The 72,089-nt window shown below is 36.4% G+C and overlaps 1 pseudogene; it reads left to right on the top strand.

The window, feature by feature from the left end:
* The first annotated feature begins 26,593 nt into the window (after positions 1 to 26,593).
* Positions 26,594 to 27,182, top strand: LOC144238979 (rRNA-processing protein FCF1 homolog pseudogene; annotated as a pseudogene).
* The last annotated feature ends 44,907 nt before the right edge of the window (positions 27,183 to 72,089 follow it).

The following is a 72,089-nucleotide window of genomic DNA, read 5'->3' as shown; positions in this document are numbered from 1 at the left end:
CTACATAGTGCTAATCCCCTAATTACTCTCTAAATTGCTCAGGCATCAGTAGTGAGAACCTGACTGAACCTTTTGATAGCTGGGGGCCATACTTTTGGCAGGTGTACTATTCTCCTTCATAATTATTATTGTTTTCTTTTTTTCACACTGTTTAAATAGTGTATGCCACTCACCGTGGAGAGCACACCTTGTTGTTTTATCAGTTCCATCTTACGTAGGTATTGTTGGCATATTCATTCATGTTTTCTGTGTTTTAATTCCTTAGTTAGAATAATTTTGCCATTTTTAACCAACCTGAAGAATTGTTATTTACCCAGGGATTGTGCATTTTGAAAAACTAACATTAATTCCTCATATGGAGGGATTTTGGTGATCTTCTCAGTGGAGCAGATATAAAATGCATGCTTATTTGCTTTGAAATATGTTCAGAAAATGTATGCATGTGATATGTTAATTTATTTAGTTATGGTGAAGCTAAAAGGAAAGGAAGCATTGGCTTTGTTGAGATTATAGGATCCTTTTCATTCTTCTTTACAAATAAAGCTTATGTGTATTTGGAACTTCTAGTTATGGTTACGTCTATAATAAAGGGCAGAATCATGCACTTAATATTTACTGTACATTGGAATGAAACTTATTGCATATTTAAACATATATTTCTTTGTAAATGTTTCTCTTCTCTCTTTCTCTAGCCAAGAGATAGAAAACAATTTTTATTTTGTATGTACCTTTAATCTGTTGATTAATAGTGACTCCCTGAATGCAGATCTGAGAATCTGAATGCAAATTAAGTCTCAGATCAAGGCCCTGTTCCGAGGTAAAGAATATCATAGTTCATTATCAGTAGTTACACAGAAACAGAACAAAGTATTGGTATACATGGTGTGTAACCTTGACCTCATCTTTTTCATCTCACTTTCTGGAGGAGAAAGTTGGGTGTGGATATTGTGGAAAGTCCCAGCTCATCTCATGTTCCAAGAGTCCTAGGCGGAGCTGGAGGGGTCCCTGCCACATTAAAATCTTAGCAAAAGCAGCCAATATACTGAGTGCTTTACATGTACTGATGATACTGAGTCGTATGCCCTCAGGCACTCCACTAAACTGAAATCATTCAATTTCTCAGTAAAATCTTTAAAATCTTATCATTTGAAGATGTAAAAAAATAGGTCACTTTGGCTTAACATGTACTTTTGGTGTGGGCAACACGTTTACTGTTACCTTATTTCAAAACAATACCAAATGTTTCACAAAACATTCGGTGCAGTATGGCTACAGGGATCAAATCCACACATAGCTTTCTTCTGCTTATTAAGATCACCGTTACACTATTGTTGAGCTTGAAGGATTAACTTCACCCTACATCCACAACTGTGGTATCTTTCTCATGATAAGAGATATCAATTTGCTTTGGTTTATACTATATGGTTTTATGATCATCATCAAATACTGCTTACTAAGGGCCTCTTGTTCTTGACAACTTTGTAAAGTCATCGAGGGAAATAGACAGGGTTCTTATCTTTTTGAACCCATGGATGTTTTGGTTTATTTAATTTTCACTTGAAATTCTATAAAATTACATTTAAAAACTTCAAAAATGTATTAAAATATAATGAAATTTTTCTTTCTTAATTTAAGAACTCTATACAAAAAAAGTAGCAGCTGTGTATTCCACTGGACGGGGGTTTACAGTTCACAATACCTGTTATTACTTAGCATTTTAACTATTCCTCAGACTTCTACCCAAAGATGCTATTAAAGTTTTACCACAGTCCAGGGAAGAGTGATAAGAATAGATTCTCCACCTGTTTCAGTAATCCTGATGCTGTATTTAACCTGTGCTATAATTCTTGTTAGCTAAAAAAGGCCAAGAGCAAGGTCTGCCTTTAACTTCTTTCAACTCCACCTTCTATTGACTTATGCAGACAGTTATACCTCCCAAGAATAAGACTATCCAGTTTCCAAATGGTAAAGAGAGAATTCATGCTTATTTTCTTCTTTCTCTATCCTATTAGTGAAGGCATGGCGAAGGCGCTAGGCTTTGGAACATTCTTAAAGCTATGCATGTCAGACTTTATTGGATTATGGGTTTAGATACCCATTCCTGAAAAGTTAAGTGTGAGCAGCCCCTTCCACCACTCCTACCACCACTAGTGATAATAATATCAATACTGATTTATTGAGTAGCTAGTGTGCCAAGGATTTTACAATAATCACCTCATCCTGTCACCCAAGAAATAGGAGATAGATAATAATATTTTCTCTGTGTAATTTTTAGTTGAAGAAATTGAATGATAGAGGCATAAAATAACTGACTCAGAATCANAAGCGAAAGTCGGACGTTCAACCAACTAAGCCACCCAGGCGCCCCTCAGACATAGTTTTATTCAAAAATTCAAACTCTAAACTACTATCCTGTATTCTGTCTTCACCTCCATACTTTATTCCTCTGCTTCCAACAGAATGTTTAGGCAGAAGTGCTTAAATATCTGGCACAAGGACTAGTAACAAAATTGGACAGAGCGGGGCGCCTGGGTGGCTTAGTCGGTTAAGCGTCCGACTTTCGCTTGGGTCATGATCTCGCGGTTCGTGGGTTCGAGCCCCGCGTCGGGCTCTGTGCTGACTGCCAGCTCAGAGCCTGGAGCCTGTTTCAGTCTGTGACTCCCTCTCTCTCTGACCCTCCCCTGCTCACGCTGTCTCTCTCTCTCCTAGAAATAAATAAAACATTAAAAAAAAAAAAATTGGACAGAGCAAAGGAAGTCTAGAAGTAGAGAAGAGAGGTTGGATATCCAGAAAATGTCAAGGCTGCTGGCAAGGAAATCAGTCTGGGATAGAATGGGAAGTGACTACAGGTTTTTGATGCAGCCATTTACATATGGGACTTTATTTAATGTTTTATTTATTACTAAGAGAGAGAGAGAGAGCATGAGCAGGGGAGGGTCAGAGAGAGAGGGAGACACAGAATCTGAAGCAGGCTCCAGGCTTTGAGCTGTCAGCAGAGCCTGACGTGGGGCTTGAACCCACGAACCGTGAGATCATGACGTGAGCCAAAGTCGGCCGCTTAACTGACTGAGCCACCCAGGCACCCATGTGGGACTTTAGATACAAGAGAGCATGGACAAGAGCATATAGCATAAGCATCAAATGGACAGGAGATGATTGTGTTACTAAAGTATAAGTTGATCTTGGCCACCAGGTTTTTTTTTTTTTTTTTTTTTTTTTTTTTAAGGGATTATTTAGAGAAGTAAAGCTGGAGGGGATAAAGTCTGTGTAGGCAGGAGCCTACATGGAAAACACAAAGACTTATGAAAAATTCACTTGAGATCAGAATTTGTTTATAGACCATTGAAAGGAATGTGGAGTCAGCCATAAAATGAGGGAGCTGTAAGGGGAAAGTCAAGAGCTTTGCTTGATCTGTAGTAGATCTTTTCCTCCATGGCTAGCTGATGAGAACATATTTAGAAAAAATTACCCACAACTGATGGCCATATTTTCAGGATGCAAAATAGACCTGATTCTGCTCATGAAGCTCTTTGCCCAGACTCTTCTTTGTCTAATCAACATACTACCCTCTCAAGAGGAGTTTCTTAATCAGGCTTCTTCATTATCTGTTGTTCTGCACGATTCTTAGATTGCTTTTGATTTTCACAATGCTTTCTAGACGAGCAAACTTAAAACTAGCCAAGTATATACATGCAATAATATAAAACACCTTTAAATGTATGTTAAAATGTTTCCTTCGGTGTCATATTTGGTAAAATTTGAATACTATATTTGAGATATAGTAGTTTGTATTAACAATGGTAACATTTTACCTATAGTACATATTTTACATGTAATATTTTATGTATACCATCCACCATTATAGTGGTGGATATATTTTTATATATACCATATATTTAGCATTATATAAAATATATCTGACTCATTATCTGTGTTAGAAAAAGGGCAAAGACCTAATTTCCAATAGGTTTCTTAACATACTTTTAACTATTTTTAAGGAAAATGAAACGATTTTGAAATCCATTCTCTTCCCTTTCTAATACATTTATCTATGTAGTGTTTAATTGCTTTTTATGTAGATTTATAAAATGTTGAGAAATATATAAACACTTAGTATCTGACTAGTTTATGATCATACAGTCAAGATAAATACATCTTTGAAGTCTCTGAGGGAAGGTTCCTGTTAATATAATTGTCAATATCGTAGCATAAAGTTGAAAAGAAAATGCAGTGCTGTGGTGAGAGAGAGGGAGAAACGGTATTATGTACTTTTTCTGAAATGCAATCGATTAATATAAGCAGTTTACTCAAGTATTATTCTTATTTAAAAAAACAAGTTTGTAACAGACATTCTTGTTCATTTAAAAATTAAATTCAAAAGAAGAAGGAAATGAGCAATAAAAATGTCGCAAGGGAAAGAAAATGGAAAAGTCATTTATTAGGAAGATAATAATGCTTAAAACTTTTATGGTGAATTACACCTGGGAATTTCAAAGCTCTTCATTAAATGTTAGCTCAAAGGACTTGACACATGTTTCATTTAGTCCTTTTCTTCTGGGACAATTATAGAGAGGCATAAAATGCAATAGAAATCACCACTACAGGGGGCAAAAGCACTATGGGTATATTATGTGCCAGGCCATGTTCCCAAATGCAGGATTTGATTGTGGGATGTGTACACCAGGTTGGCTCTCCCCTGAGTTTAGCCAGGCAGTGATGATCCCCCCACTAGATACGGGGTTGAAGATGGGAAAAAATTCCATGATGAAGAAAAAACAATCATAGCTACGCATTTAAAGATGATAGATGGATGAATCTGTAGAGCATCACTTCGTACTGTACATCAATTAAATATGAATAAGCAAGGTGATTTAGAGTGGGTCTCTGAATTATTTCTCTGAACACAGGTACAAAAGAGGAGCTGAGGGAGGAGTACTTCTTCTAGAGATCATTAACTCCTGGTTCAGAGGCTGGAAGAAAAGATGTAGATTTGGACTCCAAAGGGAATTAAAAAGTACATCCAATTTCCAGCTCCTCTTGGGGTCATTTTCAGTGATGAAAAACTGTGGAGTTTTATAATGTTAATAAGTGTTAAATTTAAATGTTCACTAAACTTAAGAAAAATCAGGGTTCTACAGAGTAGAGCTTAGACCAGTGTAATTGGAGTACCTACTACAGTTCATTTAGGAAGGAAACTTACTAATGAAGAAGCCACAAGGCTAACAAACAAATACCACACGCTAACCAAAATAATTTAGGAAAAGGTACAGGATGCCCAACTGATAATATTTCTGGGACACTTCTTATAAGAAACTTAAACCTTCAGTGCTTCAACTCAATTCTTAGACAAGACAATCAACCATAAAATAGAAGGATATTCTGCCGTTTGTAACAATGTGGATAGACTGTGAGTGAGGGCATTTTGCTAAGTGGCCTAAGACAGAGAATGGCAAATACTGTATGATCTCACATATCTGTGGAATCTGAAAACAAAACAAAACTAATCACAGAAATAGCAGACAGGTTGGTTAGCAGAGGTTGGGGTTGGAAAAATGACAGAAGCTGGTCAAAAGGTATAAACTTCAGGGCTTCTGGCTGGCTCAGTCATTAAGCATCTGAGTTCGGCTCAAGTCATGATGCACGGTTTCTACGCAGAGCCGGCTTCGAATTGTCTGTCCCCTCTGTTTCTCTCTCCCTCCCCTGCTGGCATGCTCTGTCTTTCATTATCAAAGACAAATAAATATTTAAAAAGAAAAGAATGTTTTATATCAATTATACCTCAATAGAATTGGGGGTGGGGGGGAGAACATTTTGAAACCTTGAAATTGACTGACTTTAAATCATCTCCACTTAACCCCTCCCTTAAGTCACTGCATCATCCATTCCCTTTATGCATTTGTATGTGTGGCATCTCCTCTGAACTTAGGAGAGGAGCAGGGATACCTGGGTGGCTCAGTTGGTTGAGCGTCCAACTTCAGCTCAGGTCATGATCTCACACCTTGTGAGTTCCAGCCCCATGTGGGGCTCTGTGCTGACAGCTCAGAGCCTGGAGCCTGGTTTGGATTCTGTGTCTCCTTCTCTCTCTCTGCCACTCCCCTGCTTGCTGTCTCTCTGTCTCTCTCTCACTCAAAAACAAATAAATGTTTAAAAAATTTTTTTAGAAGAGGGACAGTTCTTCATCATTTATAATTATATGCAATCATTTTTTTCTTTTAATCATTTGGCAGAATATAATCATTTTATGCTTTAATAGCTGTAACATTGTTTAAAGGCAGGAAAGTTTATTGCAATCACTCAGTTTTCTATTTCTACCCTTGTTCCTCTACAGTCCATTCTCAGTCCATCAGCCAGAGGTACTTTCCTAAAGGCTGTATCATATCCCTCTGCTCAGAACCCATCAGCAGAGTATCATTTCACTCAGTATCAAAGCCTAGGTCTGCAAGGGGTCTTTCAGAGTTCTATAAATCACTATTTGATTGGGATCCCAGGTACCTTTATAAGCTCCTCCTTTTCTGTTCTTTTCTCCCATTTGCTGCAGCCACGCTGACTTTCTTATTGTTGCTTGAATGTTTAGGTATGTAGTGCCTTGGGTCCTTTGCTCCAGCTCCTGTTTTCTGGGAAGTTCTTTCCCCAGATATTTGTTTGACTAACTCCTTCTCTCCTTTTCGTCTTGGCTTAAGCATTTTGTTCCCAAAGAAGCTTACAGTGACCACCCTGTTTAGTATTTGCAATCTGTATTCCAGCACTCCTAATCCTCTTCCTCTGCTCTACTCTTTCTTTTTTCCCATGGTACTTATCATCTTCTAACAGATAATTTACTTAGTATTATGTTTTCTTTGTATTTTCTGCCTCTCCAGTAGAATGTAAGGTCCTCAAAGGCAAATCCTTGTCTCTTTTGTTCACGGATACATCCTAAGCTCCCGGAGCAGTTCCAGGAACATAGATATGTACTAATCCACGCTTGATAAATACTCACTGAGTGAGTAAGCGATGAGAGAGGAAATGCTGGAATTACTTTGTCACAGTTTAGCTTCTACTTTATCCTTTAATTGCAAAAGTTACCCCCCCTCCCCACCACCACCAGGAATGACCTCTCTAAGTGGCTTTAGGAATGATCATCAGATGGTCTCAGTCTTCTAGGTTTCCATTTTGCATGCCAGCAAGCATTGATAGGACACATTCCATGTAAGTGGCTGAAGGAGTTTGGATTTGTGAGCGATACCGATGTTACAGAATTCATTGTTTCTGATACCTTTGAGATTATGTGATAATCCTGCCATCTTGTCTACTTGTTGGCATTCATATTTATTTTATTTGTGTTTTCATACACTTATGTTTTTGTTTAAAACAAAAATAATAAGATAAGGAAAGCTATCAGGTAGCAAAGGCATAATTAATTAATTTCAAAGGTCCACAAAACATGGTTCAGATGGTGATATACCTAAAGACTATGCTGCTTATGTAATTGTAATTAGGCTATAATTGTGCTTAATTTTTCTGTCAATCTATAAAGCTAAAAGAAGCATGTACCTGAGACTCCCCACTCACGATTGCTACTGGACACCAACTTGAAACCATTGATATTATGTGATCAAGCATAGATTTTATGGTATCACATCATAGTTAGGTCACACACACATATTCATCTATATACCTTTATCTCTAATCTACATATAGTCAATCTTCATTATTAACAAATTTCATATTTGTGAATTCATCTATGTGCTAGGGTTTATTTTAATCCCCAAATCAATACTTACTGGGCTTTCATGATTATTTACAGATATGCACAAATGGGTGAAAAACTTGTGTCACCCAACATGTACATCCCCAGCTGAGGGAGAATAACGCATTACTATGCTCTCTTGTTTCAGTTCTCATCCTATGAACAAATGTGCCTCTCAGAATATATTTAGTGCCCATTTTTCACATTTCTGTGATTTTTCTTGATTATTTTACTATTTAAAATGTCCCTCAAGTTTAGGGCTGAAGTGATATCTAATATCACTAAGCACAGGAATGCTGTGCTGCGCTTTACAGAGAAAATGTAGGTTTTAGATAAGCTGTGTTTGGGTGTGAGTTACAATGCCATTGCTATGATTCAAAGTTGTTTTAAATGGTTTTATTTATTGTTGAGAAAGAGAGAGCAAGTGAGCGAGCACAAGCAGGGAAGGGTAGAGAGAGAGGGAGACAGGCTCTGAGCTGTCAGCACAGAACCCAATGCAGGGCTTCAACCCACAAACCATGAAATCATGAGATGAGCCAAAGTCAGACATATAACCAGCTGAGCCACCCAGCTGCCCCTCAACTTTTAATGAATACATAACATTTATTAAATGACGTTTAATAATAAGGTGTGTTTGTGGTAACTTGAGAAAACAGAATTATGACAAAAATCAACTGTATGTATATGTATATATCTTTTAACAGCAATTGAGCCTCACTGTTTATTTCTAGGACCAAGCACAGTGCCTGATGCATAGCAGTTACTAGATAAATATTTCAGAATTAAATGAACAAAGACAAATAGGACTAGAAGACATTTTAGTTGCAAGTGAGCAGCATTGCCCTGGTTGATTTAAGCAGAAGTCATGCTTATTGGAAGATTAATTGACAGCTCAGAGGAGACCTAGGAAGGACTTGAAATGAAGCATGGATGTGGTGCCTGGGTGGCTCAGTCAGTTAAGTGTCTGGCTTTGGGTCTGGTCATGATCTCACGATTCATGAGTTCAAGCCCTGAGTCAGGCTCTATGCTGACAACTCAGAAGCTTTTGTGTCTTCCTCTCTCTCTGTCCCTCCCCACTTGCGCACTTTCTCTCTCTCAAAATAAATAAACATTTTTTAAAAAGTTTCTTTTTAAAAAAGAAATAAGGCATGGAAAACTAGCAGGAGAAAATGGAGGAGAGACAGACCAAAGTCGACCAAAATAGTGCCCCAGAAGCAGTCCACCTGTGTTACAACCACCTTTGAATATGGAACTCCACAAGTGTACCCCTTCTGTCACCAGAATTTAATGCTATCACTTACATCTTCCCTGTCCCCCAGAAGCAAGATTTGCCACAATTTCTGCTGCTTTCTTTATTTAGAGATTTAAATTACCAGTTGAGGGGTGCCTGGGTGGCTCAGTCAGTTAAGTGTCCAACTTTTGGCAACGTCATGATAATCTCGCCAGTCTGGAATTCAATCCCTGCGTCAGGCTCTATGCTAACAGCTCAGAGCCTGGAGTCTATTTCAAATTCTGTCTCCCTCTTTTTCTGCCTCTCCCCCACTCATGCTCTGTCTCTCTCTCTTTCAAAATTAAACATTAAAAAAATTATCCGTTGAATATGATTGAGTGCTGAGCCTGCATACATGCCCTTACCCTAGCTGGCCATTTTCATTTCAATAGTAGGAACTAGGGTGCCTTCCCCTAGAATTCATTCAGGCATTCCAGAAACATTAGGAAGGTATGGAGTGTTTCACATGCTGTTCAGTGAAAAGAATAATCAATATGTAACACAGAATATTTTTATATAAATGCAGCTGTATTAGTTGTTTGTTGTTGATTTTTGTTGATTGTTGGTTTTTGTTTACCTAATAATACTAAATTACAAACGTCAGCACGTAGAGGCTTACTTAATAAGCACACACTTCTCACAGCTCTGTGAATCAACTGAGACTCTGCAGGACTTGAACAGGATGGGCTGGGGATTGAGTTCAGATCTGTTCTGTGAATCCCATTCTGGTGCCAGTCACTACCTGGGGCAACATCTTCTCAGAATTGATGGCCAAAGCACAAAAGGCCTGTGTGAACACCACACCTGCACATAAGGCCTCAGCAACATGCAGCACCAACACTAGTAGCAGGCAGGATGTACTCGTTGTCTACTCTCATGGAGGTGCTAGAAATCCACAGGGCAAAGGTCTTGAATGTTTAATTCTATTTTAGGGAGAAAATTAATTGCAAAGGCTAAGCCAGTCTCCCACTGTAGTAGGAGAAGTGTTAGGATTTAGTCTAAAACAGTTGGAACATTGTTATTGTTAATATTATTGATATTATTTTTGGTTTCTAACATTGTTATATTAACATCTATTTTCCCAAGTGGCTTCCTTTTCCGTCCTAATTATAGCATGTTTTTAATGACTCTCCTCTTTTCCAGTTTCCCTCCTTGCTAAAAGTCAAATCCAATATTAAGGACAAGGAGACTGTGTACTTTGTAATTCGTAATGGCCTAATTCTGAATGCTTTTTCTAAAGGGTAAGGGAAGTAGAAAAAGAACTTAGCCATACAGCCTCCAAGTAAGAGTTTTAAACAGGGCTGCACGTTAGAATCATCTGGGAGAGATTTTTTTTTTTTAATGCTAATAGTAGAAGGCTACCCCATACCAATTCTATCAGACTCTCTGAGGTGAGGTTCATGTATTTTAACAGGAATCTTCAAGGATTTGTATGTACATTAAAGTTTGAGAAGTACTGCTTTAAAGTCAAATGGCATGAGGCTGGTTGGACCACTTCTGTGGGCCACACATCGTGTTTCCTACAATTTCTAAGCTATTTTGTCATTCACAAAACTAGAATAATCATAACACATAACTCACATACTTGTTCAGTGATTATCAAATGCAATGATGATCGTAAATCACGTGGGATCTCCCACATAAGAGCTCAGTTAATGATATGTCTTCCTAGTACTATTATCTCAATTTTGACGTTGTCTATGACCTTGGCAATTTGAGTTTCCCCCCAGGGGAATTTTCTCATGTAAAATGATGAGTGAGTAACTCTCTGATTTTCCTTTCAACTGTAACATTCAGAGATTTTTTTTTGTTGTCACCTCAAAATTATTATTTCATCATTACAGAAATAGGTTATCTCTTTGCACACTCTCTGTTAAGAATTTAAAATAATAAGGAAGTATATGGCATCTCTTTCATTTGAGGTATCTTTTGTGATTGTTTTGGTTTGTTTTGGAATATGTGTATATAGATTTGCATTGTTTAAATGTGGTTTAACAGAACGTCAAAGAGAAAGGAGCCGTTTCTATATTCTGGGTGTATCAGTATGGGCTCTCTAGAGAAACAGACTCAATAGCATGTCAGCAAGCAAGGAGAGCCAGTTGTATAAGTTCCAGTTCTTGTATAAGTCTGAAGGCTGGAAATGATCAGTGTCCCAGCTTCATGGTCATAAGGCAGAGAGAAAGAATTCTCCCTTACCCTACCTTTTTGTTTATTCAGGCCTTGAACAGATTGGATAGTGACCACCCACAATGTGGAGGACAATCTGCTTACTCAGCCTACTGATCAAAGGTTAATCTCATCCATAAACATCCTCCACAGACACACCCAGAATAATAGTAAACCATATATCTGGGCCCCCTACAAACAGTCAAGATGATACATGAAACTAGCCATCACGCTATGTGATGTCAATAAATCAACTTCTTTAAGTTTCTCACTCTTCAAAAACCTGTAAAGTAACATTTGCTAAATTCAAGACCTATATGTTTCATAATGTTGCAGGTTTTTTTTCACAAATTATTCATTTCTGAACCAGTTACTTTTTGAAAATTTTTGTTTAAGAAGGTACGTGTTAGGTAACCTATTTTTATGCTGTACTATGATTTCCATTTTAGGTTTGACATTCTCCATTACATCAACATGGAACAGAATTACATTAATTAGTATTACATTTTTTACATAGTAATTACTTCAGTATTTATTACTATGCTTCCCATGTTAGGAATACGTTAAGAACGCCATGTTCGGAATATTTAAATATGCACATTACTTATAAAATACAATTTTCCTAATGGCAGGGACTTTATCTTTCTTATCCCCTAAGCTTGTACCAAAGGCTCTCATGACTAGTAGGCATTTATTTATTATTCCTTAAATGAATGAGTGCTCTTTTTATTTTTTCCAAAAACTCTGACTAAAAGGCCATCTTAATTCTCCCTTCCAAGTACTAACCAGACCTGACCCTGCTTAGCTTCCAAGATCAGACGACATCGGACATGTTCAGGGTGGCATGGCTGTAGATAAGGCCATCTTAATTCTCATTTCATCAGTAAGAGAATTGTATCAATTTCCTATTACTACAGTAATGCTGTATAACACAATATTTCCGTGGTATAAAGTATGTATTTATTATTCATGTGCTTGCACATCATCTGGGATAGTTGATCTAGGCTAGACGGGGTAGGGACAGCTCTACTCGTCACATGGTGGTCATGAAACTCAGGATCAAAGGGAAGCAGCTGCCAGGATAAAATTTTCTCTTGGTGATGACAGAATGCAAGACAGTAAGCAGAAACACAAGGCCTCTTCCCACCTAAGTTTAGAAGAGGCACATTGACCACCCCACCCACATTTCTTTGGCAAGAGAACAACTTCAAGCTCAAAGTCAAGGGCAGGAGTGATACTTTCCATCCACAATTAGGCCCTGACAATGGTGTGGCTACAGGGAATACACGGGGCGGGGGACTTGGAGCCAGTAATTCAGCCTCCCTAAGAAACCAAGACTAAGTGAAATCATTTGATTTGTCCATGGTCACAGAGTTAGTAGACCCTGGAGTCAAGATTTGACTCTAAATTGCTGACTACAGTGTTTTAAAACACTTCATTCACTATGTTGTGATCCAGAAGTCATAGTGAGTCCATTCTTGGAACTTGCTATATATAATATACACACACTCACTCCCTTTCTCTGTCTCTGTCTCTGTCTCTCTTTTTTGCATTGAGTTTAGTACAAAAAAAATAACTAAATTAGAATACAATACATTTATCACCTTGTTGAGGATGGGGATCCTACAGCTGCAAAGGATTTAATTAAAAGTTGATGATTTAATAGGCAGCTTCCATCTATTGTTTACTCTGGAGGGTGAGATTCAATTTAAAATTGGGCTCCAAATTTCATTTTGGAACAGCATCCTTGTCTTCGGCAGGCAGAAGGTCCCGAAGGAAGCAGACACGTCCCTGAATAGGGAACACTGAATCAGACAGCCAAGAGCAGCTCAGAAGTTAAAACACAAAGATTTTTGCTCAGTTTGTTTCTATGAAGAGCTAGGTATTCAGTTGTAGATTTATAGTTGCACATTTTTCAAACGTTTGTCCCATGCCAGTTGTCCTCTCTTCCTTTTCTCGATAGATAGATAGATAGATAGATAGATAGATACATAGATACATAGATACGTAGATACATAGATACATAGATGATAGATAGATACACCGTATATATATATTTCTTGTGTGTACACACACACACTGTGTGTATGTATACATATATATATTCAATAGGACAAAGTTTATATTCATAATATAAAATGACTTCATGTCTGCTTAATACAATAAAGCACTGGTTAATATTGCAAAGCCAAAATCCTTTGTAATTTTTTTTGTCAGCTACAGGTTGAGAATAAGAAGGAAAGGCTGGACCATTATTTAGGGTGAAAATCTCAAAATAGCATGTGGTTAGGACCTTGAGTTGATGTGGGAAATGTTCTTGCTTTGGAAGATGCTATGATTATTTCATTTAGTGTTACCTATACTTTATGGCCAATGCCCTCTGATTGTCTACGTGACATTGGTGCACATTCATGGAATTGTTATTTCAGCTGACTGAAACTAGAGACCGTTAACACCTCCTGTTAGATGCTTCTGGGCCTCCTTTCTCATCATGAATGTCCTTAAATTATAGAGGGTTTGAGTTTGGGGATAGAAATTTATCAACACAAACTTCTCAAAAAGCAAAAACCACATTAAATATACAAAATTTATATGTTTTATTTGTAGATATGTGTTTATATACACAGCTGCATTTGGAGGTATATGCCTAGAGTACTGACTGTCACTATTTAAAATGAGGACTCTATTGTCCCTGCAATTTAGTTTCAACATGTATTAAAATCAATAGGAAAAATGTTGATTTTCTACAAACATGAAACATCTTTGTTTTATTGCCAGAGAAATGTAATATTGTATTAGATGCAAAAGATAAAGACCATCAGTGTCTTTTGAAAACAAGCCAACCGAGGGCGCCTAGGTGTTTCAGTCGATTAGGCGTCCAACCTCTGCTGAGGTCATGCTCTCACAGTTTGTGAGTTTGAGCCCTGTGTTGGGCTCTGTGCTGATAGCTCAGAGCTTGGAACCTGCTTCAGATTCTATGTCTCCCTCCCCCTCTCTCTCTGCCCCTCTCTTGCTTGCACTCTGCCTCTGTCTCTTTCTTAAGTAAGTAATAAGTAAATAACTTAATTAATTAAATAAGCCAACTAGTTTTTCATGCCAGGTTATGTTCATTTCTGAAAGCTATGCAACCACTCATGATGACCATGATTTGCCCCTGCTGACCAACATCTACCATAATGAAAACTGCTCTTGGGGCCTGATCATTGTTGGCAAAGCTCAAAATCATGTTTTAGTCTTTCTATTAAGGTTTCAAGTCTCCAAATTTCCGTGATTAGAATGAGCACTTTGAAATCTCTCTAAATAAAATATCTCCAAGTGCATAAAATCATAGAATCAGAAAGAACTCTGTGATGTTGTCATTACTGAACTGGGTTTAAATGGACCGGACACTGCTCTTAAGCTTCTATGATTGCTTCAAGTGTTGGGGTCTAGAATTTGAGTTTGACACGCAAGCATCAAGGCCTCCTATTGTGACCATATTTCAAAATAACTGAAGGAAACTTTCACAGCAGCCAATTTTGCTTTCTCTTAAAAAAATGAAAAAGGCTTTTACTTTCTCGAATAGAATATTAATCAAACCAATTGCTATAAAAATGTCCAGCAAGAGCATATAATTAGCAGTGTAGAGGGGTAACTGGGTGGCTCAGTTGGTTAAGCATTTGACTTCAGCTCAGGTCATGATCTCACCGTTCGTGAGTCTGAGCCCTGCGTAAGGCTGTGCTGAGAGCTGGGGACCTGGAGCCTGCCTCAAATTCTATGTCTCCCTCTCTTTTTGCCTTTCCCCTGCTCACACACAGTCTCTCTCTTGAAAATAAACAACAAAATTTAAAAAAAATAGGAATGCAGAATGATCAGTTAGGTTAAATAATCCTGGATTCAAAACTTGATCCTGACATTTATAAGCTGTGAACCCTTGGGCATTGTCAGTGCTTAGTTATTCTATTGAATACATTGTGAATTTGGGAAATTCACATTTATTGCACACTTTCTGTGCAGAGTAAATCGTAGGCATTTTTAAAATAATTCCATGCAATAATCTTGTAAGGCAGGCATCACTACTTTTCTCACTGTTTCTAAGAAGGACCTAGCTTACAGAAGTTATGTAAGCTAGGCTATAGCAGAGCAGTAAAACATGACAGTGCCTACTATAATAATGGCTTCCTGGTAGCCCAATATATAGTATTTTTGGAGATTAACTCTATTGTTCCACTCCTTAAAATTCTTCCTAATCACCTCATATTAATGTCATTTAGTTTGGTCTTGTAAAACTATTAATTCTTCCATAGTTAACTCATTTGGGCTTGCAGTCCTTACTATTCCAGCTACTTTCAGTTCTAAAGTATCAGATAGTTTAGAAAAATTGCAACACTAGCCATCCTGCACATTCTATTATCTCAAAATATTTATTGATCCTCTAGGTATGCTATGTAAGGAAAAGTGGAGCAAAAATTTAATGAGCTCTTTGCTTTCATAGAAATTAATTCTAGCAGGGAATATAAAAAATCAGGAAAAATAAGTGATGAGTAAAGTAAGACCAAGTGATAGTAAAGGGGAGAGGGCTACTATAGATACTTGGTCAAGGAATACCTCTCTCAGGTGGTGTATTAATTTGCTAGAGTTGCATAACAAAGCACAAATTAATGGTAAAATTCACAAATGGCAATTTGTTGTCTCACAGTTCTGCAGGCTAGCAGTCCGACATCAAGGTGTCAGAGGGTTGGTTTCTTTTCAGGAATGTAAGGGAGAATCTTTGCCATTGCTCTCACCTAGCTTCCAGTCGCCTCAGGCTTGTAGATAGCATTATTCCTTTATCTTAATATTGTCTTCCCTCTCTGCTTATCCCTGGTTCATATTTCCCCTTTTTAGTAAAGATGCAATCATATTATATTAGGACTCACCCTAATGACCTCATCTTAATTTGGTCATCCATCCACAAAGACTTAATTTTCAAATAAGGTCACATTCACAGTACTGGAGGTTAGTACTTTGGGGGAACACAATCTGACCCCATAATAGGGGGTGAGATTTAAAGTATATGCTAAAGGATAAATACCTGAACAGTAAGTGGGGGACACGGAAAGTAGAGGAGGCATAAAAAGGGAGTTAGAAATATTCACCAAAAATATGTACTGAAATGTTCCCAGAACATTAATAATAACCAAAACTAGCAACTTTCCACATGTCCATCAACAGTAGAATGAATAGACTGGTTTAGTCATACAGTGGAATATTAAACAGCAGGAATTGGCAAACTACAGAGCATGGACCAGGTATAGCCCACTGCCTGCTTTTATAAATAAAGTTTTATTGGAACAGAGCTACTACATCTATTCATTTACACATTCAGTATGGTTATTTTGATTCCACAATGGCAGAGTTAAGTAGTTGTGAAAGAGACCACATGGCCCCCAAAGCTGAAAATACTTGTGATCTGTCTCTTAAAAATATGTGTCTATGTATGTATGTGTATACATACGTGTATGTCTATGTCTATATGTATGCACATACACATATACTTATATACATGTATATACACGCTGGCTCCTGCTTTACAGCAATGAAAATTGGCCATTTACAAATATACAGCATAATATGAATGAACCCCGCAGGCATAATCTAGTGCAAAAAAAGCCAAACACAGAAGACTACATAGTATATGATCCCTCTTATATAAAATAAAATAAGTAAAGTAATTGCTATTGGTAAGTCACAATAGTGATTATCTTGTGGAGGCAGTGAAAAGGAGGCAGGGGGACTTCTAGAATGCCGATAGTAAATTCTATTTCTTTATTCAGGTGCTGGTTACAAGGGTGGACTCAGTTTCAGTTTGTGAAAATTCATGGAAATTGACAGCTTTACTCAGCTTTTTGTCTATATATTTAGCAAAACATATTGAAAAATGAATCCATGTTAAAATAAAGATTGCAAACTTTGCATATTCCTGGAACTAAAAAGAGTCAGGCTGCTAAGGTTATTTGAAACATTAGGCATATTAAATTGAAACACTAATTTGTGATTGCTTTATTCTACCCAGGGCTGAATTAAAGGATTTTCTGCATTGATCAATGTGCTGTATCCTGTGCTGTCCAATTCAGTAGGTAGCCATGTGTGTCTATTAAACAACTGAAATGTCATTAAAGTGACTGAGCAAATGAAGTTTTTACCTTATTTTAATTAGTCAATTCTTTTAATTAGTTTAATTTTACTTAGTTTATATTTAATTGGTTTAATTTCACTGTGGGTGGACAGTGGCTACAGTGCTGAAGGACATAGCTGTGTCTACTATATGACACAACTCTGTCACCAATATTTTTCCTCTCCACGCTGATCTACCCCTACATCCTTACTCAGGTTCATGCTGTATAGCATCTAGAAAAGTAAAAACCTCAGTTTCCATCTTAGTCCAAATACGTGTTCATCTAATATTTGAAGCCTAAAATTGCTTTTCTTATTTTGACAAGTTTTATTTTGGGAGGGTGTTAACTGAATGGCTGGTAAAGAGTGTAGATTTAATAGTTCTGCAGGTTTATTAGCTAACGCACTTGACTTTGAGATTGTCTTGCCTTATTATGGCTTTATGAAGCTTTTTAATAGGATATTGTTTTAATGTTGTGTGCCTGAAAAGATATAGGAAATAGAAAAAAAATTACTTTCCCAATCATTTGTGCCCCCAATCGCTGTAGTGTTAATTTGAGGCATCTTCTCTCTGGCACTAAGAAAATAATCGACAGTGTATATTGAAAATAAAGTCATGGTGTTCAGAAAGGCAAAATCAATTGAAAATTCTAAGCTTTAAGTGGGTAATATACCTCAAATCCACCTTTCAGGGACATATTTTAAGTAATTTAATGACATTTTTAGATGTTTCATATTTTTAAAACACAGTGATCATAAAAATAGTTCATTCAAACATCATTTCTTATGTAGACACAAACACATTTATAAAACCAAAGAAACATAACTGTTCAAATTTGGAAGAGCTATATTAATCAGGTTATTGTGAGAGTTTACTGTTTTTGCCAGACTCCAGCTCTGGCCAGGTCCAGGGGTCCCTGAAGGATGGACGGTGTCGGCAAGAGAGAGAGAGTGAGAGAGCCCCGAGATCCTTTCTGATCACCAGGCAGGCATCTCCGTCCTGTCAGTTTTGGTGTCTTTATTTATAGGTCAGATGTTAACATGGCATCAGAAAATGGAATTTTTACAATGGATAGTTCTCTGTGATAAGATGTTTTTGGAAAATGTACAGTAACAGGTTTTACAGAAGTATTCTTGCAGAACTGCCCCAATTATAGTGAGGTTGAGTAATTAAGAAAATAACAGGGTGTTCACATTTTAATAACACTAATATTAAATCATAGGTTTGTGGATACTCTTATCCATCCTCATCACAGCTGCCAGTGTAAGGGAAGGTGTTTGTGGAATGTAGGCCTTAGGGAAGGGGCTGCTATACACCACCAGTTAGCAAAGGTATGTGTAGTAACTTATGTTCTGCTCTTATCTGTTCCTTCTCTCCAAGTTAGGCTGTCTCTGGACAAGACATGATTTTCCAGTTATATGCTTTATGGCATCAGAGGGCCAGCCATACCTTTAAAGAGATTAGCTCATTTCCAATATGTAGAATAGCCTCCTCTAGTGTATTTACCTTTGTGTCTGGTTTTATGATTTCTTGAATAGCTAGAGCATGAGAGACATTTTTGGTTAGCTGATTTACACGTTGAGCTGTATGAATCTCTTGGACTAACACAACCGTAGAAACAGAATTGTACATATAAAGTCAATCTTTTATGAGTAAGGGTCATTAGCCTGTTCATAGTTCATAGCTCAAGGGAAAGTATGGAGGGAAACAGGACCTGCTGGAGACACGATGTCTGTTCCCATAATCGAAAGAAGAAGTTTCCACAATAAGTTCCTTCACAAGGTGCAGTCATCATACAGGGCCAGAATAAGGAAACAAGTCATTCCCGATACAGATCAACAAGGTACCTTGGGAGTTGGCACTCAAGCAGAAATAATTGAGTGGGGGGTGGATATCGGTTGTCATCTGATTGGCAAGAGCCTTGCAAACTTACCTTAACCTCACCAGGAGTTTTGTCGACTAGTGGGCTCAGAATGGCTCCCAATGTATTTTGAAGTTGTCAGTGTACATATACGACTGATTTTGTAGTTTTTAATCAATATTTAAACTTTAGATAATCTAATAAATTATCATTTGCCTGGAGTCCAAACAAACAATACTCCGGTGAAATCTCCTTTCAAATATTGTCTTTTATTTGTCAAATTTAAAACAAAAAGGACAAAAAAAGTAGCAATCACTGTGAATATGTTGAAATAATTAACTCAGAAATATTATGGTCCTTGATAAACTTCTAAAATGTACAGTGACATATAGCAATCAGTTTGATAATTTTTTCTGCTACTTTGCATTATTTAAATACCCTATAAGGAAAAAAGATTAAAATGCTGCTATGTGAAGCTTCAGTTAAAGATGTATTTCTGTTGTGCCTAAGTTTTTAAAAATCAGCCATTTCTTTTTATGATGCTCATTGCAGCTATGAACTATATGTTTTGTTGTAATTAGTTATTATCTCTTTAGCATCATGTTCCAAAAGGAAATGTGGTGGGCAGTGTGCATCCATTCACTTGGAAATCACATGTGGCTATGGTTTTATGTGCATGGTGAATACTCTTTGTATTTTTAGGTAGGGTGGGAGAAAATGATGAATGGTCTGTCTCTAGAAATTGTGATAATGCTTGTAGTCTGTAGATGGAGAAGGGATTCGCTGATGAATGGAAGCATTTTCTACTATCAGCTTCTAATTCTCTGGCTGGATCTTCAAGCACACTTAGGTAGACGAGACTAGATGCAATTGGACTCCATTATATAATCCATTAGTGATGAGAAATAAGTTAGTGGTATACTTCATTTTTTCTTATTTGGCCATTCTGTTCTTATGAACTGTTCAGATTATGGTGGCAAATTTCTTGGAGCAAACGTATCAAATATGTATCAGAGTCCAGGGATGGTAAGAGTGTGGATACATTGGTAAGCCAGTTACAACATTGATTTTTTTAAACATAAATTCCTATATTTTCCTAGTGCCCTTAAAGAACACACATGGTAATTCTATATAATGTGGTGATGGGCATTTACTCCCTATAATTAGAAACATCAAAATAAGATGACAATAGTCACACCTTTGTTATATAAGCCAATATTTTTTCTTGTTTTAGCAATCTGATTCAAGCATTTGGATATTTGTTAAGACCTACAGCCCAAATAAGTCAGTGAATTAAAACTTTGGGAAGATTCACTCCGGATGAAATCATTAAGGATGGGGAATTGAAATGTTCCATAAGGTAACATATTGAGAATATGTCATCTCCTACAGAGAGCCATGTCTACTATCATGTTTTCTGTATAAACTAGTCAAAAGCAGGAATGTTTGCTAGAACTTTGAATATTGAAAGTGGATTTTATCTGATATGTGTGTAGATTGTTATTTGTTACTTATTTTTGGGGGGTTATCTCTATTTTTCCTCAAGAAGCTAAGTATGATCACACAGTATTTGTCCTTTTTTATAAAGCACCTGAGAAGTGCTGGGATCAGAGCAGCAATCAATAAAATTTCATAGTTAGTAATATTTCCATGGAGAGAAACATAAGTAGCATATTAGCATAAAAATGTCTCCAGTCTTCATCTGTGAGAAGCCATTGAAGATAGCTTGACCCAGTGGAGAAACCTATGGCAAATCTGAAGTATTTGCACTGTACAAAAAAGCCTTAGTCCCCTCCTGCCGAATGAAGTTGTGAATTATTTACATAACCATCATATAACAACTTACTGACTTCAAGACTGTAAAGTACCCTATTAATGTTTTAAGCATTTCCCTTTATTTTAACACAAGTAAATTATTTAGGCAATGTTAAAATGTTTTATGCTTTGACTAATGAGTAGAGAAACTGTGTATCATATCTTATTTTAATTGGCTGTTTACCTTATCCTGTGAAAATCATACATTTATTATTTCAGACATAATTAACTATGCCCATACTCCCTGATAGATCTGTATGCCATTTTCACACACAATTTAGTCATGAAGACACATAGCTGTGCAGATAATTGTTACTTAGAAAATGTCACTCTCTCTTCAACAAGGAGCTACATTTCCACCTAGAGGCAAATCCAAATTTTTACCATCTCTTTTCTCCATGTCTTTCTCTTGGCACTATCTAAACAAGCCCTGTTATTGGTTTCTTCACACCTTACACTCTGCATCAGCAGATCCCGCCACTATAAAATAGACCAGGATGATAAATTTATAGAAGTAAATAAGTCCCTCCCTAGTCAGGCTTTGTCCTTCACAGTGGTATGAACTCTGCTGGAATGGAGTGGCTCCAAAGCAATATCCCCATGGAACATCCTCATAATGTATTAGCCTAATCCATTGTATCACCCAGAGGAATGTTCTTTGATAAGCTGGACCTTGATTGTTTCAGAAGTGAATGATTTCTCAGAGTTATAGTAGGAGAATACACAATGAATTATGAAATAGGCAGAACTGGAGTATTTCTTTTTTCTGCAATGCTCATAAAGAAAAGATCTCTAGATCTCTAGATCTTTAGATTTCTAAAGAAAAGGATTCTGAAATCTTCTGAAGATACCTAGTAAAAGTCAGAGGTTTCTTTCCTAGGCATCCTCAGACTAGTTTCCCAAAATCAGAAGTGAATTAAAATAAGTAGACTTATGTATTTTTTTTCCTTCTTCAATGAAAAAAAACCTTCTGTCTTTCCATAAAATGCATAAAACTCCATTAAGGTATTGTAGTTAAATTTCAAATGCCCAAAGTAAGTAACATAAATGTAAGAAGGCTGGGTATAAAATAATAGAGAATGCTGGCATTTATAGTAAACTGGAGAAAACAAGTCTCATTTAAAAGTTTTCCAAGTTTAAATCTCTTTAAAAGACAATTGTGTTCCTTGGTATTTGTCCAAATGAGTAGGAGAATTATTTCTAAACAAAACCTGCTTTCAGATATTTTTAGCAGTTTTATTTATAATTGTCTGAATTTAGAAGCAACCAAGATTCTAGGACATTCTAGAAAAGGTAAAGCTATGTAGACAGTGAAACAAAAAAATCAGTGATTGGCATGGATTAGGAGAGAGGGAAGGATAAATAGGCGGAGCACAAAGGATTTTTGTGGGACAAGAAAACTATTTTGTATATTACTGTTGTGGTAGACACATATCATTATAAATTTGTTAAAACTCATAGAATGTACCCAAGAGTAAGCCCTAAGATAAACTGTGGACCTTGGACAGTTGTGATGTGTTAATGTAGCTTTGTCGTTTGGGAAAAATGTACCACTCTAGTAAAGGATGTTTGTAGTGGGGAAGGTAGGCATGTTGGGGGTGGGGGTTGGGGAAGATATGGGAACTCCTTCTAATTTCTGATCACTTTTTCTGTGAACCTAAAAATTCTTAAAACATAAAGTCTATTTAAGAGTTAAAAAAAAAAAAGAAAGAAGAAAAAACACTAGCCACCAAAGAGAATCTACAAGTTCTCCGGCTTTTAACTATTAGCTAGAGTCTAAAGGAAGAATGCTTTCTGCTTTACCTTAAAGTAGAAGAATCTTTTTCTTACTTCTTTTAGTTAATATGTATAAAATTAAGAAATATTTTTATATAATTTTAAAAATAATTAATAGGTAAAGTTACCATTCAGAAGTATAACCAAGTTGCTTTGAAAACTACACTCATATATCTTTTCAAAATGAGGTTACCATAGATCAACATATGTTTACATATACCCATTTATAACTCTTTATTTTATTTTATTTATTTTTAACTCTTTACTGTGTATTCTTAGGTCCCTTCCATCTCTATTTTATTTGTTTTTCTCTTTTTAATTGATTAGTTTTATCTGAAGATCATCTTTTTCTACTGCTTACAGTCATGTTGTATTTGATCATTTCATCCCCAAAAACCTAGCTCTTAGATTTAACAGTAGTATTTTTTATTTAAAAACTTGTGCTTTTTTACTTTCTCTTTATTGTTTTGTTCTTTATTTTAATTTTCTTATTAAGTTGAATTCTTTATTTTTCATTCCATTAAGAATGAAAACATTGAAATCCAAAAGTAGTTCTCTGAACATAATTTTGGCTGCTGACCCTATAATTTGATAATTATTGCTCTCAATATCACTATTTTTAGTGGGTTATATTAAATTTGGAACTATTTTTGTATCCTATATCATTTGCAAAAAGTTTATAACTTGGTAACTTTTGAGCAAATGTTCGTTCAATGAAGAAATTTCCAATTTAGTCATTTTTAAAGTCATATATAGACTTCCCAGACATAGATGCAGTCTGAAATAAAAACAAATGAATAAATTTGATGCCAGTGGGGAAGAGGATTTTTTTATTTGCTTTAGTAAACTACAAAAAAAAAAGCTTTAAAGCAGATAAATGGTTTAATATCCATTAATTCCCCATACTTATTAAATTATATACTATGTAATATGTTTTAACAAAGTATTTGCCATATAACAAGAATATAAATCAGGGCATCTGTGTGGCTCAATCAGTTAAATGTCTGACTTTGGCTCAGGGCATGATCTAATGGTACTTGAGTTCAAGCCCCACGTTGGGNGAAATTCTATTTTTAATAATAAATATAAAATATATGTTTTAAATGTTTCTGACCCATACAATAGACGATCTGGGATTGCTAAGTTTTGTAGGTGAATAGTAGGAAAATTGTTGAGAGCTTAACTAGTGAGTACCTCAGCAGCAAAAACAAGCAAAGAGACCAAGTAGGGGCAAGGGGTTGGGGAGAAAAGCTCACAGAAATTCATAAGCAAAGAGCTGGTCTTTAGTGGTCTTTCTTTTAGATGCATTCCCAGATCTTATCACATTTTATGGACCCTGAAATTCTAATGTGAGGACATCTGTTTAACAGTCAATGAATCAAACAAATGATTCCCAGAGGGCTCTAAAAGCTCAAAGTTTGCCTTGCAATTTGTGTTAAATGATTTTAAGTAGATTTGTTATCTAAATGTAAGCACCTGTAAGAAGGCATAATGACTACTTGTATTTTGGGGGGGATGTTTCTGCTCTCAGGACCCCATGACCAGATTCACCTCAGATCCAACTGGACACTTTGGGACATTGGTAAAAACAAAGCAGAACAGTTTTTTTAAATAATAATTTCCAAGGGCTTTCTTTTAAGCATTGGTCAGTATACTTTTTCTGTAAAGAGCTAGATATAAAATATTGTCAGTTTTGCAGATCATATGGTTTCTAACACAACTACCCAGCTCTGCCTCCTAGCATGAAAGCAGCTACAGGCAATATGTAAACAAATAATGATAGCTATTTTCCAATAAAACTTTTATTAAGAAAAAAGCAGGCAACAGGCTGGGCATGACCCATTGTTCCTCCAATTTTAAAACTGAAGAAATTCAATCATGTTAAAGTATGCTTTTTAAGATGTTTCAAGCAATTTATAAACCCCATTAATGTTTATTTGGTCATTTCTGCTACCAGTTATTTCCACAACAATTTGCATAAATATGTCTGTCTTAGCACATTTCACATGTTTTTAAGTGGCAACTGTGTGTGTCTTTGCAATCTATAACTATACTGGAAGCTCTGGACTATTTTTAACCTCCCTTACTGTCAATTTTCTTAACTTCTTTAACCCTATAAACAAAGATCATACCCCCTTCCCACAATAAATGAATTTTAGTGCAAGCACTTAACTCAGAGTGCCTGGGTTCAAATACAAGCTCCATTACTTACATGCTGTGAATTTAGACAAGATGTTTATTTCTCTATGCTTCAATTTTCTTGAATAAAACCTGGTAATAATGAAAATATGTGTCATAGTGTTGTCATAGGCTTAACTTTGATAATAACTAAATTTCTTAGAACAGTGCCAGGGCACATAGTAAGTGCTTTATAAATATTAGCTATTACTCTTCTTACTAATTAAAACACTTAGTTTGTATAGTACAGGACAACTATAGTTTTCTTCCCTCAGTTAAAAAAATCATAGAAAGATGGGCAGCGGAGTTGTTTAGTCATTTAAGCTTATGATCCTTGATTTCAGCTAAGGTCATGATCCCATGAAGAAGCCCCACATTGGACTCTGTGCTGAAAAGGCAGAGCCTGCTTGGATTCTCTCCCCCTCTTCCTCTCCCCCTCCCTCACTGGTTCTTGCTCTCTTTTCCTCAAAATAATTATTTTATAAAATCATAAAAAATAAAAGACATCAGTTAATTCATTGAACAAACATGTGTTTTCTTGCTTTCACTTTTTTTCCTGTAATAGGAAGTCATTAGGCATTTTGAAGAGAGCAGTGCCATGATTTCCCTTGGCAGGATCTGGATGTGGCCTGCTGCATGGACAAGACACTGTGGCACAGCAAGCCTAAAGGCAGAGACCTATTGAGAGGCTGTTACCATCAACTTGGGAATAGGCTGACTGTGGCTTAAACCACATTTTTTAGTGCTAGTAGGACTTGCTCATATTACAGATATATATTGAAGACAGTACTAACAAGTTTTGCCAGTGTCCTGGATAGAAAGTGTAAGAAAACACAGTGATTGACAGGCACTCTAGTTTCTGATGGAAGGAGCTGGCAAAATAGAATTGACATAAATTGAAAGGGGTAAACTAAGTGAGGAAAAGATTTGGGGTGAAGAGGACACAGGAAGTAAGAGTTAGATTTGAGGTATACTTATGAGTCTGGTGGTTTCATGTATCTACCTGACTAGGCTAGAGTCGCCAGTTAGTCAATCACAAAACCTAGGTATTGTTGTGGAAGTTATTTTGTACATATGATTAGAGTCCATAATCAGTTGACTTCAAGGAAAGGAGATTATCCTACATAGTCCGGGTGGGCCTCATATAGTGAGTTGAAAGGTAAAACTGAGGCTTCCATGAAGAAGAAATTGCTTCTGTAGATAATAACTTGAGACCTTGGCTGAGAGTTCCAGCCTGGCATTCCTGACAGCCTGCCCTACTGATTTCTCATTTGGTTCATCAGGACCCACTGTCTGCCAAGCCAGATAACTGTAACAGTGTACCTCCTCCAGGTTCTGCTTCTCCAATAGAACCTTGGCTCATTTTGATTCAATGAGTACTTAGATATACCAGTCTGGAGTTAGAGAAAGGACCTTGGTTAGAGACAGAATTTGAGACTCATGAGCATATAGATATTAATCATAGCCTTATGAATGAATGCAGTTTCCTGTGCAGTGAGTAGAGATAGCAATGGAACTGTGAGGAATGTGGAGAGATAGAACTAAAGAAGAAGATTAAAGGAGTCTGAAGATTAGCCAGAGACATGGTTAAAATGCATCCATAGGAAGTCAAGTCCTAGAAGCCAAATGAAAAAGTTGTTCAAGAAACAAATGTGTAGCATGAACATGGAGAAGCAAAAGAAAGCAGAAAAGTAGGTGACTGTGAAGCAAAAGGCTTAGTCTCTGAGATCAGATGCTTAAAAGAGAAGGATAGTTAAAACCTAAAAAGAACGAAAAGAAAGATCCCAGTGCACTCAAGGAAAGAGAAGTGCCTCAACATCCTTCCTGCTAAGTCTTCCAATATAGCACACAGCTAGGACCCCCTTACCTCATCCTGCTTGACACTAAATTTATCAACTTTTCCATTAAAGCCTAAATTGACTTAGTACAGTCAATGATGAACGTCTGTATCCCTTGTATAACTGACTATGTAATGGCTAAAATTGAGAAATTGGGGCAGAAATATCACGTGGCTATAAAAATTGCCCAGGATTCAAGATCTGAACAATTACCCTGCACACTCAAGGGAACTTAGGCAGATGACTGCTTAGGCAGATGACTCAGCACAAGTGCTATATTGTGGCAGCAATATATATATTGTTGACCAGGATCTTGAAGGATCTGGAGTATCCCTGGAGTTTCCATCTTGTAGATTTCTAATCATACATATAACATTGATAGGATGCCAGGTGATTATGGAGCCCCTCTTTTTTAAGTTTATTTATTTATTTTAGAGAGAGAGGGTGAGAGTGAGAGAGAAAGGTAGAGAGAGAGAAAGAGTGAGAGAGAGCACAAAAGCAGGGGAGGGTAGAGAGAGAATCCCAAGCAGGCTCTGTGCTCTGAGAGCAGAACCCAACATGGGGCTCAATCTCACGAGCCATACGATCATGACCTGAGCCAAAATCAAGAGTCATACATGTAACCGACTAAGCCACCCAGATGCCCCTCCTCAGTTCTAACTCTTAAAAGACAGAGTTCCTTTGCCTTTACCAACATTCTCTGTTGCCAGTTTATATAGCAATATGCTATAGCATGAATTATTCCACTTACCCATTTGCTCTGTTATAAGCTGAGTATGGTTAAATACACTCACTTTTCAATGTTGTTTTGAAGTTGATATTTTGTGTCATTTAAAATTTTGTTGCATCTTTTGGGGCACCTGAGTGGCTCAGTCAGTTAAGCGGCTGACTTCGGTTCAGGTCATGATCTCACAGTTTGTGGGTTTGAGCCCCGTGTCGGGATCTGTGTTGACAGCTTGGAGCCTGGAGCCTGCTTCAGATTCTGTGTCTCCCACTCACACTCTATCTCTCTGTCTCAAAAAATAAATAAACACTAAAAAAATAAATAAATAAGTAAATTTTGTTATATCATTTTATAAATCAGATGATTGCTCAAATAAATAAATAAATGAATAGGACTGATAACCTGAAGAATAAAAAAAAGAATAAGTGGTAAAGTGAGACATTTATGGGTTAGATCAGATCAAAATTATGGATTTCTTTTCTACATAGGGCATCGTGGACAAAATTAAGGGTCTGGAAGAATATATTTTTAATATCTAAAATCAAGCAAGGTATTACTGTGTGGAATACATGCCTTCAAATCAACACTACCAACAGAAGATGCTAAACTTGATAAAAGAAAAAAGAATAAAGGGGTACCTGGGTGGTTCAGTTGGTGAAGCATCTGACTTCGGTTTAGGTCATATCTCACCGTTCCTGAGTTTGAGCCCCACATTGGGCTCTGTCCTGATACTCAGAGTTTGGAGCATTAGTCTAATATCACTGCTGGTTTTACTCCCCACCACACAACCTGACAGCCTTGAGGAAAACTCATGCATCGAACCATATGGTGGCAAATGGAGAGTGTTCTTTTTAGTATTGCTTTACACAAGCAGAGAATTGAAAGCAGCCTACATGTCCCACAAAGGTGATAAATAAAGTAAATACAGTGAGTTCTTTAGTGGAATATAATGCAATAGAAATAGTGAATGAGAGTTGTACACAGCTAAATGAATACATTAAAAAAACAAAGGTTAATGGAGAAAAAAATATTAAAATGCTAGGTCATTGTTCTCCATGTGAATTATATCTGCATAAAATAAACTACATTCTACTATACTATGTTTTTTTAAAGGAAACTTCTAGGTCTCAGGTCATGTATTAAATACTTTATAGTGCCTGCTTGTGTGTGGATGAGGAGGATGGATGAAGAGACAATAATTGTTCAAAATAATAGGAAGAAACCAATATTGCAGAGATGATGGTTATGTTTTCTCATGAATTTCAGAGTACCTGAAGTTAAAAAAAGTTAAAAAAATTTAATGAGCATATCCCCATAATCGCCATTCCAAAGCTTCAGTCACCATTGTTTCTTTGATTACTCAATGTTCCTTTGTTGAAAATTGCAAGCAAATTGAATCTTCAATTCTTCACCCTTGTTGGTAAAAGATTTGTCTGTTCAGCTAAGTAAGAAAAACAGGCTTCTTCAGTAACCTCCATGCTGATCTCTGTTTACTCTTGATCATTAAACAGTGTTTTACTCTTTCTAATTAAGGTTTTCCCTAATGGAGTCGCCTTAGTGTAGGTCAGCTGAAGTTCCTTTAACACGATGAATTAGGAATAAGCAAATAAATCTTTATGTTTTTCTTTTTAAGTTACTATTGTTCATAATCTGACATCTTCAAATGGCAAGCTTATGTATCTGTTTTCTTGCTAAATAATTTATAATCCCACATATTCTACACAATTAATAAGTGAACAGGAAACATTCTAGTGTGATCCTGTGCAGTCTCATAAAAAAAAAAATAGTGCCAATTGTAATTCTTTTTCCAATGTACAGTACCTAGGCACATTATGGTAAGATTGGCATAGCAGGAAATATAGTTTTTCAAAATATTGACCAAATCAAAGAACTGTCATATAACATTCTTTTCCTACTGACCTATAAAGGTGTTGTTTTTTTTTTTCCTAAATCCATTTGATTTGTGTAGTCTAAAGTGCTGTTTCCTTCCTCTGGCCTTCTCTCTTAACTTTGTGACTGTCAAGGGGGGATTTACTTTGAATGTCTCTACAACTTGATTGATTAATACGATGATATAAGTTAGGTCAGAAACTGCCACACAGTCTGATGTATTGATTGCACTATCAGTTGCTATACTAAAATAACATTATGTGGAAAGACCTAGGTAGATTTTTCTTTTAATCTGAACCCATAGTACTGTGAAAGCAATGAAGGAGAGGGGAATCTCCCTTGAACTAGCAAGCAGTATGTACTATGCAACAATAGGAATGATACAGCTAAGGAAAATTTTTAATTTGATCAAGAAATACAGCCATCTGTAGGAAATTTCACAAGGCAGGGCCTGGGTAGGAAATGTCTTCAGGCTCACATGAAAATGAGGTCATTGTCTGATGAGCCTTCAAACAATTAGGATGTTAAAAACTAAAAATCTACTTTAGGAATATGATTTCGGCTCCCTGATTATCCTAAGGTATGGGAGAGGTGACAATTTGTCTAGAAGAGGAAGAATGGAATTTTTATTTGTGGAGGAAGGGAGCTATCAAGGTGTCCACACTGACCTACCAATGTTAGTAAGGAAATTAAGCCTTTGTTTTCTGCTAGGGGTAGCCTTCATTTTTGAGATCAAATGTTAATGCCACCCTGATTTAAAAATTTGATGGAAACCTTTTGTAAGATGCAAGAAACAACATTCCTTCAAAGTCAGGAACATCTTTAACTAGAAATTATAGTGTCTGTATCTAACAGTCTTTCTCCTCAATGTTGACTGGAAGCAGAGAAACAAACTAATCGCTTTAAAAAAAAATGATTCCCTCTACTACTTATTTCCTAAAGGAAAAGATATGGTTTGAACTCTACTCATTTCACAATGATTTAAAACTAAGAATTGGAAAGATGGCTCAGCTCCACACCATTCAGTTTTTGCTTTCACAGATGAACACTTAGAGCCAAGTAAATATATCTAGAGTAGTTTTTTTTTTTTCAAATTTAGTATAGAGATGGAGTCCTGTGGTATAAAAGAAGTATAAGACAGAAGCCAGTGTACGTAAAACAGAAAACTGTAGAAGTTCTATGAATAAAGCAGCAAGAGATGGAGTCTGTGGGCTGCTCTGTTCATCTACTCTCATCCCTAACCCAACCTCTTCCCCTCCTCCCCCCAGCAAATGAAACCTCAAGGCTTTTCTTTACATAATACAGTTTTGCAAACCACTGGTCTACATTGTGTCATAAAATACTCATTCCTGTTTTCTCAAATGCGATGCATGTTTTCCTAACTTAAATCTTAAATGATAGGAAATCAAGATTCTAATATTCTAGAGAACATCAAAGACATTTATGATATTTTATTCTGCTAATCACCCTACAATTATTTTGAATAAATCTGTGCTTTATACAAATAATGACGTGTTTTTTCTAGTAAGGTTTTCCCTCCATGACACAGCTACCTATTTTGTCTATAAATCATATTCAAGCCAGCCCCTTGCACATTGTTGTTCTTGTCACAAAAGGTATCCTAATGCTCCCTTCAGACCTGAACTTACAGAGGAGGCAGCCCCTCAGCCCTGTAGCACTTGGCTAATTTTCTCTCATTCCCTAAAGACTATTATCTGTGTAGATATTATATTTTAAATATCTATATACATCTAACTATAGAATAGAATCTATAGAATATAGATAGATGTATAGAACATAGATTTTATACACACACATTAATTTCTGAAGCTTTCATGACTATTTTAGTTTGAATTCTATGACTACAACTTCTGACTTAGCAAAAAAATTATTATCTTTTATGGATATAAGAATTTAAAACTGATATTAGGAGAGAAGGTTGTAATGATGACAAAATTAGTAGCTTAAAACAATAAAAATATCTTGCCTCAGTGTTCAGGAGACTAGAAGTCTGAAGCCCAAGTGTTAGCAGGACCATGCATGCTTCCTCAGTGACTTCTTATGGAGGTTTTGCTTTTTGTCTCTTCCAGCTACCAGTCACTGACCTGGCATTCAGCCTCCCTCCAGTCTCTGCCTCTATGATCACTTTGTTTCTACATCTTAGGTCTGTGTCGTCTTCTCTTATGTCCGTCTCAAATCTCCCTATATATTTCTCTTATAAGGATACTGGTCATTGGATTTAGGGTCTACCCAGATAAATCCACATGATCTCCTCATGTCAAGATTTTCCATTTAATTTTATCTATAAAGACCCTGTATTCAAGTAAGTATGTAACACTTTTTATTATACTTAACTAATTTTTCACATGTTCAGCCTAATTGGATGGTTCTACCACTTCCCCCACCCTCCTCGCAAGTACATACCCAGTTTGAGGCCCCTGTCATCAGTAGTATTAACATTTTATATTTTCCATTGATGCAGTTAACAAAATGATAATGAAATATTTTTGTGATTATTTGATTAATCTATGGGTCATAATATTTCAGGGCAAAGACTCTGTCCCTTACCTTGTCATTGTGTTCCCAGTATTTAGCAGATTATATGTCACATACCGTGAATTCAACAACCCATTTCAGGATTTAATCAATAGACAGAATAAATGGGTAAACTGAGAACAGGTGAACAGATGACTGATTGGCTGGAAGAAATAAGTTGTAAACAGAGACAAAGACTAGGGAACAGAGATACAGGAAGATTGTCCTTTGACTAATGGCTTGAGTTGTGGTAAGTGGACAAGTCAAGAGATTGAGAAGGCCATAGCAGATTATGTAGCTGAGAAAAATCTTACTAAATTTCTTTATTCAGAGGTGAGTTTAGAGATCACATTTCTACGATTTGTTCTCCTATTGTTTGTCCTAGACATAATAAAAACAGTTTCTCATCCTCCTTTATTTCTTTTTTTTTTTAAATATTTTTTATTTATTTCCAGGAGGGAGAGAGACAGCATGAGCAGGGGAGGGTCAGAGAGAGAGGGAGACACAGACTCTGAAATTGGCTCCAGGCTCTGAGCTGGCAGTCAGCACAGAGCCCGACACAGGGCTCGAACCCACGAACCGTGAGATCATGACCTAAGCGAAAGTCGGACGCTCAACTGACTAAGCCACCCAGGCGCCCCATCATCCTCCTTTATTTCTGAAACACAGTGATCTCCTCATCTCTGATATTACCTGGGAACAAAAGGAACTGCAGCTACGTGAGGAGGGACTGCAGGTACCCCTCGAATGGAGTGAAATGTGCCACTGTCAGGTATGTTCGTCTTGTGTCTGTCCCCAGTATGATCAACACTGTCCTACTGAAGTCATTAAACTTTACAAAGCTTTGCAATTTTTATCATGCTTGGTTGTGAAGAACCATGAATAGAATGAATAGTCTCATTTTTTCTGCTGAGGATTCTAAAGCTTGGAGATTTAGTAGGTGGAGTATATTAAGTCTGGGACTTAAATTTACATACATGGCTCTCAATCTATGTGCTCTTCATACATGTCTCACTCACTATGTTTCCCTGTATCTTCTTTCATGATGTAATTGGCTGAACTACAAAACATTACTGTTTTTATGGGTCAAAGGGGCCAAATTTGAGCAGTTCACCCAATAAAAACTAGACCTATAGTAGGTTGAATATACCTCTCATATTCGTAGATAATAATTTGAAAAATTCGACATTATTTTTATTTTAGTAAGAAGAATAACAAAGAAAAATAAAAAATATGATGGGGAAATGAGATGTATTTTATCACAGTTAAGACTAATTATATGAGCAGTTAGGCTGGACACCTCTCCAAAACTTGTGCCTATCCATTGCTCTTTTAAAACTAATCTGGACCTATGCTACTTGATATTTGAAACATAAATATGTTACTTACCACTTGGTATATATAGGGTATTTGTGAAATGATGCTCAATGCTGACTATTGGAAGAATCTCAAGTTAAATGCACAGAAAATATGTCAAATAACATAAACAATTCAAGAATTAAAAACACCCAGAAAAGAGTATGCTTTGGAGAAGTTTAATATGCAAAACTCTTATCTTTGAATTCAGTAATGTGAATATTTGTATCTGTGTGTGTATTGTCCCAGATTTCATTATGAAAATCCTTCAGTCTACTGATCCTCAGCGATATGAGATGACATTCTTGGGTTAGTAATTCAGGATAGTTTTATAGACTCTGAGTAAAAGCAGAGTCCTCCAAAATACAAAAGTAAATACAGGAGTCAATAAAATGACAATGTTAGGCAGCAATACAATCGATAAAGTGAATTCAAATGAAATGAAAACCAATCTAATTATTTCACAGGGCTTTATATTAACCTATTTTTATATATTTACCACGGTGCTGAAACTAATTATATGATTAGAAGCAACATGTATATTTACTGTTATATTACCTAAATGTATATAGCCCTGTTGAATCTAAATACAAAGAATGATTTTCCCTCCTCCAATTAATATTTTGAGATACAAAACACGCCTTTGTTTTTTCTGATTGACAGCCTCAATTTTGGACATACATTCTAACTAATGGAATGAAAATTGCACTACATGAATCAATTACAGTTGTTCAATTGTCTATTTTGTAGAGTGAGAACAGTTTAAATTTTATATGATTTCATTGTGTATGTGTCATGGTATCTTAACTGACAACACTACCATTTGGTAAATTTAGTTTTAATGAGGAGCTTATCTGAATGCACACAGCCCTATCCAATTGCTCATTTCCTACCTATTGTTATTTATGGAAGAAATAGATCTTTATTAATATTCACATCTTCATACTTGCATTTGACACAAGAGTTTACTTGTGAATTGAATAGAGTCTTCAAACAATGCCATATAGGTGATATCTGTGTGGTTCTAAACAAATGAATTACAGCTGTATCCCTAATATGATCTCTCCCCATTCCTAAAAATAATTTAAAAAGAAAAAAAAAAAACCCTAAAGTCATTGTGTTGATTCAGTGGCCAATAACATGCCTTAAATATTCTACTTCAGCCTTTTCCAAGTTCATGGACACTGGCATATTTTACATAGCAGTTTTAAGGAAAATAAAGAGAATTGACAGCCTTTACTTCTTCCATATGTCTAGTTGCTCAAACCAACTGATATGAAGTGGACAAGCCCAGAGATAAATGCTACACAAATACTACCAGCCAGTTTTCAGCTAATGGAATCACAATTTAAAGCAGGCTTAGTCTTGACCTCAAGAGTCTCCAAATGCTATACTGATGAAAGTTTTCCTACAATCAGAGAAGCAAGACTTGAATGTTTTCACCACTATGATTTTCATTTGCAGTTTTTTCTTTTGCATTTTGAAATTTCTATTTTATGACTAATAAAGTATGGCTCTAATTATCCATAATGAAATAGGTCCCATATAGAAAATGATGGAATTTTTCTCAGTGATAATATTATGGAAAACTTTTTATCGATGCTCTAGATTTCTAAATTTACCACTGTGAGTGTGTGTTTATTTAGTAAAACTGGAGAAACAAAAAGTTATCTGTCAGCTAGAGAATGGAAATATTAAAATAAAATAGAGAAAGAATGAGGGAGGGAATAAGGAGAAAACAAGAAGAGTAAAGAAAAAAATATTGAGAAATTTGTTGAAGGATTGTTGATTTTTCATCTGTTTATTAGTGTTGTCCTGCCACTAATGGTGTGGATTTCAGTCACTTCACCTGTTAAGAACAGTTTCCTCATATCTAAAATGATGAAGCCAGATAGGATGGTCTCCAGGATCCTTGGAGCTCTAACATTAAGTTCATGTATTGATTCAACTTTCTGCTATTTTGTTAAAGTTGACTCTTCTAATTTCTTGCATCATTCTAGTGACTATTTAGAGGCATCAGCAACAGAAATTCTACAGTATCTTTATCTAAGTGCTACAATTGATGTTAGGAATTGATATTTACGTAGCATTTCAGACCTAGGTAGAACCAAATGTAGTTCCATTAATAATAGCTGACTCAGGATGGCACAGATAAAAATTGGCTGACATACACTTTCAATCCAAAATTCCTGTCACCCAGTGCTACTTCTATAGTATGTTGCCCTTCTTTCATAACAATGAAGCAAGAACTACCAAAATATTATTTCTACTTACAAATATTGTTTGTCATACTTGAAGTTAATTAGAAAAATATTATTTTTCTTGTACAGCGCAAAAGGTTGAGCTACATTACCACTTTAAAAAATGACATATAGGAGTGTCTGGGTGGCTCAGTCAGTTAAGCATCTGACTTTGGCTCAGGTCATAATCTCACAGTTTGTGATTTCAAGCCCCGTGTTGGGCTCGTGCTGATAACTCAGATGAAGCCAGGACCTGCTTCATATTCTGTGTCTCCCTCTCTCTTACAATCCCCCACTTACAATCTCTCTCTCTCTCTCCCCCCAAATAAATAAACATTAAAAAATTTAAAAAAATAAATACAGTATTTGGGGACCTACTGATTTATAGTTCATTTTCTAGCATATAATCACAAAATCTCTTCTAGAATTATTTGGAAATCAATTCCTGTATATGTGCAATTTGCTGATGTACATAGGGAATTTTATTTTTCTTTATTCACAATAAGTATTTGCCATGTTCTACATAAGCTGTATTATTGAATTTGATATAAATGATAATTAGAAAACTCCACAGGCCACATTTGGTTTTCATAGTCAGTACCTAAAATAAATAACTGAATAGATCATAACTAGAAAAAATATTGTTTTGTATATAGGAAACATTATTTTGAAAATTAGTATTCAACACTAAAATGCTCATATGGAACTATAAACCATGATGGACCAGCAGTCAGGAAAATATATATAGATCACAATAATTTTAAAATGTCAATGGGCACACACATTTTGATGTATTACAGAATCCTCAATGCATAACAAAGCATCAGAACAATGTCTTTTCCTCAGGATCCCTATCCCTTCCAGCAGTCATGTAGCATGAATTTAATGGAGAAACAGAACACCTTTGAGAATTAACCATTGTAGAAATGACTTTCAGAAGTTTCTCTCATTAAATTTAATTTGTGTGTTACGTGACTTGAGCTGGAACTTTAAATTTGACTGAAACACCTAGAAATTTAGACATAGTTTTTGAATGCTGGTTTTTTCAAGTTAGTCTCTTCTGCTTTTCTAAAGCATGACAGAAGATGAAATTCTAATGGTCAGGAGGTGGTTAAAATTCTTTAAAAAAATGTATTCCCTTAGTCATTTTTAATTTGCTTCTCAGTGTAAATCAACGTTCTAATGTAAACTAAAAGATAACTTTATTTTATATTGACTATTTTATTTATTTTGCAATCAAAACTCATGTTATGCAAAATGAATTATTAATTTAGGCAGTTACATTCATTTATTCATTCATCCATTTATTTACTAAGTCATTTAACATATGCTTTTAAGTACCACCTCTTGTGCCAGATATTATCAGAGCAATAGGAAGAGAAGAGTGAACAAAACAGTCAATTCCTTATTCTCAGGAAATTTACAATCTAGTGGAAAAAAATGAAAATAAACAACAGTATCATGGGGTGATAAATTTTGTCAATAAAAATGAAACAGGACTAGAGTAGAGAGTGATTGAGCGAGAATGCCATTTTTCATAGGGAGGCAAAAGAAGGCTTTTCCAATATGAGAGCATTTGAAAAGATGAGGGGACAAGTTATAACAAACCCATGAATATAATCTGTGAAATGTTACTAATCAGCATAATTTATTATCTCTGTGAAACTCAAGAATCAGCAAAGAATTATTCTTGTGCAGATCAAGTGAATGAATAGATTGGTGGTTCTAAGATTTTATACATTGAAAAGTGAAATTGGGATGCCTGGGTGGCTCAGTCAGTGGGTTAAGCTTCTGACTCTTGATTGCAGCTCAGGTCATGATCTCAGGGTCATGAGATCAAGCCCCGTGTCACGCTCCGTGTTGGGCTTTGTGTTGGCCTCTGCACTGAGCATGGAGCCTGTTTAAGATTCTGTCCTTCTGTCTGTCTTTCTCTGCCCCTCTGCCCCTCCTGCACTTGTGTACACACACTATCTCAAAAAAATGAAATTGAACACTTAAATATATTTCACTTCCTTGATTATTTCAGATTTTCACAATATCCAGTTAACTCAAGGTATAATGAAAAAATAAAAGGCATATAATTTTGTATCAAAATCAGGGAAGCAACTTTGTTACTGGAATGAATGAATGAATGAATGAGTGAGTGAATGACTAGAGTTGAAGAGGTAGAAGGGCCCATCAGAGATCATCTAGACATCATGAAACTCCTCAGTAACACTGGTTATGAAATTTTTTAAACATATTCAGTAACCACACATTTATATCATAGAGTAGCCTGCTCATTTTTTAAACAGCTCTGCTAATTAGAAGATGGTCCTTATATTAACCTGGAAAAAAGTGGGGTGAATGTCTGACCTTTGGGTTCATAGAAATGTAATTCTGGTGACCTGGGCTAAGTACTTGTCCTTAGGCTGCTGAGATTCCTAAATCTAACTTCTGTCATTAGTATTCAGGGTCTCCTTGGGGAGCAGTATGGGTAATTTGAGAAAAAGGCTATTTGCCAAGTTAAGCTGAAGCTCTAATTTGCCTCTGGTTTATATTCCATTTCCACCTCAATAGGTCAATCCCAACTGTCCTCATTATGTGTCAAATAGCTTTTGATGCCGATGACATCAGGGCTAAAATGTTGATAGTTCAACCTAGATCATGACAGTACACTTAAAAAGGACATTTTTTACCTTGTTTTTTTCTAACCTTCTTGATCCCAGTCCTGAAAGGTCTAGTGTCATTTTGCTCATTCATAAACATAATGTCTCTTTCATTCACCTTACAGTAACCCCACAGGTGCTTTGCAATAATGAGCCCTGGTATAGATTTTTAAATTAATGTTTTTAGGCTTCATTTTACTTCATCAACAAGTGGGGAGTTTGTATATATATGATAAAATCTTCTAGAACACTAATGCTTTGTCCCCTAAATTATGATTATAAATGTAAACAATTTTTATAGATACCTTTTAAAATGTAGCTCATAAATAATTCCCTTCCTCCTTAATCCATCATGATTTCTTTGTAATGTAATGGCTGGGGACACTTATGGAACTACTCTACCTGTGGACTCCTGTACTGTTTAATCCAGTTCTCCTGTCTTTTTCAATTTTGGAGTGCCTGGAAAGAGAGTGAGTTCCCCATCTCTGGAGGTATTTTACTGTACTTGGAAAAATCACAGTAAAAGAAACACAAGCTTGAGGTTGAAGACTGAACCCAGTGACATTAAATATCATTCATCACCTTAAGATGATAATATATTCTAATGTCAATATGCCATAATGTTTTATTGGGGTAGGTAGCAAATAAGAGTTGCCAGATTTACATGGGCTATTTGACAACCCTTTGACCCCTCAAAGACCTATTTATGTTTGAGCCTCTTTTACTTCTGTGTTCCTAAATTTGTTGCATTCATTTGAGACTGCTAGAACCAAATCTGTCTGCAAATAAACAAGCTGAGGAGCTCTAAGAGCTCACTTTTCTATGCCAGCATGAATCTTCGTAATCATTATGTTTTTCATTCATGATGGACACATTTATTAGGAGTTATATTTATTGATTTCACTGGCAAATAATCATTCATGTTATTGATTTTGTGACTCATGTGTTCCAACCATTATCCTTGGGAAAATGAACAGCATTGATAGCTATCTTTCAAACCCAAAACATGGAGGTTTTGATCTGTAAAATAGCAGCTAACACATCTTAAAGTAATTACCAGTGTTAGCACACCTTCAGGTAGAAACTCTTAGAAACTAATCTGAAAGAAAAATGAGTAATTGGATATTTTGCATAACTACAAATTGTACTATGTCTTGCCATCTCCATGAAGTGTGGCAATTTACAGCTTTGTTTTCAAGAAAGATCACAGAAAGCAATGAGCAAGACATTGTTTCCAAAAAATGGTAAGTAAGCATTGTTCCCACTTTGATTTTCCATGGTAATGAGTAACATAACTTTTAATCATGGATTTTCTAGCCAGTCATATTGACAGGCATATCCTTTTTGTGTTCAGGTCTGCAAAACAGAATATAGGCTGTTCTATATGCTAACAAGTGATCTTGTTCTGAACAAGATCAAAATACAAAAAGAGAGAGATAGCCAAATTCTGGAATAAGTGTGATACATTTGTGGTGTAAATCTCTTTGATTCGAGAGCTATAAAGCAGAGAGCAAGATTGTGTGGGAAAGCAGAAGTGATGGTCTATGTAGTTACATGCTTTAGAATATGTTAAGAGGTATGTAGGAACATTCATCTGGTCACTAATCCCAGTCACCTCTGCCCTCCTTGAAATTATAATTCTTTTTGCCAAGTAATTTAGGTTTTCAATAATGTCTCTCTATAAATAATGGGATAATACAACCCAGAAGTCAGTTTATCCCTAGTGAACCACTGGGAAACTGTTACTGACACCATATTCCATTATCAATGTTTTATAATTATATGAAGCTGAGGTCTGCAGATAGGCTCCATCTATCTGCAAAAAAGAAAAATAAAATGAGGTCCATTTAAAAGTGACCAAATAGGGGCACCTGGGTGGCTTAGTTGGTTAAGGGTCCGACTTTCGCTTAGGTCATGATCTCGCGGTTCGTGGGTTTGAGCCCCGCGTCGAGCTCTGTGCTGACTGCCAGCTCAGAGCCTGGAGCCTGTTTCAGAGTCTGTGTCTCCCTCTCTCTCTGACCCTCCCCTGCTCACGCTGTCTCTCTCTCTCTCTCTCCTAGAAATAAATAAAAATATTTTAAAAAAATAAATAAAAGCGACCAAATAAAACATGCTACAATTAAAGAGAAGAGATTTCTGTTCTACATCAAATTGAAAAGCATAAACGGAAGTTACTGGGAGCAATTTACCAGGGATTGCACTTTGTTTGGGGCCTGAGACATGACTTTGATAGTGAATGTTAAAAAGAACAAGGAAGATGGGGAGTGTGACTGGGTTGAAAGCCAAGTTGACTGGGTGACACTCTCCATTTTCAAGCAAATTGTTTAGTGATGATGTGACAGAAAAAAAAAATGGGGAGAGTTGTAAAACAAAACTTTCCAGTGATATTTTCCTCTTTTCATGAGTCTTAGATTGCTTTTTCTTCTTAACTGTATCATTATCCCTATCTATTGATCTAGTCATTTAAGTGTAAAATCTGTTATAAAAAAGAAGCTTCTCTTGGCTTTCAGTTATGGAAGTCTTTGTGTATGTACAATCCTTCTAAGAATAAAAATGTAGGGAGAGGAAAAGGAGAGTATATTCAAAAATGAATAGAAGTAATCCATTGTGATGTTACTGATTATATTAACTTCTTCTAAACTTTTCTCAGAACTACCATATTTTGCTTGGGAGAAAGAATTCATTGAAAACACTAGTAGGTATTACCAGTAGACACATAGTTAAAAGTCGGGGGAAAAAAAACACAGTATAACTGTTAGTTACAGTACTTTGGAGTCACCTGCCCTAAGCTGAATACTGAATATGGTTGCATACTTGTGTGGTTGGAGGCAAGTTATCAAAATTCTCTGGTGTTTCAACTTCCTTATTTGTAAAATGGTGATGAGTATCATGTTTTGCAGAAACCAAATGAGATATGTAACGCACTTCATGAAATGCTGTGTTTCTTAAATTCTTGATCAATGTGAGCTGCCGGTAGTAGTAGTAGTAGTGGCAGTACTACCTGCTAGTAATAACAACAATTGAAAGAGGAGGAGGAAAAAGTAGGGGTGTTTCCTTGCAAGGGATCTAATAGGAAAGGGAATAATCCAGCTAAATATACATAGGGAGGTGACAAATATGTGGTTGGGCTAAATGCTGCCAAGTGCCCTGATTCATGGAAAGGAAAGCCACATAAAAGACTGTCATGGAGCAGCCAGTACTCCAGGCAAAGTAGAGCCATGAGTACATTCCACCAAAGACCAGTCAACTCACTAGGTACCAGAAGCCTGCTCCTTTGCCACCACTCTGTTGTAAATGGTAGGACAAGGAGTATAATTTTCATGACAGATTGGACCACAAGCACACATAATATATGAAAATTGAAGATGCTCATTTAATAGTGGTTACCTGTCATCCAACAAAATAAATAAAAATGCTAGACTCTCTATAATCCGCTGTTTTCAAATATCATTACTCTCTTTTCAACCAACAATAAACAAAGGAACTGACTTTGCAGACTCCACAGTCCTTCATATTTTTCTCTTTTTTTTCCTTTAACAAATGTATGTACCACTTTTGACGACCTCTGCCATATTAAGTGCACTGTGTTTTTTTTTTTTTTTGCTTCTCCAGTGAACCAAAAATCTACTCATCAGCAAAATATACTTAGCTTTAGCTTCATCTCTGTCTTATGACAGTGAATATAGAAAGTGGTGCTGTTAACTGGGTTAGATGCTTCCACACTAAGTCAAAACTTATCTTCTTCCCCTTTAAAGAAATAGATATGACATCCATCACTTGGAGAAAAGGGCTTGGTAAAGCAGAAAGGTGAGATAAAGCCACACTGCTTAGTTACTTATTCAGGATACATGTGGGGCTAGAGTCAAATAGACAAGCACCTTTCTCATTTTTATTGTTGCATAAGAGAAAGATGCAAAATTTAAGGTAGTAGAAGAAAAATAAAAGAGAGAGGGGACTGGGGACATTTTAACCTGTCACTGAAAAATAAGTACTCTATCTTGAGAGTGATGCATTTAACCTCATTTAAAAGGTTGAAGACGGATATGAGTTTTGGGGAGATATGCTGAGTGACTACTTTTATCTCCAGGGCACATTGCATTTCAACAGTAATTGCTTCATTTGAATTACCAAGAAAGAATAACAGCTGAATCCATGTATCAAAAATCACTCTGATTTTCTTACTGTACTTTCTGTTAAACAAAGCTCAGCTTCATATAACCAAACTCTCTATACCACATGTAGATCCTTTTTTAGACCACTTCTCCCAAAAGACAATATCCACTCTCTGAACATCCAATTTGAGGGAAGTCATTATTTTCTATTTTGCCTAGCTCATGCTTTTAGTGTGCTCTTCTTATTAGTTTCGTGCGGCTGCTTTAAGAAATTACCAGAAACTTAGTGGCTTAAAATAAAATAAAGTTACTTCCATAGTTTTGGAAGTCAGAGTCTGCACTTGATACCACTGGGTTAATATCAAGGTGTTGGCTGGGCTTCAGTCCTTTTGGGAAGTTCTAGAGTAAAATCTATTTCTATACTTTTATAGCCTCTAGAAGCCACCTGCATTGCTTAGCTCATAACCTCCTTCCAGCTCAGCAAAAGCTGGTCAAGTTATTTCATGTCACATAATTCTCACACTGATTCTTCTAACCCTCTTTCCCACACTCAACAGTTATTATCATTACATTCAAACCCTCTAGAAAATCCAGGATAATCGTCCCATCTTAAGGTCAACTGATTAGCAACCTTAATTTCATCTGCAATATAAATTCCTATCCATGCAACAAAGCATATTCCCAGGTGACAGGGATCGATCATGGATATGTAGCCATTATTCTACTTAAGACACTTCCAGATGCTAAGTTTTATGTTTCTCCCAGTTAAATGTCATCCAGTACTGCTTATTGTATCCCCTGAAACCACACAGAATAAATCTAACTCATCTCTTACAAGACACCCTTTGGAATGTGTGAAGATAGCAATCATGCCTTGCCCAATTCTGTAAGATTATAATTATTTTAATCACTTCATGATGTTGTTTTATATCTGCTTGCTGTCCAGAAAAGTAATAACAGAAATAAGTAACATTTACTGAGCAGTGTGCTAGGTTTTGTGTATACATTGACTCATTTACATGTATTTTCTCATTTAATTACAACAACCTGATAAATTAGGTTCCCTTTTAGTCTACATTTTACAAATTTGATTCCTCTCAGGCCGAGAGGGTTTATATCAATTACCTCAAGTTGCAAATAGAGCAAAAATTGGAAGTACAGCTTGAGTCAAGTCAGTCTGAGTATAGTAGAACCTGTTCATTTAGCCATATGTTATACTAAAGGACATATTCTATTTTGACAATGTTTCTCTAAAGTATGGTCCCCGAAATTAACTGTCATGTCTTTGATGTTTTCTCTCCAACATATGAAACTATTTTGTCCTGCTAATAGGTTGAAACAATTCATTGTTGACCAGCAGAAATACAGAAATGGATATTTCATCTGACCAAAAATATTTTGGCAAGGAGAAATAATGTTAGAATATCCTGTGCTGCCAAGGTTGTTCACAGAATGGGCAAAGAGAAAAGGAAATACATCTAAAAACAAAGTCTACATTTACTTTGAGTATGTTAAAATAGAATTTTCTTTCTAACAACAATCTTATGCAAATTGTTTTTATTATATCTTTTTAAATGTGGAAATTGTTTAACATGTACCAGACGGTAGAACCGTATTGAAGAGTCAAATTTAATATAAATATTAGATTTTAAAATGTTAGTAATACAATTAATTATTGTCAAAACTCATTTGTACTTAAAAGCAATTCATCCTGACTAGCTCTGCTCAGTTTCTCAAGAAGAAAAATAAAGCACATATGTTCTATTCTTACCATTGATATGTCTTGAGTATAGGTTCCTAGGCTGTCACGAACCTGGAAATTAGGAGGGAGGTTTGCCTTACAGTCTTCCTTTCGTTAGCAGAAAGAGAATTGTGGGAATTTTTTTCTTTGAGGTATGCTGGGAAAATTAAATGGAGGCAGTAAGGGGGTGGTGCTAACAGTATGATTTAGATCTAGACATACAGAAATGAAAATGAAACAGAAAAAGATCTCTGATATAAAAGCTCCCAAAAAAGCAAAGACTTGAATTTAAGCTAGTAAAGACATAATTCAAGGAAAAGCAGCAAATGACCTCCTAACATTCATTTCAAGTCTTTGCCCCTAATGACACCTAAACACTCTGCTTTTCATTCATTCATACATTTAAATATCTATATTGAGTGCATACTATGCTCCAGTCAGTATGCTAGATACTGGAAATTTAAGGGATTTTCTTAAAACATCAGAAAATTCTACCCTTTTGAAGAGTATATTCAAATGAGTTGACAGAGAAAATAAAATACATATGTAAAATCTGTTTTATAATATATTGGGTGGTAGTAAATGTTAAGGAGGAAAGGGAAGCCAGGAAAAGGGGAAAGGGACTGTCAGGTTCAACCTAGAAAGGCTTTCCCAAGAAGATGGCATTTGAGCAAAGACCTGAAGGGAATGAGGGAGCAAGTCATGTGAATAAGTGGGCAGAAAGAACGGCAAGTACAGATGCCATTGTGTGGGTGGGTGCTGGAGGTCCTTATGGAAGATTCATGGTTTATATTCAAATTTGGAGAGTTTAGAGAGGAAAGAAGGAAAATCAGTGAAGAACAAGAAGTACATACATTCCACTTGGAGGCTCAAGAATGAGCAGTACAGAAAGAAATGAAAAAGATACTACCTGATAAGGCTCAAGGGAAATGTACCGTGGGACACAGCTAGCCAGGCTCACTTTGAGTAAGGGAATCAAAAAGTAAACATTCTGAAAAGCATTAGAGATACAGGAGGTTTTGCTAAGGATTGATCTTAAGGTTTCAGAAGTGAGGAATGTGTGGAAGATCTGGTCAGAAAGTGGGATGTGCAAAGTAGCATTAAGATTAGAGGAAAAGAGATAAGAAAAAATGTGGGAGTGCAGGGTTTCTCCTTGTGAGTGACATACATGAGGAGAATGGCAGATAATCATGATTATCTCAGAGCAGAAAGTGAGGGGGAAGAAAAAAGAGGAAGGTGGGAAAATTGTCAAGATCTGCAAAGTCTGGAGCTCCTTGCTGACTGTGCTGCTGGAGGTGTGAAGTCTCATCACTGTCACTCGTGTGCTCTTGACACAGCCCTTTGTTAGAAATTGCTGATTTTCTGGATTAAGAAATAACTCATTATAGTCATGCTTGCTCTTTTGGCCAAATAACTCATTATAGTCATGCTTGCTCTTTTAGAATTTGTAAATTATAATGGTTTGGCCATCAACAGTGAAGTGGCTTAGTTACACTTAACTTCCTCCTTCAAAAAAGTTGAATCCTTCAAAAAGAGTCTTTAATGCATTTCATGGCTCACCATATCTAAGATAAGCTGAAACTAGAATGGAGAATAGTGAACAGCAAGCAAACAAGTCTCAGGCAAAGGTAAGATTCAGCAAAGGTATATGGCAAATTAACTGTGCAAATTATCAGGAGAACGAAGCTTAGACAAGCATTAACACAAAGGTAAAACTGAGACTCCTGTGTAAGTTCATAAGGTAATTAAGTTATTTGATTTTAGACTTTCATCAAGAAGCATGATCGGGGCACCTAGATGACTAAGTGAGTTAAGCATCTGACTCAGTATTGGCTCAGGTCATGATCTCATGGTCCAGGAGATAGAAACCCCGGTAGGACTTTGCACTGACATTACGGAGCCTGCTTGGGATTCTCTCTCTCTCCTTGCCCCAACCCAACATAAATGTTAAAAAAAAAAGGCATGATCGGTATTGTCAGCATAACCACTAAAGAAAAAACATATAGCATATAATTTCTAAATAATTCCAGGGGGAGAGGTAAATGGAATATTGAAAAGAGCAAACTTTTTAAAATTTTATTTACTTTTGAGAAAGAGGTGGGGAGGAGAACATAAGCCAGGGATGGGCAGAGAGTGAATCCCAAGCAGTCTCTGTGCTGTCCGTGCAGAGCCCAATGTGCAGCTCAGTATCATGAGCCATGAGATCATCACAAAAGTCAGGAGTCAGATGCTTAACTGACTGAGCCACCCAGGTGCCCCCAAATGCAAACAATTATTTAATATTTTTTTAAATGAATACCAAAATAGGTATATTAAACATGTCTTCATTTTCTGTATTTCTGACAACTATGGCCTTGCTGTCTCCGGAGGGACTGCTTCTCTCAGAATTAGCTAATTCCTAGAAATAGTAAATAATTCACCCATAAACATGCTTTTCACATGCAAACCAACCAATCTAGTGCCTATATCCCAACCGCTTTCATGAGTGGTTCTCACACTCTGGGCCACTTCTCTAATAATCCCAGAGTCAGGTCCAGACAAATAGTGACAGCTTCTCTACATCAAAGCCTGATGCAATTATTCAGATTAGTCAAACCAAAACCTGCAGAAATCGAAGACTGAGAAAAAAAATATTTTTACATGTTGATTTATGTATTTATTTTGAGAGAGAGAGAGCACAAATGGAGGAGGGAGAGGGAGAGAGGAAGAGAGAGAATCCCAGACTCCACACTGTCAGCGCAGACCCCAACACAGGGCTTGAAGTTACAAAGCGTGAGATTATGACCTGAGCCAAAATCAAGAGATGAATTCTCAACTGACTGAACCATTCAGGTGCCCCTAAGAGATTGAGGAAAAAACTTAGGAGAACTCAGAGAAATTAGCTTACCAGTAGAGGAGCAGGAATAAAAATCAAATGTGACTACTCCTTAGAAACCATGCAAGAAAGAAGAGAATGAAGTGAAATATTTAAGGTGTTGGGGGCGGGGAGGAACCTACCAACCTAGAATTGTGTATCCAGTGAAATTATCCTACAAAAGGAAAGAGAAATACACTGTCTCAGACAAGCAAAAATTGCAGGAATTTATTGCGAGTAGACCTCCCTTGCAAAAAAAAAAAAATGTTAAAAAAGTTTTTCAGAGAGAATGTAAATGATAAATCAAAAATTTAGATCTCTATAAAGAAAAGGAGATTACTAGAGAAGAAATAAGCCAGTATAAATGTTCTTGTTTTTCTTACTTTTTTCTTCTTTTATTTATGTATTTATTTGAATTTATTTATTTTTTCATTTTAACCACCTGGTGTTCATTATGACAAGTGTACTCCTTAATCCCCATCACTAATTTTACCCATCCCTCTAGCTTTCCCCTCTCCTGTAGTTGAGTCTGTTTCTTTGTTTGTATCTCTTTAAATGAATTATTGATAGATACGTATTTATTGACATTTTATTACTTGTTTTGTGGTATTTCTGAAGGTTTTCTTTAATCCTTTCTTGTCTTTCTCTCTTTCATGGTTTGGCATTTTCATTAGTGGTATATTTGGATACCTTTCTCTTTATTCTTTGCATATTTATTAGTGGTTTTTGATTTGCGGTTTATGCAAACCTGTGGGAACATAGGTTCACTGATTGTAATAAATGTGCCAGTCTGTTGGGGAATGTTGAGAGTAGGGCACACTGTGCACGTGTGGGGATATGACAACTCTCTGTACTTCCTACTCAACTTTTCTGTGAACCTAAAAATTCTCTAAAGATAGTCTATTATTTTTTATTTAAAAAAGTTTATTTTTAGAGAGAGAGTACAGATGTGAGTAGGAGAGGGAAAGAGAGAACAATAGAGAGAGAATCCCATACAGGCTCCATGCCCAGTGCAGAGCCTAACATGGGGCTCAATTCCACCAACCATGAGTTCATGACTTGAGCCAAAAATCAAGAGTTGGGTACTCAACCAACTGAGCCATATAGGCACTCTGAAAAATAGTCTGGTTTTGTTTTTGTTTTTAATATTTTTATTTATTTCTAGGAGAGAGAGAGAGAGACAGCGTGAGCAGGGGAGGGTCAGAGAGAGAGGGAGTCACAGACTCTGAAATAGGCTCCAGGCTCTGAGCTGGCAGTCAGCACAGAGCCCGACGCGGGGCTTGAACCCACGAACCGCGAGATCATGACCTAAGCGAAAGTCGGATGCTTAACCGACTAAGCCACCCAGGCGCCCCTAGTCTGTTTTTTTTTTTTTAATCTTGTATAAAGTTTAATCTACTGCTACCAACTTTTTCATATATTTAGATATGTCAGGGTGTATTAGTTATAGTTGTTCAAATATCAAAAGTAAGAAATCCAAGAAGAAATTGAATGAAAGAGCCTAAAAGAATTAAGTTTTGGGTCTGAGCAAAAAACGTTTTAATAATATGATGACATTAACTTATATTAATCTGGTGTTTGTAGTTTATAAAGGTGACCTCATTTACCTTATTTAATTAATACTATCTGTGAGCTTCATGGGTAATCAATTTTTTAATTATTTCATAGTAAGAAAACTGAATTAGTTGCCCAAAGTTGCAAAAATAGTACGGAGTAGATTTTCTTAAATCTCTGATATGTCCATTACTCCTTTACGTGCAAGATAGTAGAAGAAAGACCTATTCTAAAAGTAAAAGACTGCAATCATTCCTGAGGTACTTTTGATACTGCAAAATATGATTTGTACAAGATAGTCTATGATTTAAAAAATCCTTCGCTTAAACTATTACTAGTGAGAATATACTTAAATCTATAATCCATAATACAAAATGATTATTTGAAATTTGTTGGTAGGAAAAGAATAATCATGTTATAAAATCAAGGTTGAATTTAATTCTGAAGTCATATGATGGGAGCAAAATGTTAGCACAAAGAGAATTTAACAATGAGCTAAGAACTGACAATTCACGGTCCGATTCCTTAATTTGCCATCTGGCATTCATTATATGCCTCAGTTTCTACTCTGTAAAATGATAAGGTTGAGACTTAAGTGATCTTAAGCACTAAAATTCTCTGATCCTGTGGTCACGTGGCACTATATTTTAAAGCACACATGCCTCCTGTAAAGTGAAATAAAGTGAATAAGCATACATAAATGGTACAATGACTAAATTTACTGAGAGCTAAAAGTCAAAGCATATTAGCCTTACATATGAAAAACTCGCCTAATGAATCAAACTTGCAGGATCTGTCAGTGTGTAGTTGTTTGACAGAGAACAAGAACTGTGAAATTGCTGATTTTATCCTAATGATTTCTTGCTCCATGGGTCACACACAGGAAAAAGGGGGGGGGGGGTCAGTAAGTTTCTCATTAATACATATCAGCTTGTAAAAGAAAAAAAAGAGTATCTTTTGACATTGCAATGAACTATAATAGTCTTAATGAATATTACTGCAAAAGCACCCATGCAAATTAGCATTCCCTCTTACACTTTAGCTTGAGAGAAATTAAATTTGGTCTAAATGAATTAAAACTGTGGACCTAAGGGACATCTGATCATTTCTGTGTCTCAATTACTTTACCTTCAGTCATATTTTCTTGAAAATGATTATTTACTTTGAAACTCTGCTCTTCTGACTGGATCTGTTGCTGTACTTTATTATGCAGTTCAAGAATTGTGGACTATGAGTTCCAAGTGTGATGCTCACTATGAAACACTGTACTTTCATGGGGATAATTTCAGAATCAGATTTATCCTGCATGTAGATATCTAGACCATTACTAAAAAAAATGTTGCAATTACTTTAGATCTGATGAGTAGTGTTGTAGTTTTAGGGAAACTTAGGAGTCCATGGGAGTTGTCAAAAGATAATATACTATATTAGACAGTGTGTATTTAAGTACAGTAATCAGATCAGTTAAGATAAAAGCGAAATCATGTATCTCTTATGGATATGTTCTAAAATACCTGTTTTACAAGTGTTGTGAAATCATAGGCACAGCAGAACACTTATCAAAACACGTGTCAGGGTTCATGATTATGGTGAACTTTTGGCTATATTGGACAGAGGTTGCCTATCAAATCAGTGAACACATGTAAAAGAAGATAATGTAAAACCAGTGTTTCTCAATCCTAGCAGTACTGACACTTTGGGCCAGGCATTTTGTTGTAAGGGGCTGACCTGTGTAATATAGGGCATTCAGCAGCTTCCCTGACCCCTATCAGTCACAGGACAGTAGCACCATCACACCAAAGTGTGGAAACCAAAAATGTCTCCAGATGTTGCCAAATGTCCCAAGGTGGACAGATTCTCTCCAGGTGAAACAAATATTCCAGAGAAATTAAGTAATCACTGTAGGAGGAAGTTTCTTGCATCTTATGTTTCATTTACCTGGCGAGGTATGGCTAGTCTGACACTGGTGGTGTCAATTATCAGTAATGACTAAGAAAGAGTGAATTAGAATGTACTGGTATATTTGTGCCTGTTGTTGCTTGTTCTAAGCCCTAACATTATAAATGAGAATGGTGGTTTTATTTATTTTGAATTTGCTTTTGTTTCGACACCACCTATAAAAAAGCATTGGGAAAGATTTAGAATTTCAAACCAGTAACTCACTTGCATGCCTAACTGATTGGTGCAATATATAAGATAGAGTGGTTCATTGCACACTTAAGGAAGCATAACCTACATTGGAGGGGGGCGGGTGGAAAACATGTCACATTGTTACTCTAAGGATAAATAGTATAAATCTTTCCTTACTAGGGTTCGCCAGGAGGAAGAATAAATGTGTAGACCAAAGGAAGAGATAGCTGTCAATTACTGAGTTTTATAAGCCCTTGGCAATGTATTAAACTCTTATACCTTCACAAAACGCTATTTCCCTCCACTCGACACTAAATGTTAGAAGGCAAACATCTTCATAGATACCCACCTATATAATAGGAAAAAAAGAACAAACAAAGAAAAGGAATAGCTTATTAATTTTGTGGATGGAGAGTTGTTTGCAGTAGGGTACCAGGGAATATACACTGTGTCTAGACTTGTTTCACATTTTAATAAAGTAGTTTGGCTTCTCACATAATAATTGATCTAAAAGACTATATGCAAAATGGAATATTCAAGTTTGCAAATGATACTTAGCTCATCTGAAGTAGTTACAAGCTGATGATGATAAGCTGTGTAAAGAAATCATAAGGATATCACAGAGAGCTCAGAAACAGGCTATGTGCCTCCATTACTACAGTTGACTATTATATTTAAGAGGAAATCTAAATAATTTTTGTGAAGTAATGTTAAATTGTTAGTTCCAACTCTAGAAAAGAGCTAGAAATAAATTATTTAAATTGAAATTATTAGACAAATGATTCTGAAAACAGACATTAAAATGGTATTCTGATAGAATAAAATATAGATAATAATAGCAATACCAAAGCAATAATCAAAGGCACTGTTCTCCTTACTTCCAAATAAATTATAATAAATCAAAACATTCAAGTGTATATTTGTTATAACTGCCCCTCAAAGAAGACATAATGATAGTTTCAGTGGTTTTGCATCTCACGATAAATATGATCAATAAATTTAAGAGTCACATATAAGAACAGGCTGCAAGTAAGAGTTATTTCCATCTGCACAAAGGATATAGTGCAGTTTATATAGTTTACATATCAACTCATGGAAAATGTGATTAAGGTAGACATGGACTTTTCAACAAAAAACAAAGCAAGAAGAGGAGTTAAGCTGGTGAAGTAGGGGGACCCTGGGCTTTCTTCATCCCACTAACACAGCTGTATTGAGGTCAGATGGCTTGGAAAACCCAGGAAGTTGATTGGTAGAGTGGCAGGAGGATCTTCACAGTTGGAAGGAGACACCGTGAAAGTGCGAGGTGTGTGGAGATGAATTGGGGTATCAAAAACTATCTGTACTACAGAGGAGAGAACACTTTCTGTGGAGAGTCAAAAGGGAGAGAGGGGTTAAAACAGTGTGGCGTTGATTTGCACAAGAGGAAAACCTATCTGGACCATGGATTAGGGGGTGAGAAGTACTGGGTGTCTCAGGTTTTTTCTTTGTTTGTTTGTTTTACAAACAGCTTTTGGAGCTCAAACTCTGAGGCTCTGGAAGTGAGCTACTTTCTCTGAGGCTGAGCTATGGCACACACTCCTAGGGAGCAGGGAGCTGGCCCCAAGGTGCATAATGTGGAGTAGGGATCTCTGGGATACATTGGGACAGAACCTGCCTTTTCCTGGAGTACTTTTGAAAGAGGGCATATTACCTCCCCAGGAACAAACGACCTTGCAGATACCAGCAAGAGACCTTTAATCAGGAGGGGACAGAGATGCACCCACAGGGAATATAATCTTGCTGCTTTTAACAGTGCAACATGATAGATTCCCTGCACTGTGTAGGCATTTTTCAGGGACACAGGTCTTCAGACAGCCTGAAGAGGCTCCTCTGAGGAGAAAGGACTGGGTCCACACAGTGCCAGGTCCTTTAAGACTTTGAGTTTTGAATCTCGCCCCTTGGCAAAGGAAAAAACTCAGGAGAGTTATGGCACAGGATGAGTTGACTGTCCTCACACAGTAGCAGGTGTCAGATCCTGGTCTGCAGACAAGAGATTGGGGTGGTGTCATCTTCCCCTAACCCCCACACCCTGGGACTTCAGAGAATAACACAGCAGCCCCCAGTGAAGTCAGGCCCAATTACACCAAGCCCTGTCTTCCTGTACCTGGCAAATGCTTATTTACTGGGGCAAGACCGATTCAGAGCACATACACCTAGTCCACTAAGAAATAGAAAGCTTCAAAATGACACCTGCATTTCTGGTGGAAATAGGACAGGCTTAATATTTTCCTTTTAAAATTTTTTTCCATTTGGAACCAAGCTCATAGTCTTTTTTTTTTTTTAATGTTTTATTTATTTTTGAGAGAGAGAGAGAGAGAGAGAGAGAGATAGCATGAGCAGGGGAGGGTCAGAGAGAGAGGGAGACACAGAATCTGAAGCAGGCTCCAGGCTCTGAGCTGTCAGCACAGAGCCCGACGTGGGGCTCAAACCCATGGACTGTGAGATCATGACCTGAGCCTAAGTCGGACACTTAACCGACTGAGCCACCCAGGCGCCCCACCAAGCTCATAGTCTTGCTTGTGTGTGTGGTTTTTTTAATTTCCTTTTCTCTTGTTTTCAGATCAGTCTTTATTATTTTCTTTTTCTTTCCTTTTTCTTGTCTTCTTTTATTTTTTCTTTTTCTTTGGAATCAGCCGTATAGTTTTTTTATTCTCTGGCTTTTGTTGTTTATCTTGTTCTTGTTCCCTTCCTTTTCTCTCTTTTGGGGATTGGGTTTTTTTTCCCCTTTATCCCAGGCTTACTTTAACAAACAAATCAAGGCACACATGGCTAAAGGTCCAAACACTTCCCACTGCAGGCAAGGAGGAGCTCTGCAGAGGACTGACCAGTAGGAAAGAGCAGCCAAAACACAACCACACAGTGCACACAGCATGCAGCAGAAACACTTCCTGGAGTTAGACAGTGTATGGCCACTTTTTAATATAGAAATACACTCAGGTGCAGGAGACAAAACAAGCTTTTAAAACACAGAAAAGACAGAAACTTAGCCCGAAAGACAAGACTGAGGAATTCTCCCCACAAGAAATGCCAGGAAGACATCACAGTCAGGGACGTGCTCCAAACAGGTATAAGCAATATATCTGAACTAGAATTTGGATCAACAGTCATAAGATTACTAACTGGGCTTGAAAAAAGCATAGAAGACAGCAGAGAAAAGTTTCCTGCAGAAATCAAAGACCTAAAAATTAGGATGAAAATTTAAAAATGCTCTAACTGAGATGCAGAACCTACTGGATACGATCACAATGAGAATTAAGGAAACAGAGGATAGAATAGGTGATATACAAGATAAAATTATGGAAAAGAGTGAATCTGAAAAGAAGAGGGAAAAGAAATATTAGATCACAAGGTGAGATTTTGAGAATTTAGTAATTCTATAAAACAAAACAATATCTGTATCATAGGAGTCCTGGAAAAAGAACAGAGAAAAAGGACAGAAGGCTTATTTGGACAAATTACAGAGTGAGAATTTCCCTAATCTGGGGAAGTAAGCAGGCATTCAAGTCCAAGAGGCACAGTGAACTTCCCCCCAAATCAAGAAAAACAGGTCAACACCACAATATATCATAGTGAAACTTGCAAAATACAAAGATAAAGAGAGAATTCTGAATGCATCTAGGGATGAAATGTCCTTAATTTATAATAGTAGACACGAAGTGACACAAGACCTGTTCTCTGAAACTTAGCAGGCCAGAAGGGAGTGGCAGGAAGTATTCAATGCGCTGAATGCGAAAAATATGCAGCCAGGAATTCTTCATCAAGCAAAGCTGTCATTCAGAATAGAAGGAGAGATAAAGAGTTTCCCAGACAAGCAAAAACTAAAGGAGTTCATGGCCTATAAGAAATAGAGAGGGTATTATCTGAGTGGAAAAAAACAAAAACAAAAAGAGAACACCAAAGCAACAAGACTAGAAGGGACCAAAGAACATCACCAGAAACACCAACTCTGCAGGTAATACAATGACACTATATTCATATATTTCAGTAATCACTCTGAATGGAAATGGTCTAAATGTTCCAATCAAAAGACATAGGGTATCAGAATCAATCTAAACAAACAAACAAAAAACAGGGGCGCCTGGGTAGCTTAGTTGGTTAAGCATCCAACTTTGGCTCGGGTCATGATCTCACAGTTCGTGAGTTCAAGCCCAACACTGGGATCTGTGCGGATAGCTTGGAGCCTGGAACCTGCTTCAGACTCTATGTCTCCCTCTGTCTCTGCCCCTCTCCCATCCACGCTCTGTTTCTGTCTCTCTCTCAAAAATAAATAAACATTAAAAAATTTTTTTTGAAAAGCAAGATCCATCTATATGCTGCCTGTAAGAGACTCATTTTGAACTTAAAGACACCTGCAGATTGAAATTGAGGGGATGGAGAATATCTATCATGCTAATGGATGTCAAAGAAAGTTAGAGTAGTCGTACTTACATCAGAATAACTATGTCTTTAAAGAAGGACTGTAACAAGAGAGGAAGTAGGGCTATATATCATAATTAATGGCTTTACCTATAAAGAAGATCTAACAATTGTAAATATTTATGACCCCAACTTGGAAAGCCAAATATATAAATTGATTAATAACAAACATAAAGAAATTCATTGATGATAATACTATAATAATAGGGGACTTTAATACCCCAATTAAAGCAGTGGTAAGATCATCTAAGCAGAAAATCAACAAGGAAACACTGGCTTTGAATGACACACTGGACTGGATGGACTTAAAAGATATATTCAGAACATTTCATCTTAAGGCAGCAGAATACACATCCTTCTCAAACGTATATGGAACAGTCTCCAGAATAGATGACATACTGGGTCACAAATCAACCCTAAATTGCACAAAAATATCAAGATTGTACCATGCGTATTTTGAGATCACAATGCTAGGAAACTTGAAATCAACCACAAGAAAAATTTGGAAAGCCCTCAAATATATGGAGGTTACAAAACATCCTACTAAAAAAATGAATGGGTTAACTAGGAAATTAAAGAAGAAAATTAAAATGAAAACATGACAGTCAAAACCCTTTGGGATGCAGCAAAGGTAGTCCTAAGAGGAAAGTACATTGCAATTCAGGCCTTTTGCAAGAAGCAAGAAAGGTCCCAAGTACATAACCTAACCTTATACCTAAAGGAGCTAAAAAAAAAAAAAAAAAAAAAAAAAAGAAAAGAAAAAGAAAGAAAAAAAAAAAACAGCAAGTAAAGCCCAAAACCAGCAGAAGAGGTGAAATAATAAATATTAGAGAAGAAATAAATGATATAGAAACAAACAAACCAAAAAAACCCCAGGAGAATAGATGAATGCAACTAAATGCTGGATTTTTGAAATAATAAATAAAATTGATAAACTACTAGTCAGACTTATCAAAAAGAAAAGAGAAAGGACCCAAATAGAGAAAATCACGAACGAAACAGGAGAGATGACAACCAACACCACACAAAGACAAATAATTATAAGAGAATATGCCAACAAACTGGGCAGTCTAGAAGAAGTGGACACATTTCTAGACACTCACACACAACCAAAACTGAAACAGGAAGAAATAGAATATTCAAACAGACCCATAACCAGCAAAGAAATTGAATCAGTAATCAAAAATCTCCCAACAAACAAGAGTCTTGGGCCACATGGCTTCCCGGTGAAATTCGATCAGACATTTAAAGAAGAGTTAACACCTATTCTCCTGAAACTGTTTCCATAAATGGAAACAGAAGGAAAGCATCCAAACTCATTTTATGAAGCCAGTATTACCTTGATTCAAAAACCAGACAAAGACCCCACTAAAAAGGAGAGCTACAGACCAATTTCCCTGATGAACATGGATGGAAGAATTGTCAACAAAATACTAGCAAATTGAATTCAACAGTACATTAAAAGAATTATTCACCATGATCAAGTGGGATTTATTCTTGGGCTGCAGGGCTGGTTCAATATTCACAAATCAATCAACATTATTCACTACATTAATCAAAGAAAGGATAGCAACCATATAATTCACTCAATAGATGTAGAAAAAATTTTTTGACAAAATACAGCATCCTTTCTTGTTAAAAATCTTCAAGAAAGAAGGGATAGAATGAACATCCCTCATCATAAAGGCCATATATTAAAGATCCACAGCTAATAGCATCCTCAGTGGGGAAAAACTGAGAACTTCCCCCCTAAGATCAGGAACACAACAGGGATGTCCACTCCCACCACTGTTGTTAACAAACTACTGGAAGTCCTAGCCTCAGTAGTCAGACAACAATAAGAAATAAAAGGCATCCAAGTTGGCAAGGCAGTAGTTAAATATTCACTCTTCACAGGTGACATGATACTCTATGTGAAAACCTGAAGGACTCTACCCAAAAACTCTTAGAACTGATACATGAATTTAGCAGAGTTACAGGGTATAAAATCAATGTACAGAAATCTGTTGTATTTCCACACATCAATAATGAAGCAGCAGAGGGAGAAATGGGAAAACTGGACAGCAACATGCAGAAGAATGAAACTGGACCAGTTTCTTACACTGTACATAAAAATAAACTAAAAATGGATTTAAGATCTATATGTGAGACAGGAAACCATCAAAATACGCATCAACCTCTGACCTCGCCCACAGCAACTTCTTATCAGACATGTCTCCAGAGACAATGGAAACAGAAGCAAAAATGGGAGCACCTGGGTGGCTTAGTCGGTTAAGCGTCCGACTTTCGCTTAGGTCATGATCTCGCGGTTCGTGGGTTCGAGCCCCGCGTCGGGCTCTGTGCTGACTGCCAGCTCAGAGCCTGGAGCCTATTTCAGAGTCTGTATCTCCCTCTCTCTCTGACCCTCCCCTGCTCACGCTGTCTCTCTCTCTCCTAAAAATAAATTTTAAAAATATTTTAAAAAAGGAAATAGAAGCAAAAATGAACTATCAGAATCTCATCAAGATAAAAAGCTTCTGCACAGTGAATAAAACAATCAACACAACTAAAAGGCAACCAATTGAATGGGAGAAGATATTTGCAAATGATACATCAGACAAAGGGTTAGTATCCAAACTCTATAAAGAACTTATAGAACTCAGCAGTCAAAAAACAAATAATCCTTTGAAGAAATGGGCAGAAGACATGAACAGACACTTCTCCAAAGAAGACATCAAGATGCCTAACACACACATGAAAACATGCTCACCATCACTCATCATCAGGGAAATCAGATCAAAACCACACTGAGATGCCACCTCACACCAGTTAGAGTGGCAAAAATGAACAAATCAGAAGTTTATAGATGCTGGCGAGAATGTGGAGACATGGGCACCTTCCTACACTATTGGTGGGAATATAAACTGGTACAGCTCCTCTGGAAAACAGTGTGGAGGTTCCTCAGAATAGAGGAACAATAGAACTCCCCTATTACCCAGCAATAGCACTGCTAGGAATTTACCCAAGGGATACAGGAGTGCTGATGCATAGGGGCACATGGACCCCAATGTTCACAGCAGCACTCTTAACAGTAGCCAAATCACAGAAAGACCCTAAGTGTCCATCAACTGATGAATGGATCAAGAAGATATGATTTATCTACACAATGGAATACTACATGGCAATGAGAAAGAATGAAATCTGGCCACGTGTAGCAACATGGATGGAACTTGAGGGTGTTATGGTGAGCGAAATAAGTCAGGCAGAGAAGGACAGATACCAAATATTTTCACATAGGTGGATTAGGAGAAACTTAACGGAGGACCATGGGGGAGGAGAAGAGGAAAAATAGTTGGAGAGAGGGAGAGGGGCAAACCATGAGAGGCTCTTGAATGCTGAGAACAAACTGAATGCTGATAGGGGTCGGGGAGAGAGGAAGGGGAGTGATGGGCATGGAGGAGGGCACTTGGTGGGATGAGCACTGGGTGTTATATGGAAACCAACTTGACAATAAACTATTTAGGACAAATAAAATAAAAAGTAAATATTAAATCAAATCCAATTAAATTAAACTGAAAAATAAACACAGCCAATATCATTAAAGCTTAGAAGAGAAAACAAGGAATAAAAACATCAGGTCTTCCATTATAACTAAGCTTTCATAGACCTGCAAAGTGCCCTAATAATGTATATTAAACCTTCATTTATTTTTGTTTGTTTGTTTAACTGTCAATTTAAGTTAGTTATATTTGGACTCGCCATAATCATTTTGAATTTTATATCAAGGAGGACACAGAGCAAGCGAGATAATTATGTATGTATGTATGTATTTTTTTTCCTTTAATGGTTTATTGTCAAGTTGGTTTCCATGTAACACCCAGTGCTCATTCCAATAAGTGCCCTCCTCCATGCCCATCACCCTCTTCCCCTCTACCCAACTCATGTCAGTCCTCAGTTTGTTCTCAGCATTCAAGAGTCCCTCCCTCCCTCTCTCCAACTAGTTTTCCCCTTCTCCTCCCCCATGGTCCTCTGTTAAGTTCCTCCTAATCCACCTATACACGCAAAAATATGGTATCCTTCCTTCTCTGCCTGACTTATTTCACTCAGCATAACACCTTCAAGTTCCATCCACGTTGCTACACATGGCCAGATTTCATTCTTTCTCATTGCCATGTAGTATTCCATTGTGTAGATAAATCACATCTTCTTGATCCATTCATCAGTTGATGGACACTTAAGGTCTTTCTGTGATTTGGCTACTGTTGAGAGTGCTGCTGTGAACATTGGGGTCCATGTGCCCCTATGCATCAGCACTCCTGTATCCCTTGGGTAAATTCCTAGCAGAGTTATTGCTAGGTCCTAGGGGAGTTCTATTGTTAATTTTTTGAGGAACCTCCACACTGTTTTCCAGAGGAGCTGTACCAGTTTACATTCCCACCAATAGTGTAGGAAGGTGCCCATGTCTCCACATCCTCGCCAGCATCTATAGTCTCCTGGTTTGTTCATTTTTCCCACTCTGACTGGCATGAGGTGGTATCTCAGTGTGGTTTTGATTTGTATTTCTCTGGTAATGAGGGATGCTGAGCATCGTTTCATGTGTCTGTTGGCCATCTGGATGTCCTCTTTGGAGAAGTATCTGTTCATGTCATCTGCCCACTTCTTCACTGGATTATTTGTTTTTCAGGTATGGAGTTTGGTGAGTTCCTTACAGATTTTGGATACTAGCCCTTTATCTGATGTGTCAATTGCAACTATCTTTTCCCATTCTGTCAGTTGTCTATGAGTTTTGTTGATTGTTTCCTTTGCCGTGCAGAAGCTTTTTATCTTGATGAGGTCCCAATAGTTAATTTTGCTCTTGATTCCCTTGCCTTTGGGGTTGTATCAAGTAACAAATGGCTGTAGTTGAGGACAAGGAGGTTGTTTCCTGCTTTCTCCTCTAGGGTTTTGATGGTTTCCTGTCTCACATTCAGGTCCTTTATCTATTTTGAGTTTATTTTTGTATATGGTGTGAGAAGGTGATCTAGTTTCATTCTTCTGAATGTTGCTGTCCAGTTCTCCCAGCACCATCTGTTAAAGACACTGTCTTTTTTCCATTGGGTGCTCTTTACGCTTTGTCAAAGATTAGTTGACCATACATTTGTGGGTCCAATTCTGAGTTCTCTCTTCGGTTCCGTTGGTCTATGTGTCAGTTTTTGTGTCAATACCATACTGTCTTGATGATGACAGCTTTGTCGTAGAGGCTAAAGTCTGGGATGGTGATGCCTCCCGTTTTGGTTTTCTTCTTCAATATTACTTTGGCTATTCGGGGTCTTTTGTGGTACCATACAAACTGTAGGATAGTTTGTTCTAATTTTGAGAAGAATGCTGGTGCAATTTTGATTGGGATTGCATTGAATGTGTAGATTGCCTAGGGTGGTAATGACATTTTAACAATATTTATTCTTCCAATCCATGAGCATGGAATGTTTTTCCATTTCTTTGAGTCTTCTTCAATTTCCTTTATAAGTTTTTGTATAGTTTTCATCATACAGATCTCCTATATCTTTGTTTAGGTTTATTTCTAGGTATTTATGATTTCCCTATAATTGTTAACGGGATCAGTTTCTTGATTTCTCTTTCTGTTTCTTCATTATTGGTGTATAAAAATGCAACTTATTTCTGTACGTTGATTTTGCACCCAGCAACTTTGCTAAACTCATGGATCAGTTCTAGTAGGCTTCTGGTGGAGTCTGTCAGGTTTTCTATGTAGAGTATCTTGTCGCAAAAAGTGAAAGTTTGACTTCTTTGCCAACTCTGATGCCTTTTATTTCCTTTTGTTGTCTGATTGCTGATGCTAGGACTTCCAGCACTATGTTAAACAACAGTGGTGAGAGTGGACAGCCTTGTCGTGTTCCGGATAACAGCGGGGAAAGCTCTCAGTTATTCCCCGTTGAAGATAATGTTAGCTGAAGGCTTTNATAGTTTTCATCATACAGATCTCCTATATCTTTGTTTAGGTTTATTTCTAGGTATTTATGATTTCCCTATAATTGTTAACNTGCATTTGATTTGCAAGTATCTTGTTGAGGATTTTTGCATACGTATTTATCAAGGATAGTGGCCTGTAGTTCTCTTTTTTTGATGGGTCTCTGTCTGACTAGGGAATCAAAGTGATGCCGGCTTCGTAGAATGAGTCTGGAAGTTTTCCTTCAATTCTATTTTTTGGAATAGCTTGAGAAGAATGGGTATTAACTGTGTTTTAAATGTCTGGGAGAATTCCCTAGGGAAGCCATCTGGACCAGGGCTCTTATTTTGGGAGATTTTTGATAACTGATTCAATTTCTTCACTACTTAAGGGTCTGTTCAGATTTTCTATCTCTTCTCATGTGAATTTTGGTAGTGAGTGTGTGTTCAGGCATGTGTCCATTTCTTCTAAGTTGTCCAATTTGTTGGCATATAATTTTTCATAGTATTCCCTGATAATTGCTTGTATTTCTGAGGGCTTGGTTGAAAATAAGTCCATTTTCATTCATGATTTTGTCTATTTGAGTGCTCTCTCTTTTCTTTTTGAGAAGCCTGTCTAGAGGTTTGTCAATTTTGTTTATTTTTTCAAAGAACCAACTCTTGGTTTCATTGATCTGTTAAACTGTTTCTTTGGGACTGTATATTGTTTATTTCTGCCCTGATTTTTATTATTTCTCTTCTCCTACTGGCTTTAGGGTGCTCTTGTTGCTCTCCTTCTAGTTCCTTTAGGTGAGCTGTTAGATTTTACACTTGCGCTTTTTCTAATTTCTTGAAATAGGCCTGGAGTGCAGTGTACTTTCCTCTTAGGACTGCCTTTGCCGCATCCCATAGAGTTCGGATTGTTGTATTTTCATGTGTTTCCATATATTTTTAAATTTCTTCTCTAATTGCCTGATTGGCCCATTCATTCTTTAGTAGGGTGTTCTTTAACCTCCATGTTTTTGGAGGTTTCCCAGACTTCTTCCTGTGGTTGATTTCAAGTTTCATAACATTGTGATCTGAAAGTACGCATGGTATGATCTCAATTCTTTTATATTTATTGAGGGCTGCTTTATGTCCCAGTATGTGATCTATCTTGGAAAATGTGCCATGTACACTTGAGAAGAAAGTGAATTCCATGGCCTCAGGATGTAGAGTTCTAAATATATCTGTCAGATCCATCTGGTCCAATGTGTCATTCAAGTCCATTGTTTCTTTAGTAATTTTCTTCTAGTTGATCTATCCATTGCTATAAATGGAGTATTAAAGTCCCCTCTATTAGCACATCCTTATCCATAGGATTGTTTCTGTTTTGATTGTATTATGTATTTGGGGTCTTCCGTATTCGGTGTGTAGACATTTATAATTGTTAGTTCTTCCTGATGGGTGGACCCTGTAATTATTATATAATGCCCTTCTTCATCCCTTGTTACTGCCTTTACTCTAAAATCCAGCTTGTCTGATATAAGTATAGCTACTCCAGCTTTCTTTTGACTTCCAGTAACATGATATATATTTCTCCATCCCCTTACTTTTAATCTGAAGATGTCCTGAGGTCTAAAATTAGTTTCTTGTAGACAGCAAATAGATTGATTTTATTATTTTTATCCATTCTACTACTCTATGTCTTTTGATTGGACATTTAGTCCATTTACATTCAGTGTTATTATTGAAAAGTATGGGTTTAGAGTCATTGTGTTCTTTGTAGGATTCAAGCATGAGATATTTATGAGAAGCAAATGAGGTAATAGACATGATAGAGATTATAAATTGTAGAAATTAATGCAAATAGGAGCTAACTTGTGACTGTATATGTGTCAGAACTTGATTGTGGTAAATTGTTCAGTAGCCATAAATTCTTCCTATCCCTACCTCCACACCTTTTAAGAATTACCTCTAATACTGACTTTATGCTTGGCCTTGTGACTTTCTGAGCAATGGGATAGTATCAAATATAAGGGAAACAGAGATTTAGTAAGTACTTCTTATTGGGGCTTGCCTTCTCTTATTCTGCTTAGAATCCTTCCACTTCTACAATGAAAGACAGAGCTAGACTGATGAAAGAAAATTTGTGATCTTAATATCTCCATCACACCAGCAAACAACCAACAATTTTAAGACATATGAGTGAAGGCATTCTAGATATTCTCAACCTAACGAGTGACCACAGACACTATAGCAGGGTCCAGTAGAGATTAGCCAAGTCACCCAATTGTGAATGACCCAGTTGATTCACACACCTCATGAGTTGAAAAATTATTTTAAACTCTTAAGTTTTGGCTGTTTTGTGGTAGAAGCTTGTATCTTAACAGTTTGCTTCCTAAAAGTTAGATATATTTACAATAGAGCCAGCCCTTTTGAATTTTACCTCATGAAAAGAGGTTGCACTTTCCAAGAGCAACTCCCACAGGAGCTTGGTGAGAAACACCTGAGAAGATAGACAGGTGAGTGTCTTGCATATTGCAAGAAGTAGTTCATATGAAGAGATGTTATCGACTCAATTTTCCTGTTCCTCATCTCCAAATACAGCCAAATACTCTAGAAATAATTTTGCACACAGTAGTAAAAGGACTGAAAACATAGAAAGAAGTTTCCCTGGCAAAAAACCTCAACTATAGAAGAAAAGAACCACAGATAACTTTCTGGATTTTTTTTTTCATATATTATATATCTTAGAGTGGGCACCAGAGAGGGTTGTGATCTGAAACTGCTAACAGGGATAGAAAACACAAGGAAAGAAAGAAAAAAAAAGTCTCCTCTCTCTAGGCAAAGATTGGAAAAGGGGATGCCTACCTACTCTGCCTCAGATACACCAGCAGAGACTTAAGAGGACAACCCCTGGAACTAGATGGCTAAAGAATAGGCCAAGGAAAGCACTCTCTCTCTCATGAGTCCGGCATTTACCCAGTGGCCCACAGAAGCATCTTCCATTTTCAAGGTGCCTCCAGCAGAATTCACTGGACATTCAAACACAGAAAAATGAAGCAAACCAGATTAATGTTGCAAGAAATCAGAAAACAGATTTCTCGTTGAGACTCAGTCCAGAAAAGTAAGCAATAACCTGCTCATTGAACCTTAACAGAGACTTCCTCCTAAAATAACATGTTTAAATAAGATTCAGGATTTATTAACATAGTATCAAGAATGTCCAAAATACAACCAAAAATCACTTGTTATACCAGGAACCAGGGAAAACATAGCTTGAATGAGAAAAGACTGGTGATGCCAATACTGAGATGATTCAGATGTTCAAATTATCTAACATAAACTTTAAAGCAGCAGCCATGTTTTCCACAAGTAATTAAAAATTCCCAACACAAGTGAAGAAAAGAAAAAAACTATTAGCAATATTATTTGCTAATATCTATTCTAAAAATGATTTAAAAGAACAAAATGAGAATTATAGAAATGAAAATACAACTGAAATTGAAAATTCACTGGATAGACACAGCAGTAAAGTAGAGTTGAAAGAGGAATGAGTCAAGAACCTTAAGAAGAGAACAGTGGAATTTACTCAATCTGAGCAATAGAGAGAAAATAAGTGAACTCCCACCCACCAAAAGAGAATGAACTGAGCCATAGGAAAATATGGTACAATAATAAAAGATCTAACACTTATATTATTAGAGTCCTAGAACAAAGCACTTGGGCCTGAAAAGGTATTTGAAAAAATATGGCTAAAAATTTTCCAAATCTGATGGAATACCTAAGCCTATAGATTGAAAACCCTGGCAAATCCAAACAGGTTAAACACAAAGGAATCCACCCAAGACACATCATAATTAAACTTCTGAAAAGTACAGACAGTGAAAAAAATGTTTAAGGCAACCAAAGGGGTATCAGACCAAATGACAGCCAATTTTTCATCTGAAACTCTGGAGACTAGAAGACTTGAGCATAACATTTTTCATGAGCAGAAAGAAGAGAATTGTCAGATGTGAATTCTATTTCTAGAAGAAACTGTCTCAGGAATGTATGAAAAATAAAGACATTTTCAGATGAAGGGAAACTGAGAAAATTTGTCAGAAGCATAAATAACCATTAAAGAATGTCTAGACATGCCTGGGCAGTGCAGTTGGGTAAGAGGCTGATCTTTGGTTTTGTCTCAGTTCATGATCTCACAGTTATGAGTTCAAGTCCCACATTGGGCTCTGTGCTCACAGCGTGGAGCATGCCTCAGATCCTCTGTCCTGTCTCTCTGTCCCTCCCCCACTCACACTCACTCTTTTGCTCTCAAAAATAAATATTAAAGCATTTTGTTAATAAAAAATAACAAAAAATAATGTCTAAAGAAAACTCTCCAGAAAAGAAAGAAAACAGAAAAGAAATGATAACAAAAGGTGTAGAACTTCAGAACTTCAGAAGAGAGGAAGAATAATGGAATGACAAAAATAGGAGTACATATAATAAACTACTATCCTGATGAGTCTCTTAAGTTATATGTGATGGTAGAAATAAAAATATAGTAACATTTGTTGTGTCATTCAGTACACTGAGGAAATGATTGAAACAATCACGTATCTATAATAAGATACATATTATAATATTGCATATAATATTGGGAGATAAAGGGGCCTAAAAGGAAGCACATTTTTAACACTCCACTTAAAGTGGTTAAATAAACATACCAATAGACCATATTTTAATATTCAGAGCAACCACTAAAAAAACTGCACAAAGTGATACACTGAAAACTGCTATAAATAAATCAATATAGAATCCTAAAAAATTGTTCAAATAACACTTGAAGAAATGAGAAACAGAGGAAAGAAAGGAGAAACAAAACAAATCTTAAAATGTCAGTAATTCAAGCATAATACAAATATAATCTAGAATGCATTGAATTATGTAACAGAGCTTGAATGTGGCCCATGGCTTTTGAAACTCATGGACCAGACATTTCAATTAGCTTCTATTGTGTTTAAATTTGGCTCTGAGATTTAATTTTTATGTGTGACAAATATACAATATTACTAATTTCAGAAGAACACTCCCTTATTTAGCCATGGGTGAGAGATTCTTGATGGAAAGCTTCATTAAGAAAACTTAATTTACTTCCAAATATATGGAAATGATTTGTGGCTCTCAGGTTTCAGGGTACTTAGAAATGTAAGACTGCATACTTCAGTGATTTTAGGTTTAATCTTGTGAAAAATCATAAGGACACACAAGAAACTACAATAAAGTGGCAAATAGAGATTGACAGTGAGATTTCATTTTTCACCCAATCAATTGGCATGCATTTAAACGGTTGATAACCAGTGTCTAGGAGAGTTTGAGGATGAGTACTCTCTTTAACTACTAATGAGAAAGTCAATCTATACAATAATCCTGTAGGGGGATTTAGCACCATGTATTAAACATTCATACCTGGGGGTCCTGTGATCCAACATTGATACTGCTCCTCTGCTCTAGAATAACAAACGCCCACAGTGTTCACTAATGTACACTGTAGAATTTTTTATAAAAACAAACATTTTTTCTAAACAACCTAAATGTTCATTAATAAGGTGATGGAAATAGGAGCTGCCAGCCCAGAAAAGTAATATTAGTTCCTAAGACCAACCCAGAAAAGCAATATTAGTGAACAGTAGATCTCTTCCTAAAGAATGTTTTTTGGAAGGAGGTAAGGCCACAAATAGGGTACTGAGTCAAAGTACAAGAGAACAGGCCAACTGAAGCTTAAGATTAAGTGAAAGTGATAAGTTGCCATAGAGATGGAATGGTTTAGAGCAAAGAGATCATGAGACACAGATGCACACCAGAGCTCTTTGGGGGTGCCTTACAGGTAGGTCATCTTCCATAGCACATTATGGGGCAGACTCCCAACAGACAAATTGTATAAATTAGGTGTAGTCACTAGTTCTTGTTTTTACAATTTACTTTCTCTGGAGATTATTAGGATTTTCATTCTAACCTAAATGTTCCGAAATTTAAGATATATACATATATATTTGGAACTAATTGATTTGGATTTGTTTACTTTGGCTTGTTTGCTTTGCTTTGCTTTGGTTTTGTAAATGCTCTTTAGCACTGTGTGTACCGTTTTATCTCTCAAATTATTATTTCCTTATATAATTTACTTTTTTATGTCTTTAAGTATTGTCTGTTCTCTCTTCATATTATTTTTCTGAAGGTCCATTTAGGTGATTTTTTCTGAAACTTCTGGACCTGTTGCCCACATGTCTTAAATTTCTTTTGTGATCTATTTTTTTTTCTATTTTCTGTTTACCAGCTTTCTCGTTTACAGCTATGTGCACTTTATGCATTAGCCTATTTCAACAAATAGCATTAGCTATTTTATAGCTTTTGTTGGTCTTCCTAATCTTATTATTGAATAAAATGCAGTCTCCCTTTAAAAACATTATTTTTAATTTTTCAAAATCTTTTACTTTGTTTCCATGTGTGTAAGTTTGTCCCAGTGCCATGGCCTTCCTGCAAGTGTTGAGAAGAAACTGTGTATTCATCGTAGTAGTTGAGATTTCCTATTAGACTATATCATTTAGTCTTTGCCCAGCTCACCAGCTTCCGCCATGATCTTTCCTTCTGTCTCTTATCAGTGAGAATAGATAAGATACAGGACTATACACTGACTGAACAGCTAGCTATCTGTAGTGATCCTCATTTTCTCAGGCATCCATTGCCAGATAACAAGGTACTGCCCTGAGTCTTTGATGTAAACTCACTCATTGCTTCATCTTTGAAACGGAATATTGGATTTTCACTGCCTGTCCTAAGAGTCATTTGACAGGGGTCAAACTGTCAGGTTGCTCCAGTGACCTAGGACATTGTCCACGGGTTTCCTCCTACTTTTTCTTAGAACCACAACATTCCATCTGAAATCATGACATCCCTTGATCTTTCAGGCTGCAGTTTCCCTCTCCAATTTCTGTCAGTAGTTGCTCAAAATTCCCTTGTTCCATTTATTTTTTGTGAGCATGACTTCTAGGAATGGGTGCTGTGGACTTGCCAGGTGTCATTAGTTTGCTCCTCTCCAATGAAAATCTATCATCTAATTTGTATTGATGTCTGGAGATCAAGAGCTGGGGCATCCGGGGTCTCAGCTTTTAACAGTGATGGGCATTTTAGGGACTTTGTTAAAAGCACTTAAAATAATGCATTTGTGTGTATTAAAATTTCAAATAAACATAACCTTTGACTCAGCAATTTAAAATCTGGGAATTAGACCAATATTGTTAATGATACTATTAAGATGCTTAGTTAAGGCCATTTATTACAGCATTTTTTGAAATAGCAAAATACTAAAAGCCATCTGGATGTCCTTCAGAATAGTTGACTACAAATGTTGGTCTATTTTACTATGGTATATTATTATGCAGCTCTTCAAACAAAATGAGGAAAACATACAAGCATGGACTTGAAGGCCTGATAGTGATTTACATTTAAGTGAAAATACCAGTGCTCGCTTTGGCAGTACATACGTTAAGTGAAAATATCAAGTTATTGAGTAGTCTTTGGAGACTTAATAAACAGATGAACAATGGCTAGACTATGTATGTATATATGTATACATATATATACACTACATATATGTACATATATATAGTGTATATATATGTATACATATACACATACACACACACACACACACACACACACAGACTATGTATACAGTAAACGGTTTGGGGTGCTGACCCCATGTAGTTGAAAATTCCCATATATCTTTTGACTCCCCCAAAATTTAACTACTAATATCCTACTGTTGACCGGAAGCCTTACTGATAAAATAAGAAGTCAAATAATATATTTTATAGCATGTTCTGAATAAATACTCTTTGCTTGCTCCCATTTGGTTAGTCTTCATTTATTCCCACATATATCAAGAACAATATTGTTTGTAAAAATAAATTCTATAGCACATAAACAATTGTGTATTTTCAGATAAACAACAACAAAATAGGGTACATATGATTTTAAGAGTGATTACATCAGGGATATAGGATAGCATGTATTAATTTTATAATTGAAATGACTTAAAAAAGATAACATAATACATTAACCCACCCATGATGCACATAGTTTATCTCATATAGCAAATAAATTCTGCTAGTCATATTACATGTGATGTTTTTCTGTCTTTATAAATATTATATTGGGTGTTCCATGTGACTATTTTAGGAGATTTCTGACAGTTGCTCTTCTGTGTAAATAGGATTTCAAAGCTAGAGAGTCCTTAAAGTGACTAGAAAATAATTTAATTTTGAACTGCAAATATTTAGCTTAGAACAAATTTTTTTAATACTTTCCTCCTGTCCTTTTCAATATTCACTCCATATTTTATTCTCAAGTTAGACTTAGACACACTCTAAAGTGCACTTGAATTTTATCTAAAGTAGTGCTATATCCAAAGGAACAAAGAATTTTCCTTATCAGCCCCTTACTGCTGGACTTCCTAATGTATTTGATTCCTGCTATTAACCCAGGGGACCTATGTTCACAATCACTTGTGCTTCGTAAGACCCTGCAGGTTTAGTCATGTATAGACATTGTTATAAAGACTATTATTTTTTATACTAAACAAATGTTTGCCAATATCCCTATGGCTTGTGGCTAAAAGATGACTAGAAGATCAACTAGTCAAAACACTGGAGAATCTCAACTATTCTCTGGAAGCACTGTTTGCTTGAGGCAGAAACACCACGAATTTTCAACAGTATCTTGTAGCCTTTTGTTATGAGAGTGGAAAAAACCCATAGTTAGTCAACCTTTAAAGCCTAAGTTCCCTTAAAAGATTTTTCAACAGCTCTTGATGAATGAAAAATGTGTAAGTGTAGCAAAATAGTTGCAGTCAAATAAAATAGAGTTCAAGTCTTAGCAGATATTTAAGAAAACTCGTAAATTCATCAGCTTTCCCAAACATTTTACTGTCTTCATAGGTAACAAAAAGTGCTTCATGTTGAAAGAATAAAAAAGGAGGGAATTGTTCTGTTTAAGCTCTAAGCTGTATGATTTTTTTCATCCAAAGAAAATTTTATATACTTATATACACAAATTATATAATTCCATTTTTTTAGAAAATGTGATTTCTAATTATATTAATTATTTATCCCTCTGCATTTAATTCACTACATAATTACTCAAGTATCACTTGTTTTTATGAGAAAAAACTAAAGATTAATTGTATTTGGCCACAGAATTCTGGTAACTATTTATTCTCTTGTCAAAAATCCCATGATTAAGTGAACTACATAAAATCTCACCATAATTTTTCTCAGTGACTATGTTGGACTCCAATCACTATAAATGCATATTTTAGGATGGTGTTTTTTTAGGACAGATTGTTTGGATTGACTACCATTTACGAAGATGGTGCGGATAGAAAAAGTACTTGTCTGAAATGAAGGTGTTGCATGCATTCTGAATTTATCTGGTATTTGATTCCATTCCAGTTTAATCTATGCATTCCTATGTCATTTATTGCCATGGTAACTGGATACTCATTTTAAAAATCACATCAAAATGTGAGTGAGGAAAGATGCAATATTTAACTGAATATAAGCTCTTAGCATGATGGAAAATATTTTAGTGATAAGTGAATATTTAAGCACATATCCTTGTCTGATATAAAAACTAATATATTTAAATTAGTAATTGCTATTTTGTTCCCCATTCATAGAATTAAACATTACTCTAGTTTTTTATGTGACATTATTTTGTTTTATTTTGATTTTACAAAGTAATATATGCCACTTAAAAAAAAAAAAAACAACAACTTGGAATTATACCCAGAGAAGGGTCCATATGGCGTGGTTCTGGGTTCCCATCATAACTTCAAGGGAAACTTTCACAGTGTCTGAAGCCCTTGATATCAGGCAAATGAGGGAGGAGGATGTCCTCAAATTCCTTGTAGCAGAAACCTTGGCACCAGTATTGACTTTCAAATGGAACAGTACATCTACACTAAGAAATGTGTGGCATCTGCATCATAAATCTCAAGAGAACCTGGTAGAGGCTTCAGCTGGCAGCTCATGCTATTGTTTCCATTGGAAACTGATGATGCCAGTTTCATCTGATATGGCAGTGTCATACCATCCAGGAATACTGGTCAGCGACTCTTGTGAAGTTTTTTGCTTCCACTAGAGGCATTCCCTGTGTTGACCACTTGATTCCTGGGAACTTCACTAACCAATTCAGACAGCCTTCCAGAAGGCACATGTTCTAGGGTATGCTGATCCCTGGACTGACTACCAGCGTCTAACAGAGGCATCTTATGTTAACCTGCCTACCATTGCTCTGTGCTGTGTGGACATTGCCATCTGGTACCACAAAAACACTCGGAAAGTCTGATGTGGTGGGTTCTGGCTTGGGAATTTCTCATATGTGTGGCACCATCTGTGGTGAATACCTGTGGGTGGTTGTGCCTGATCTATGTTTCTAAAGAGAGGTCATGGCTGAAAGGCCATGACTAAGAAGGGATTGCAGAGTGAATTGACCACACCAGCTCCTGAGCTTGTTGCTACTCACCCTGTGTGAAGATGTGTAAGTACCATTGGTGCCTTTGCAACAGTTCCCTTTGGAGGACTGGTCCACAGCTCCCACTGCTCAGACCACATTAGGAACAACCACTAAGTGGTCTTATACTGTACTTGCACAGACTCTTAAATAGAAAATAGAAATAAGGTTGATGGAAAATAAAGTTCCTTAAAAAATAACCTTGGAAAATACAGAATATATAAGAAAAAAAAGTACCCATACTTCCTATATTCAATAATAATTTTTGCCATGATTTTGAAGTATTTTCTTCCAGCTTTAATAAACAAATAGCTTTATTCATTTAGATTTTTCTTTTAAGAATGAAGAGCCTTTTAAGCAATAACAAAGAAGGGGATGTGATGAAAGCATGGTTGAGTAAAAAGAGAATAAATTAAGATCCACATTTGTTTATTATATTGGGGAAAGCTTCTAAGAGTATGTATCAGGAAAACTATTGACTACAGATAACTAATGCTTAACTGAGTGATTTTTATTTTAGGAATTAATTTTTGTCCATATTGAGGGGTACCTGGGTGGCTCAGTTGGTTAAATGGCTGAACATCTGACTCTTGATTTTGGCTCAGGTCATGATCTCATGGTCATGAAATCAGTCCCTGTGTGGGGCTGCA

This window comes from Crocuta crocuta, unplaced genomic scaffold (assembly GCF_008692635.1).
Source record: "Crocuta crocuta isolate KB4526 unplaced genomic scaffold, BGI_CrCroc_1.0 scaffold489, whole genome shotgun sequence".
NCBI classification, from domain to species: Eukaryota; Metazoa; Chordata; class Mammalia; order Carnivora; family Hyaenidae; genus Crocuta; species Crocuta crocuta.
Note: the sequence above shows the minus strand (reverse complement) of the source record. Positions and strands in the feature narration are given on the sequence as shown.